The sequence below is a fragment of the Rattus rattus genome, chromosome 13, assembly GCF_011064425.1.
Source record: "Rattus rattus isolate New Zealand chromosome 13, Rrattus_CSIRO_v1, whole genome shotgun sequence".
Lineage (NCBI taxonomy): Eukaryota > Metazoa > Chordata > Mammalia > Rodentia > Muridae > Rattus > Rattus rattus.
In genome coordinates this window covers 33,979,160-34,042,188 of record NC_046166.1, presented here as the reverse complement: position 1 = coordinate 34,042,188, position 63,029 = coordinate 33,979,160, and the positions used below count along the sequence as shown (strand labels likewise).

Here is a 63,029-nt window from a genome sequence, read left to right as displayed (position 1 = left end):
TCTTTAGGGGCTATGGGACTGTTTAGATGGATTATCTGATCCTTGATTTAATTTTGGTACCTGTTATCTGTCTAGAAAAATTTCCATTTCATCCAGGTTGTTGACTATCAGCATTTGAAGTAGGATCTGATGATGTTTGAATTTCCTCAGTTTCTGTTATGTCTCCCTTTTCAGTTCTGATTTTTAAAATTTGGATACTGTCTCTGTGCCCTGTGGTTTGTCTGGATAAGGGTTTATCTATCTTGTTGATTTTCTCAAAGAACCTGCTCCTAGTTTTGCTAATTCTTTGTACAGTTATCTAGCCTTTCTCTACTCAGAAAAAAATGGGCTGAGAAGGAAATTGGCAAAACGACACCCTTCGCAATAATCGCAAACAATATAAAATATTTTGCTGTGGCTCTAACCAAGCAAGTGAAAGATCTCTATGACAAGAACTTCAAGCCTCTGAAGAAAGAAATTGTAGAAAACCTCAAAGATGAAAAGATCTCCTATGTTCATTGATCAGCGGGATTAACATTGTGAAAATTGCCATCTTTTTAAACACAGTCTATAGATTCAGTGCAATACCCATAAGAATTACAACTTAATTGTTCACAAAGATAGAAAGAGTAATTCTCAAATTCATCTGTAATAACAAACGAAGAAACCACCCCAGGATAGTGAAAACCATTCTCAACAATAAGAGAACTTCTATGGGAATCACCATCCAGCACCTCAAGCTGTACTACAGAGCAATCATGATTAAAAAAAACAAACAAACAAAAAAAAAACAACACATGGTATTGGTACAGAGACAGACATGTTGATCAACAGAATAGAATTAAGATCCAGAATTATTCCTCCTCCCACATGATTATCTCAGAATTGTGTAGGCACAGAAACTCAATCTGAGTTTGCCCTGGAATGTCCACAGAAGCTCATCTGTTAATAGCTTCCTGATAGTCAGAGGTTTGGGTTCTTTACCCAGTTTGACAGTCTTTCTCATGATGCTGAGAATATTGTAGTTAGTAGGGTCTCTTTTCCTAGATTTGTCTCAAAACATTGTTGGCATGGAAAATAGAGGAAGAAAGAAGTACAACCCAAAGGAGAAGGAAGGTAGAAATATAAATGACCTGAGGAATTTTTGAAAAACCCATAGGTAATTATATTACTAGATTTACTTAAAATCATATGTGTGTTTATGTGTCCATATATTGGGTGTGTCTGTGTGCATATTGAAGTTGAAGTTCTATAACTTTCAGTAAACTCCACAAAACAAACAAATAATCAAAACTCAATGCCAGACATGGCATTGCAAGTTGTTGATCAGTGTAGTCCAAGATAATCTCAAAACAATATAGGTCATTGTTCTTGCCATTGTTCCCTTTATCAAAAGAAGGTAAGTAACTATTGCTGAAGACACCACATACTTCAAGCACAGGAGTTTCAGGAGTCAATCTAAATCTAACTTTTTAGTCTTTTTCTTAAGAATTAGTGTTTATAATGTTTGATGGAGTCATGGATACCTAAACCATGTAAGGATGCAACATAAAAGAGAACTTCTGACTGATTTTGCTTATGAATATTGATGCAAAAATACTCAATAAATCAGTAGTCCTATGCATCTATAATTTCTGTGAACCACAACAATGACAAAAATGTGTAATATGTGTGTGTGTGTATGTGTGTGTGTGAGAGAGAGAGAGAGAGAGAGAGAGAGAGAGCAGCCATGAGCATGTGCAGAGAGACAGGGACAGAGACACAGACAGAGACATTAAGAGAGACAGAGAGAGAGATAGACAGAGAGGTGGAGCGGGAGAGAAGGAGGCTATCAGACATATGTGTGGAAATCGGAAAAATTTGAACAAGTCAGTTCTTTCCCCCAATACCATGGGTCCCAGGACTGGAGTTCTGGTTTGTAAACTGCTTTACACACTGAACCATGCAGGAAGATATTCTTAAGGTTACAATAATGGCATTTGTATGCCAGGTGCATCCAATGGTCACATAATTATGCTTAAAGTGCCTGTAATATAAGGTAACCCATGTCTGGCACTAGAAGCCCAGCCAACTCCACATAGGTGGTAAGGCCATGAAACCCAGATAATAACATACTACTGCCACTTTCCTAAAACATATAGTTTCTATCTACATTCTAAATATTTGTGCTTATGCCCACATGAAATGTTGCTCTCCTTCCTCAGAAAAGAAGCTTCATTTTGCCACAGATAGAGATCATTACAGAGAGCCACAAAGGTTCAAAAGTCAAAGATAACTGATGACAAAGTGCCTATCCCAAGTAATACATTTAAAATATAACCTCTACACTTCTGACTCAGACAGCATGCATGAAGAAAAGTGGAAAGATTGTCAGAGCCAGAGGACCAGGACATCTGCTGTAAAGCTAGATTAAAAGACAGACATACAGAGAGAAAAAAACAGTAATAAAGATAAGAAGTAAAAGGTGGTGAGGAAGATAGAGTTAGATCCTTAAGAATTAAGTAAAATAATGGAGAGAATATGTTCAAGATTGTATAAAATTCCCATAAATTAAAAGAAATATTAAATTATTAAAAAAGAATAGTATTTCATTTCTGGAAAATAGCATAATTCAACTAATTAACAATAATTCGATTACATCTGCATCTTGGTAATTTACAGTATTTTTACTAATAAAAGGTATTTTAAGTATTTTTAATAATTTCTAAGGCATGTTCTTGATAATAATGTGGAGACAACTGCTTAAAAAGAAACTGAGGCATTCTATTAAAAATATCTCTGGTAGGGGCTGGAGAGATGGCTCAGAGGTCAAGAACACTGCTCTTCCAGGCTTCCTGAGTTTAATTCCTAGCAACCACATAGCTCACAAATATCTGTATTGTGATCTAGTGTCTTCTTCTGGCCTGCAGACATACAGGTAGCCTGAGCACTCTAAAATAAATAAATAAATAAATAAATAAATAAATAAATAAATAAATAAATAAATGTATGTTAATAAAATGTTTGTAGTACTATGCAATCCATAAATGATGGATGATAGTTCATTTATTTCATATGTTCACAAGCATCTGTTGTCAATGTTTTGTATTTTGGACTTACAGTTGGCACATTACAGGATTTTATTATTTTTAAATTACTTTTTTGAAATTACAGTTTACTTACAATATTACTTCCTTTTCTTCTCTTCTCTACTAACTATTCCATACACCTCTTCTTGCTCATTTTCAGTCACAGCATCTTTTTCATTAATTGTTGATACATTTGTCCATACAAGTGTATATTCCCAAACACATAGCTACAACATGCTCAGTCTGTATAATGTTACTAGTCTATATGCCTTAGGGCTCATCACTTGGTACTGGGTAGCAAATTGTGCTCTTCCATGGGGTAGACTATTTATAGCATTCCTTTGAGGCCGGTAGTTCCCCATGTAGATATGGGGCCTAGCATGTCTAGTGTTGTGGCAGTTATATAATGGAAGCTTCATAGATATAGCTTTTGCCATTTTCAGGAGACATAACTCCACAGTAAATTTCCTGTTCCTCTGGCTTTTGCAATCTTTCCATTTTCTTTTCTAAAACAATCTTGAACTTTAGGAACAGGAATTATATTGAAGAAGTGTCCTTTGGAATTTCTTTTTATAACTCCATAGTTTTACTGGTTGTCATTTTCTATGACAGACTCTGCTACAAAGAGAAGTTTATTTGATGCAGAATGAGGAATACACTTATCAGGCTTCTCCAGTTACTACTGGATATGTTCTCACATCTAAGGATGTGAAAATAGGAACCTTCGTGAAATAGAACTTGTGGCATTTGTCATTTTGGGTCTAGGTTGATCAATTCACTATGACTGTTTCTACAAATATTCATTTACTTGAAAATTTCATGTCATTTTTTCTTTAAAGCTTACTAATATTACATAGTATAGTATATATACCACATTTCCATTATCCAAAATTTACTTGAAGGACATTTAGGTTATTCCCATTTTTTAGGTATTGTGAATAAAGATGTTATGAACATCTATGGAGGTAGGAGAGATGAGTCTTTTGGTCATATGCTATGAAATATAGATGGGTCATATAATTGATTTATTTTTAGCATTTTGAGGGTTCTCCACACTGATTTCCAGAGTGTCTGGATGAGTTCACCAACAATCAATTGAGGGTTCTCTTTTCTCCACATTTCCTCATCATTATATCCCATTGCTTTGTTGATTGTTGCCATTCTGATTGAAGTAAGATAAACTCTCAAATGTGTTTTGACTTTCGTTTCCCTAGTTGGTAGAAGTGATAAACATATTTTGAGATATTTCTTAATGATGGTTTTCTTCCTTTGATAATTCTTTCCTCAGACCCAAAGCTTTTGTTAAAAATGGTCCAATCTTTAACACCCTCCCAGTCTGCCCTCCCACAGTTCCTCATCCCATTGCTCTTCCTCCCTGTCTCCAAGAAGATATACCCACCCCTTTGAGTCCCCACCCCTATGACATGCCTCCCCACTCCCTGGGGCCTCAAGTATCTCAAGGGTTGGGTGTTTTTCTTCTTTCACTGAGGCCATACCAGGCAGTCCTCTGCTATATATGTGTCAGCAACCCCAGACCAGCTGGTGTATGCTGCCTGGTTGGTGGCTCAGTATCTGAGAGATCTCAGGGGTTTAGGGTAGTTGAGAGTGCTGGTCTTCCTATGGGGTCTCCCTCCTCCTCAGCTTCTTTCAGCCTTTCCTAATTCAACCACAGGGGACTCCAACTTCAATCCATTGGTTGAGTGTCAGTATCTGCACCTATCTCAATCAGATACTTGTTTGGGCTCTCAGAGGGCAGCAATGCTAAGCTCCTGTCTGTAAGCATCAGTAATAGTGTCAGGCCTTGGAGCCTCCCCTTGAGATGGATTCCAAGTTGGGTTGTTCACTGGACCTCCTTTCCTTCAGTCTCCTCTCCATTTTTGTCCCTGCAGCTCTTTTAAAAGAAACAATTCTGGGTCAGAGTTTTTGACTGTGGGATGGTAACCCTGTTCCACCCTGTCTTTCTACAGGAGGTAGACCTTAAATTTTCCCTCTCCCCACTGTTGAGCATTTCACCTAAGGTCTATCCTTTGAGTCCCGAGAGTCTCTCACCTCATAGGTTTCTGGCACTTTCTAGAGCATCACCCCACCCTTGAGATTATATATTTTCATTCATTTTGCTGGCCCTCAGAGCTTCTCTCCTGCCCCATCCCTAAGATACCTGATCATGTTCCCACTTTCCCCCTGCCCTCCCCTCTCCCACCAAGGTCCCTCCCTCTTTCTGCCTCCTATAATCATTTTCTTCTCCCTCCCAAGTGGGATTGAAACACCCTCACTTGTGCCCATCAGCTTGTTAACCTTCTTGAGTTCTATGGATTGTATCCTAGGCATTCCATATGTTTTGGCTAATATACACTTATAAGTGAGTACATACCATGCATGTCTTTTTTGGTCTGAGTTACCTCATTCACATGATATTTTCTAGTTTCATCCATTTGCCTGCAAAACTCATGATTTTCTTAATAGCTGAATAGTATTCCACTGTGTAAATGAACCACATTTTCTGTATCCATTCTCCCATTGTGGGACTTCTGGGTTGTTTCCAGCTTCTGGCTATCACAGATAAGGCTGCCATGAACATAATGAAGCACGTGTCCATGTAGTATGGTGGGGCATCTTTTCAGTATATGGCCAAGAGTGGTATAGCTAGTTTTTCAGGTAGATGTATTTCCCATCTTCTGAGGAACCTCCAGATTGATTTCTAGAGTGGTTGTACTAGTTTTCAATCCCACTAGCAATGGAGCAGGGTTCCTCTTTTTCTACATTCTTGCCAACATGTGCTGTCACCTGAAGTTTTGATCTTAGCCATTCTGATTGGTGTAAGGTTCACAGGGTCATTTTGATTTGCAAATCCCTGATCACTAAGAACTTTGAACATTTAAGTGCTTCTTGGCCATTGGAGATTCCTCTGTTGTGAGTTCTCTGCTTAGCTCTATGTCCCATTTTCTGATTGGATTGTTTGATTTTTTTTTTGGAGTCTAACTTTCTAAAATCATTATATATTTTGGATATTAATTCTCTATCTCTATTGGATATGGACTAGGGAAGATTTTTCCCTATTGATCACATGCTTTGCCTTACAGAAGCTTTTCAATTTCGTGAGGTTCCATTTACTAATTCTTGATCTTAGAACCTAGGCCATTGGAATTCCTTGTAGGATATTTCCCTCCAGTGCCCATGAGTTCAAAGCTTTTCCCCACTTTCTCTTCTATTAGATTCAGTGTATCTGGTTTTATGTGAGGTATTTGATCCACCTGGACTTGAGCTTTATGAAAGGTGACAAATATTATCTATCTTCATTTTTTACATACCTATTGTCAATTAGACCAGCACAATTTATTGACGATGCTTTCTTTTTTCCATTGTATATTTTTGTTTTCTTGGTCAAAGATAAAATGTCCATAAGTGTGTGGTGTTATTTCTGGGTCTTTAATTCTATTCCAGTGATTAATTTGTCTCTGTAGCAATACCATTGAGTTTTTTTTTTATCACCATTGCTCTGTAGTATAGCTGTAGATAAGGGACGGTGATTCTCCCAGAAATTCATTTATTGTTAAAAATTGTTTTTGCTATCCTTGGTTTTTTGTTTTTCCATTTGAAATTGAAAATTGTTCTTTCTATGTCTTTGAAGAATTGTGTTGAAATTTAGATAGGGATTGTGCTTAATGTGCAGATTTCTTTTGAGAGGAAGGCCACTTTTACTATGTTAATCCTACCAATCCATGAGCATAGGAGATCTCTCCATTTTCTGAGGTCTACTTTGAGTTCTTTCTTGAGAGACTTTAAGTACTTTTCATACAGATCTTACATTTGTTTGGCTAGAGTTACCTCAAGATATTTTGCAAGGTTGGTTGAATATATGAAAATCCATTAACGCAATATACTATATAAACAAACTAAAAAAACTCACATGATTATCTCATTAGAAGCTGAAAAAACATTTGACAAAATACAATAGCCCTTCATGTTAAAAATATTGGACAGACCAGGAATTCAAGGCCTATACCTATATATAATAAAAGCAATATGCGGCAAACCAACAGCCAATACCAAATTAAATAAAGAGATACTTGAAGCAATCCCACTAAAATCAGGGAAAAGACAGGGTTGATCTCTCTTCCCATATGTATTCAATATAGTACTTGAAGATGTAGCTAGAGCAGTAAGACAACAAAAGGAGATCAAGTGGCTAGAAATTGGCAAAGAAAAAGTCAATGTATCACTATTTGCAGATGAGATGACAGTATACATACATGAGCCCAAATACTTTACCAGGGAAATTTTACATCTGATAAACTTCAGCAAAATAGATGGATATAAAATTAACTCAAGCGAATCAGTAGACTTCCTTTATACAAAGGATAAATGGGCTGAGGAAGAAAATAGGGAAACAATACCTTGACAATAGTCACAAATAATACAAAATATCTTGCAGTGACTCTAACCAAGGATCATTTAAAAAAAATACTGGATAATAGTTTTGTTTTGTTTTTTATTCTTCCAGTATGTTGAGACTCCATTGGATGTATAGCTGTCAAATAATTTATCTTAAATGTTGGCATTCTTTCACATGCTTGTTTGCTTCTTTATCCAGAAAAAAGCTTATTAGTTGCATTAATCCCACTTGTCAATTTTTGGCCTTAGTTCTTAGGCAAAGAGAGTTGTAATCATAAAAGTCCTTCACTACAGCTATATCATGTCGAGGTCTCCCTATGGTTGCTTTTACCAGTTTCAGTGTTGCAGATTTTTATTTAGGTCTTTGATTCACTTGGGTTGAGTTCTTTGTGTGTGTGTGTGTGTGTGTGTGTGTGTGTGTGTGTGTGTGTGTGTGTGTATGTGTGTGTGTGTGTTTTAAGTTGATAAATAAAGGTTCTAATGTTATTCTTCTATATGTAGACATCCAGTTTTTATAACACTATTGGTTGAGTATGCTTTTTTCCCAGCATATACTTTTGTCAAATATTAAGTGGTTGAAATAATGTACTCCTTATTGATGTACTCATCCTTGCATCTTCAAATTTTCTTAGATTTTTTTAATATACATTTTGTGACACACACTCTCTCTCTCTCTCTCTCTCTCTCTTTTTCTCTCTCTCTCTCTCTCTCTCTCAAACATTGCTGGCAATAATTTTTAACCAGAATCTGTTTAGCATTATGCTGTACAATACAGAAATATTAAGAATAAGATCTAACTTTTCTCATTTGTACTAACAATGCTGCAATTGCATTCCAAAGATAACCTAACAAAATCCCAACATCTGACATGAGAAAATCTCTTATTTGTTGTTGACCAAGCAGTTTTTTTTATCTTTATTAACCTGAGTATTTCTTCTTTACATTTCGATTGTTATTCTGAGCCAACATCCCCCTAAACCCTCCCCCTCCCCTTCTATATGGGCTTCCCCTTTCCATCCTCCCCCCATTACCACCCTACCTCCAACCATCACGTTCACTGAGGATTCAGTCTTGGAAGGAATAAGAGCTTCCCCTTCCACTGGTGCTATTCCTAGGCTATTCATTGCTACTTATGAGGTTGGAGCCCAGGGTCAGTCCATGTATAGTCTTTGGGTAGTGGCTTAGTCCCTGGAAGCTCTGGTTGGTTGGCATTGTTGTTCATATGGGGTCTTGAGCCCCTTCAAGCTCTTCCAGTCCTTCCTCTAATTCCTTCAACGGGGGTCCATTCTCAGTTCAGTGGATTGCTGCTGGCATTCGCCTATGTATTTGCTGTATTCTGGCTGTGTCTCTCAGGAGAGATCTATATCCAGTTCCTGTCAGCCTGCACTTCTTTGCTTCATCCATCTTATCTAATTGGGTGGCTGTATATGTATGGGCCGCATGTGGGGCAGGCTGTGAATGGGTGTTCCTTCTGCCTCTGTTCTAAACTTTGCCTCCCTATTCCCTCCCAATGATATTCTTGTTCCCCTTTTAAAGAAGCAGTGAAGCATTCACATTTTGGTCATCCTTCTTGAGTTTCATGTGTTCTGTGCATATAGGATAATTCAAGCATTTGGGCTAATATCCACTTGTCAATGAGTGCATACCATGTGTGTTTTTCTGTAATTGGGTTACCTCACTCAGGATGATATTTTCCAGTTCCATCCATTTGCCTATGAATTTCATAAAGTCATTGTTTTTGATAGCTGAGTAATATTCCATTGTGTAGATGTACCACATTTTCTGTATCCATTCCTCGGTTGAAGGGCATCTGGGTTCTTTCCAGCTTCTGGCTATTATAAATAAGGCTGCTATGAACATAGTGGAGCATGTGTCTTTGTTAAATGTTGGGGCAACTTTTGGGTATATGCCCAAGAGAGGTATAACTGGGTCCTCAGGTAGTTCAATGTCCAATTTTCTGAGGAACTTCCAGACTGATTTCCAGAATGGTTGTACCAGTCTGCAATCCCACCAACAATGGAGGTGTGTTCCTCTTTCTCCACATCCTCGCCAGCATCTGCTGTCACCTGGGCTTTTGATCTTAGCCATTCTCACTGGTGTGAGGTGGAATCTCAGGGTTGTTTTGATTTGCATTTCCCTTATGACTAAAGATGTTGAACATTTCTTTAGGTGTTTCTCAGCCATTCAGCATTCTTCAGCTGTGAATTCTTTGTTTAGCTCTGAACCCCATTTTTTAATAGGGTTATTTGTCTCCCTGCGGTCTAACTTCTTGAGTTCTTTGTACATCTTGGATATAAGCCCTCTATCAGTTGTAGGATTGGTAAACATCTTTTCTTAACCTGTTGGTTGCCATTTTGTCCTAACAACAGTGTTCTTTGCCTTACAGAAGCTTTGCAGTTTTATGAGATCCCATTTGTCGATTCCTGATCTTAGAGCATAAGCCATTGGTGGTTCAGGAAATTTTCTCCAGTGCCCATGTGTTCCAGATGCTTCCCTACTTTTTCTTCTACTAGTTTGAGTGTATCTGGTTTGATGTGGAGGTCCTTGACCCACTTGGACTTAAGCTTTGTACAGGGTGATAAGCATGGATCGATCTGCATTCCTCTACATGCTGAACTCCAGTTGAACCAGCACCATGTGCTGAAAATGCTATCTTTTTTCCATTGGATGGTTTTCGATCCTTTATCAAAAATCAAGTGACCATAGGTGTGTGGGTTCATTTCTGGGTCTTCAATTCTATTCCATTGGTCTATCTGTCTGTCTCTGTACCAATACCATGCAGTTTTTTATCACTATTGCTCTGTAATACTGCTTGAGTTCAGGTATAGTGATTCCTGCGGAAGTCCTTTTATTGTTGAGGATAGTTCTAGCTATCCTGGGTTTTTTGTTATTCCAGATGAATTTGCAAATTGTCCTGTCTAATTCTCTGAAGAATTAGATTGGTATTTTGATGGGGATTGCATTGAATCTGTAGATTGCTTTTGGTAAAATGGCCATTTTTACTATATTAATCCTGCCAATCCATGAGCATGGGAGATCTTTCCATTTTCTGAGGTCTTTTTCAATTTCTTTCTTCCTAGGCTTGAAGTTCTTATCATACAGTTCTTTTATTTACTTGGATAAAGTCACACCAAGGTATTTTATATTATTCGGGACTATTATAAAAGGTGTTGTTTCCATAATTTCTTTCTCGGCTTGTTTCTCTTTTGTGTAGAGGAAGGCTACTGATTCATTTGAGTTAATTTTATACCCAGGCACTTTGCTGAAGGTGTTTATCAGCTTTAGTAGTTCTCTGGTGGAACTTTTGGGATCACTTAAGTATATCATCTGCAAATAGTGATATTTTGACTTCATCTTTTCCAATCTGTATCCCCTTGATCTCCTTTTGTTGTCTGATTACTCTGGCTAGAACTTCAAGAACTATATTGAATAAGTAGGGAGAGAGTGGGCAGCCTTGTCTAGTCCCTGATTTTAGTGGGATTGCTTCAAGTTTCTCTACATATAGTTTAATGTTAGTGACTGGTTTGCTGTATATGGCTTTTACTATGTTTAGGTATGGGCCTTGAATTTCTATTCTTTCCAGGACTTTTATCATGAAGGGGTGTTGAATTTTGTCAAATGCTTTCTCAGCATCTAATGAAATGATCATGTGGTTTTGTTCTTTCAGTTTGTTTATATAATGGATTACGTTGATGGTTTTCTGTATATTAAACCATCCCTGCATGCCTGGGATGAAGCCTACTTGATCATGGTGGATGATTGTTTTGATGTGCTCTTGGGACCAAGGAGTTTTAAATCTCTAAAATTACACAGTATATTATTATTACCCTTGGTCATAATTCCCTAATTGAAAGTTAAGTCTTTTATCCTAAAGATATAATGCCCTTCAGAAACAGGACTCAGACACCTATGATCTAGAACTGACCTGAATTATCCCTCTACTAGAACTAGCTTTTGACATGCAAGCTTCAAATGAGGGAAGAAACCAAAGTCCTACACAGATATGATGACTATGAACCACATCAATGACTAGCATGTCAAAATAACCATAAGGGAGTAATAGTAACACACACACACACACACCTTTGCGGAACCCAACAGTTCTCCATGGAAACTTAAAACTCACTTAAAAAGAGGGGATGGATTTTTGATTATTGTAAGAGAATCTGCAACCACTCATTTACTAATATCATGGTCCCTAACAACAATCTATAAATATTTGGCCTTATACTCAGAGATATATGTCGTATTAACTCTTCATCAAGGAAATTTCTCTTTTCAGCAGATTGAGACTACTACAGAAAACCATAATCAATCAAAATGCAGAGTTGTGGAGTCCAGTCCCAACGAACACAATTATACACACTTGTACCTTACGCTCAGGGAACATTGCAGAAGAAGACAGGGAAAGATGCTAAGAGCCAGGGATCAGGGTGTTTTCTGTAAGATTGTTTCTGCAGGTAATATCAGGAGCTATATCTATCATTTATCCTCATCGTGACTGGCCAAGTGGGAGCCGAACATGGACAACAACAACAGACATGCCAAAGTTCATGGGGAAAAGTCCAGAAGGCCACAATCCTACACAGAGCTAAAGGCAACTGAAGAAAGTTTGGAGTAGGAGAGGTGATTTTCCTTAGGGAAGAGTAAAACAATTGTTTGTTGAGTGGCAGAGCTGAAAACAATATACAAGTAACTTTATGTAAATTGAACAATTTATATGTACAAATACATATATGATTATATATACATATATGCAATAACCATTATTGAAAAATAATACCATAAATTGAGGGGTGGAGAGGAGTACATGGAGGGTTTAGAGCGAGGAAAATGAAGGGACAAGTGTTTTAATTATAATATAATCTCAAAAATTTTAAAGGATAAAATTCAAGTTACCCAAGTCTATAATAAAATTTACTTAGAAGCCATAAAACTCCATGATATTTCTTGATGAACAGAGTGATTAATTAAGATAATAATTTTTGGGATAGTTCCACACAAGATGCAGTTAAAGAAAGCAGGATTTTCATAAAACCCATATTATAATGTGAAGGCAGATTGAGAATGAATTGTCTGTTGAATTTGTTCTTTGAATAGTTCCTCAGGGCTGTCTGTACATAAAAAATATTCATTCCATCTGTTCACTGTGCTTGAGTGACAGATATGTCCTTCAGCTTTCCTTTTGTCACAGAGAGAGGGTTATCCATGTGCATGTGAATGTATCCAATGTAAAGTACAAGAAGGGGAAAATACTACATATTTTTCAAGATAATCTGAAATAAATCCTCTTCCACTAAACACTAAATGCAGCAGCCACTCCACAACATTAATATGGTAACCATGATATTGAGTGAAAACATATTCCTTAACTCATATTTGGTCTTTTTACTTATTTTGGCAAATTGGTTTCAATCAAGATTTTACAAGAATTAGTACAAAATACCAGCAATATGCTATGGAAAATGGTTATGTAATTCCAGTTTCTTATACAGCCTGAAGCATACCATTTCTTCTAAGAATTTCAACTATTTCATTTAAAACAGCAATCTGGCTGGTAAGATTTGATTTCTCTGTATGTAAAATGGACCGATGAGATTTTTATTATTTTTAAAATGATTCAATATCTTTTTAATTAGTTGTGCTTTATGGGCCTCAAGCACTAATGGGATACTAAGATTACAGTGTTGTTTATTAAGATCATCCATTTTAATCTCTTGGAACAGAAATGCCTTTAAATATATCTTTGTAACTTCACCAGAGAACCTGGCAAAATGCCTTGCAAAGACATGGAATGAATTGGGTTTTGTTAAGTGAATGGATTTTACAGTCAATCTGTAACTACCATTTCCCAGAGAAGAGAGTGTATTTACAACTTGGGTAGAAAAAATACACAAAAATCCCTGAAAGATAAATGGATCTAAACTGTAGCCAGTTCAAAAGAGTAAATTATTGACACACATATGTATAAGAAATTTGTGTTCACAGTGGCTAGGTCTGTATGAGCCCATTGCTTTCTTACTGTCAACTGCAGGCAAAGTGTTGATTGGATTGTGTATGTCATAGGAGAAGAACAGAATTTCTCTCTATCTTCTTTCATCTCCTCTTTTTCAGTTTTGCTCCCTCCCTAAACTTAGGTATTGGGTAAAAATATTAGAAAAAGAGAAACGTACATTTTCTTACTTGTTATCCAAAGATCCTAAATAACTATTATCTAAGGAAATTTAATGATATTTAACTGCATATTATATTTTTAATTATAAATATATTTATAATTATATAAATTATAATTTCCCTGCCTGTTTGCACAAAATGTCAACCCAAGAATCTAGCCTCAACTAGTTGAGCCTCCTAAGGACTAGAGCTTTTCCTTGTTGGACATTGAAGTTTGCCCTGTTGCTATATATTGTAATGATAAATATTGGCCCTGGTTGCCTCAGGGACAAGGAACTCCTCACTTCCACCAACTGAGGTTATGTAACCTTGTCCCTTATGTTATCCCTGATTGGTCAATAAAGATGCCTACAGCCTACATTTGGGCAAATGAGAGGTAGGGGAAATTCAGTTGCCAGCCTTAGGGTCTGAGCAGTGACCACCAGAGATAGCAGGGAGATAAGAGAGGAGAAGACAGAATGAATTGGGAAAACATGTCTATGAGCGCTGGCCAATTAGAGTAAGAGCAAACCAGGTAGAACTTGGCAAAACATACCTTGGAGTTACTGATAGAGAAATAGACAAAATAGCTTAGAGGATTGATACCTGCCGAACTGTAGGGCTATTAAGGCTTATTATAAACATAAAGGTTTTGTATCCTTTAACTTGTAACTAGATGATCAAAAGTGGAGTAGAAACCCCAAATTATTTTCTACTACAATAGGTAGACCTGGATGTTAGAGCTCCCACACCTGCACCATCAACTTGCTGGTAGCCATTCCATCACTCCTAATTCCTTCCTTCTTCCCATAAGCTGGTTGTAGGCAGCTGTCCACACAGGTGACAGAACAACAGCCAAGCCACACCTTTGCATTTTGCAGGGTTGAAATTGGGTCACTACTATTTTACTTTGTGGGTTACCCATGGATTCCCTTTTGTTTTGGCTGAGTCTCTGCCAGTCTCTCTGCCTGTTTATGTCTGTCTGTCTTTATCTCACTATCATTTGTATTTCTCTCTTATCCCTTTCCCCTTCACTTCCTATCTGTAATCTCTCAAAACCATCTTTATAAATCAGTCCACATACTTCCAATTGTTTCCTCAGGTTTTGCTCACCTGATCATTGAAACCTTGAATTCCAGGGACTCTCAAGAAGACATATCTAAAGGTGGATAAACTTATGTCTGAGGTCTTGCTCTAATGACTATAATGTCTGGGATCATTGGCCCTGATTTGTCCTCCTTTCTTCATTCAGTTAATCTGCCTGTCTGTCTGTCTCTCTTCCTCTTTCTCTCTCTCACACAACCATTCACCCAATTTACTTTGGTTTTACTTCGTTGCTCTTTTCCTTTTTATTTTTACTCCCTTTTATTTTCACTTGCTTAATTTTATTTTTCATTAATCATTCTATTTGTTTACATCTCAAATGATATCCCACTTCCTGGTTACTCCTCCACCAACCCCACATTCCATGTCTACCCTTACTGCTCCTCTTTGCCTGTGTGGGGGTGCTCCTCCCACCCCACCCTCTCCTGTATCACCACTCCAGCATCCCCTTATGCTGGGGCATCAAACCTCACCCCGACCAAGTGTCTTCCATCCCACTGCTATCAGGCAAGGCCATCCTCTACTACACATGTATCTGGAGTCTTGGATCCCTCCAGGTACACTTCTTGGTTGGTTGGCTAGTCTCTGGGATCACTGGGTGCTCAGGCCAGATTATATTGTTCTTCCTATGGGGTTGAAATTCCCCTCTGTTCCTCCAGTTGTTCGACCAGCTCCCTCACAGGTCCTTGAGCTCATTCTTATGGTTGGCGCCAATCATCCACATCTGCATTGATCAGTTGCTAGCTGTACCTCCCAAGAAACCACCATATCAGTTTCCTGTCAGCAAGTGCCTCTTGACCATTGCAAGAGTATCAGGGGTAGTGTCTGCAGACCTGATAGATAGATCCCCAGGTGGTACAGTCGCCTGATGGCCCTTCCTTCAGTCTCTGTTCCATTTTTGCCCCTGTTCTTCCTTTGGACAAGAACATTTCTGGGTCAAAAACTCTGAAATGGGTGGGTGGCCACATCTCTCCACTGAGGTGTTCATATCAGATAAGTCATACCTGTTGGGGCCTGGGAGCCTCATGTTTACCTGGTGTGTGGAACCCTCCAGTGGCTCTCCCTATTTCCTCATCTGTCCTGCTACATAATTTTGTTTGATTTCCCAACCCTCTGTACCTCTCTCATATCTCCTCCAGTTCCTGATACTGTCCCTGTATTTCCTCCCTCTCCTTTCTCCCTCTCAGGCCCCTCTCTCCCTCTACATTCTAGGGATCATCATGTTTCCCTCCTCAATGCAGGGATGAAGCATCCATACTCTGGTCTTCCTTCTAAGCTCCATATGGTCTTTGGGTTGTACCATAGGCATTGTGAGTTTTGGGCTAATATCCAATTTTCAATGAGTATATACCATGTGTTTTCTTTTCTTTTTTATAATTAGATATATTTCTTTACTTATATTTTAAATGTTATTCCATTTCCCAGTTCCCTGTCCATAAGCCCCCATCCCATCCCCTCCCCCTCTCCCTCCCCCATAAGGGTGTTCCCTCCATCTATCTCCCTTACCACCACCCCAACATTCCCCTGCACTGGCAGTCCAACCTTGGCATGACCAAGTGTTTCCCCTTCCACTGGTGCCCCAACAATGCTGTTCTTGCTACATATGCAGCTGGAACTCTGGGTCAGTCCATGTATTGCCTTTTGGCAGTGGTTTAGTCCCTAGAAGCTCTGGTTGGTTAGCATTGTTTTTATAGGATTGCAAGCTCCTTCAGCTCTTTCAATCCTTCCTCTAACTCCCCCCAAGGGGGTCCTGTTCTCAGTTCAGTGGTTTGCTGCTAGCATTGACCTCTGTATTGGACATGCTCTGGATATGTCTCTCAGGAGAGATCTATATTCGGTCCCTTTCAGCATGCATTTTTTAATTCATCATTCTTATCTAGTTTTGGTGGCTGTATATATATGGGTCACAAGTGGGGTAGGCTCTGAATAGCCATTCCTTCAGTCATTGATCTAAACTTTGCTCCCACATTCCCTCCTATGGATATTTTCCCCTTATAAGAAGGAGCAGGAGCATCCGCATTTTGGTCATCCTTCTTCTTGAGCTTCCTGTGGTCTGTGGATTGCATCTAGGGTAATTTGAGCTTTTTGGCTAATATCCACTTATGAATGAGTGCAAACCAAGTGTGTTTTTCTGTGATTGGGTTACCTCACCCAGGATGATATTTTCTAGTTCATTGCATTTGCCTATGAATTTCATAAAGTCATTGTGTTTGTTAGCTGAATAGTACTCCATTTTGTAAATGTACCACATTTTTTTAATACATCCCTCCGTCGAAGGGCATCTGGGTTCTTTCCAGCTTCTGACTACTATAAATAAGGCTTCTATGAACACAGTGAAGCTTGTGTCTTTGTTGTATGTTGGAGCATCTTTTGGCTATATGCCCAGGAGGGGTATAGCTGGGTCCTCAGGTAGTGGAATGTCCAATTTTCCGAGGAACCTCTGGAAACCTCTTGATTTGAGTGGTTGTACCAGTTTGCAATCCCACCAACAATGGAGGAGTGTTCCTCTTTCTCGACATCCTCACCAGCATCTGCTGTCAAATGAGTTTTTGATCTTAGCCATTCTGACTGGTGTGATGTGGAATCTCAGGGTTGATTTGATTTGCATTTCCCTGTTGACTAAGGATGTTGAACATTTCTTTAGGTGCTTTTCAGCCATTTGATATTTCTTTGCTGAGAATGATTTGTTTAGCTCTGTACCCCATTTTTTTATTAGATATACTTCTTTACTTACATTTCAAATGTTATTCCCTTTTCTGGTTTCCTGTCCATAAGCCCCCATTCCCTCCCCATCCCCATGCCATGTGTTTTCTTTTGTATCTAGATTACCTCACTCAAGATGATATTTTCTATTTCCATCCATTTGCCTGGGCATTTCATGAAGTCATTATTTTTAATAGCTTCATAGTATTCCATTGTGTACATGTACCATATTTTCTGTATCCATACTTCTGTAGAGGGACACCTAGGCTGTTTGCACTTTCTGATAATTATAAATGAGCCTGCTATGAGCATAGTGGAGTATGTGTCCTTGTTATAAGTTAGAGCATTTTTGGGGTATATGCCCAGTAGTGGTATAGGTGGGTCTTCAGGTAGAACTATTTTCAATTTACTCAGGAACTGTCAGGCTGATTAACAAGCGGTTTTACCAGACTGCAGTCACACCAGGAATAGAAGAGTGTTCTTCTATTTCCACATATTAGCCAGCATCTGCTGTCACCTGAGTTTTTTATCTTAGCCATTCTGATTGGTGTGAGGTAGAGTCTCAATTTATTTTGATTTGCATTTCCCTGATAACTAAGAATGTGGAATATATCTCTAAGTGTTTCTCAATCATTTGAATTCATCAGTTTAGAATTCTCTATTTAGCTTAGTACTCCATGCTTATTTAATTTTTATTGGAATTTTTATTGATACTTCAAATGGTATCCCCTTTCCCAGAATCCTGTCCATAACCCCCCTATATAACCCCTCTCACCATGTTTCTATTAGGGTGCTCTCCCTCAAATCCACCCATCCTTTCACGCCTCCCTACCCTGGCATTCCCCTACACTGGGGCATCTAGCCTTGGAAGGACCAAGGGGCTTCTCCTCCCATTCATGCACAACAAGGCCATCTTCTGCTACACAGGCAGTTGGAGCCATGGGTCTGTCCATGTGTACTCTTTAGATGTTGGTTTAGTCCCTGGGAACTCTGGTTGGTTGGTATTGTTGTTCTTATGGGGTTGCAAAACCCTTCAGCTCCTTCAATCATTTCTCTAATTCCTCCATTGGGTACCCCATTCGCAATGCAATCATTGGCTGCTAGCGCTTCCACCTCTGTAGTAGTCATGCTATGGTAAAACCTCTCAGGAGACAGCTATATCAGCCCCCTATCAGCATGCACTTCTTGGCATCAGAAATACTATATGGGTTTGGTGGCTGTATATGTTTGGGCTGGATTCACAGTTGGGGCAGTCTCTGAATGACCTCTTCTTCAGTATCTATTCCACTCTTTGTCCTTGTATTTCCTTCCATGAGTATTTTGTTCTCCTTTCTAAGAAGGAAAGAATCATCCAGACTTTGGTCTTCCTTCTTGAGTTTACATCACCTATGAATTTTTCTTAGGTATTCAAAGATTTTGGGCTAATATCCACTTATCAGTGAGTGCATATCATGTGTGTTCTTTTGTGATTGAGGTACCTATCTCAGGAAGATATTTTCTAGTTCCATCCATTTGCCTATGGATTTCATGAAATCATTGTTTTTAATAGCTGACTAGTACTCCATTGTGTGAATGTACCTCATTTTCTCTGTACATTCCTCTGTTGAGGGACATCTGTGTTCTTTCCAGGTTCTGGCTATTATAAATAAGGCTGCTATGAACATAGGGGAGCATGTGTCCTTTCTATAGGTTGGAACATTTTTAGGGGTATGACCAGGAGAGGTATAATAGGGTCCTCAGGTAGTACTTTGTCCAATTTTCTGAGAAACCTCCAAACTGATTTCAAGAGTGGTTGTACAGCTTGTAATCCCACCAAAAATGGAAGAGTCTCTGTATTTCTCCACATCTGCACAAGCAACTGTTGTAACCTAGGGTTTTGATCTTAGCCATTTTGACTAATGTGAGGTAGAACCTAAGCGTGGATTGATTTGCATTTCCCTGATGACTAAGGATGTTGAACATTTCTTTAGGTGTTTCTCAGCCATTAGATGTTCCTCAGATGAGAATTCTTAGTTTAGCTCTGTACCCCATTATTAACAGGGTTATTTGACTCTCTGAAGTTTATCTTCTTGAGTTCTTTGTATATAGTGGATATAAGGACTCTATTGGATGTAGAATTGGTAAAGGTCTTTTGCCAATCTGTTGGTTGCTATTTTGTCTCAATGGCAGTGTCCTTTTCTTAGCAGAAGCTTTGCAATTATATGAGGTCTCATTTGTCCATTCTTGATCTTACAGCATAAGAGATTGGTACTCAGTGTGACAGCCTGGCAGAGACTGATTTCAGAAAGACCATCAAGTCAGTGAAGAAACAGCAGCTCCTGGTCCCCTTTGTTAAGGACCTAGTAGCCAAGTGGTTCCCAGGGTTCCTGCTGGGGCCCCAACCTGAGCAGGTCCCTCGGACTTTGGCTTGGTGAGGAGCCACAGGACAGCACAGAAGAGCACTTCTCTAGAAGAGATAACCCAGGAGCAAGTATTCCAGGAAAGCAGAGAAGCTGGGAGAGAGGTCTTCTTTGGATTCAGCAGTGGAAGCTGACACACGATCTACTGCCTGAGCCCTAGCCACACATCAAAAACAGCTTCTGACACACAGGCACCTCACAGTCAAAGCCTGGATCCAGGAAAGAACTGGAGCTCCGAGCAGCAACTAACTGCTTGTCTGGCTGCAGCTGCTTGCCATCAGAAATCCCACCCAGGGCTGCTTGCTAAGGGCCCCACTGGCATCAGGGATGCTACTCACTGCCAATCTGCCAAAGAAGAAGCTGATCCTGGGCAGTCAGAAGGGAATACACAGTCCAAGACATAGACAAGCAAACAAACCCAGAGCAGGCCTGGGTCCTCCACACCCCCGTGCCTTAAGGAGTCCCAAGAGGAGAGGGTACAGGTCCTCAAGCCTGCATCCAAAGCATAAGAGCCAGGACAATGCAAGCAAGACAGACAATGATGATCTCCTTCCATACCCAGCTCAAGAGCCCTGGTCAAGAAGAAGAGCCTGGACCCAGAGGGGCTGCCTCTGCACCAACTTCCCACAGTCTTCTTGTGGCTCCTGCCCATCCAGGAGACCAGAAGCCTTCCTGCCTGCTCTCTAGAGAAAAAGGCAGCAAGAAGTCCCTAGCTAAGAGACCTGCTCCATTCATGGCCAAGGCACACAGGAACTACAGCCATAGGTTCTACAGGAAGTGAACTTCAGATGCTCTCCACAATCAGAATACCTGCAACTCCTGGAACTGGGAGGGACTGGGTATACACACTCTCCCCTCGAGGAACTGGCACATGGCACACTGTGATTTTCAAGCTCTGGACACATTCAACAGCAGCCTCTTCTGGCATTTACACTGTGCTTCTTGACAAGATTTTCCAGACCTTAACCCCTGTCCCATGTCAAGTTGTAAATCATGTTCCAAAGTAAATAAATATCTACCTCCCCCTTTATTCTGTGTGTTTGTGTTTACATATCTTTACAATGATGGTTACAGATTAATATAGATTCTTGCTTTTCAGTGGGATAAATAGACCAACTGTCTACAGACAGTTCCACAAAGAGACATGTAGGTTATCACACAGAATAGGTACATAGAGTCATACATAGGTAGGTATGTAAATATGAGTTGGAAGTCTGGCTGGCAGATTAGCCCTCAGTGGTCAAAAACTAGTTGATTTAATGAATCTAAAATATATTAAAGGTGGAAAAAACAGACTAAATTGTGTGATTGTGTGTGTGTGTATGTGTGTTTGTGATAGAATTATGTTAATCTGTGTGATAAATAAGAGGAGACATACCCACATACACCTATGGACAGAGAGAGATAGAACAAGAGAGAAAATGAATAAAATCCACAAATTAAACCAGACTAAATTATGTGTTGGAATATGTGTATGTCTGTGTGTTTGTGTGTGGGATTATAAGTAAGTGTGTGTGTGTGTGTGTGTGTGTGTGTGTGTGTGTGTGGGTGTGTGTTTGTGTATGTGTTTATAAGTGTGTGTGTGTGTGTGTGTGCGCGCGCGCGCGCATGCGTGGGTGTGTGTGTATGGGAGAGCTATGTTTATGTGTATGGTAAAGATCAGGAGGCATAGACAAATACACACAAAAACAAGTTAGAAGAGAGAAAGAGATAGACAGAGAGAGGAAGAGATAATCTGCCTGACCAGATGAGAACCAAAGGGGGCCAATTTCCCAGATTTTCTCTCCTGTTAGAGCAAGTGCACTGGTATAATGACACCAAGGCTTAGTCCGTACCTTTGATAGTGCTTGTAATCCAAGGTCATATGAGCAAAAGCCATGGAGAAAACCAGGTGCCTGTCTACCCATTTAGAAAAGAAGTACTGAGGAGTCACACAGAGTTTGGAGAAGGATACAAGCATTGATAGTGAGAAAAAGAAAGACAGACATAAAGAGGCAAAGAGGCAAGCAGAAGGAGATTCAATCAAAATGAAAAACAATCTCCTGATAACCCTGCAAGTGGAGACATGAAAGGCCAATATCAAGATGGAAATGCAAAGGTGTGGCTGGGCTGTTGGTCTCTGTAAGTGTGGGGACAGACATGGCCAGGAGATGTGGGAAGAAGGAAGGAATTAGAAGGCAAGAGAGGCTTGCAGCAAGTTGGTGATTCCAAAGACTTGGCCTACACGGGAAAAGTACTTGCCCTAAGGAGGATCAAATGGCTTAGTCATGAGGCTGCCTTGCTATATTGAATTCTGCAGAAAAGTGTGAGAAGAATATATCCCAACCTGTTGTTTTGGGGATTGTTGTTCTAGTTGTTTCTTTCCTTCCTTCCTTCCTACATTCTTTCTGTCTTTCTTTCTTTTTCTTTCTCTCTTTCCTTCCTTCCTTTCTTTCTCTCTTTCTTTCTCTCTTCCTTCCTTTCTTTCTTTCTTTCTTTCTTTCTTTCTTTCTTTCTTTATTTTTTCTCTCTCCCCTTCTTCCTTTCTTTCTTTCTTTCTTTCTTTCTTTCTTTCTTTCTTTCTTTCTTTCTTTCTTTCTATCTTTACTTCTTTGTATCTTTCTTTCTGTTTTCTTTTTCTTTCTTTTCCTGTGTTAGTTCGGTTTCTTTATTTGCTTTATTTTTAATTGGATATTTTTTATTTATATTTCAAATATTATCTCCTTTCTGGGTTTTCTGCCCATAAACCCCATATCCATTGTTCCCTCCCTCTCCTTCTAGTGAAGTGTTCCCCCACACATCCAACCATGCTTTCCCACATCCCTGCCCTGACATTGCTTTACACTGAGCATTCCAGCCTTGGCTGGCCAAGGACTTCTTCCATTGGCGCAGACAAGGCGATCCACTGCCAACTATGCAGCTGGAGCCTTGGGTCTGTCCTTGTGTACTCTTTGGATGGTGGTTTCTTCTGTGAGTGTTCTGATTGATTGTTATTATTGTTCTTAATTGGTATTGTTGCACTCCCCTTCAGCTCCTTCCAGCATTTCTCTAACTCTTTCAATGGGGGCCCAGCACTCTCAGCACAATTGGTGGCTGCTAGCCTCTACCTCTGTAGTAGTCATGCTCTGGCAAAACCTCTCAGGAGACAGCTATATCAGGCTCCTGTCAGCATGCACCTCTGGGCATCAGCAATACTCTCTGGGTTTGGTGGCTGTATATGTTTGGTTGGATCACAAGCTGGGGCAGTCTTTGGATGGCCTTTCCTTCAGGCTCTGCTCCAAATTTTGTCTCTATATTTCCTCCTGTCTTAGTTAGGGTTTCTAGTCCTGCATGAACATCATGACCAAGAACCAAATTGGGAAGGAAAGGGTTTATTCAGCTTACACTTCCATGTTGCTGTTCAGCACCAAAGGAAGTCAGGACTGGACCCAAGCAGATGAGGAAGCAGAAGCTGATACAGAGACCCCAGGGGGAGGTTTCTTACTGGCTTGCTTCCCCTAGCTTGCTCAGCTTGCTCTCCTAAAGAAGCCAAGCCTACTGGCCCAAGGATAGCACCACTCACAATGGGCTGGGTCCTCCCTTAGTGATCCTAGTTGAGAAAATGACTTACAGCTGTGTTTCATGAGGCATTTTTTTCTCAACTGAGGCTCCTTTCTCTGGGATAACTCTAGCTTATGTCAAGTTGGCACACAAAACTTGCCCGTATACCTCCTATTAATATTTTGGTTCCCCATTCTAGAAGAACTGAAATATCCTCACTTTGGCCGTCCTTCTTCTTGAGGTTCATGTGGTCTATGGATTTTATCCCAGGTAATCCAAGCTTTTGGTCTAATGTCAATTTATTAGTGAGTGCATAACTTGTTTTTTTTTCCTTCTGATTGGTTTACCTCCCTTGGGATATTGAAGAAATACTTTTCATAGATAGGAGAAACAAAGTTGTAAGAACAAGATTCTTGGAATATAGAAACAAGGTTTGGTGGTAAGAGTGACTTGGCTTAAGTTGAAGCCAGCCAAAACAAACAGCTGTTCTCAGAAAAAGACCCCTCTATCCTTCCCTGTGGTAAATTCTGAGAAAAAGCACCAGATATGTTAGTCTGACCTTATCCCATCTCACAGACCCCCAACCCCCTTTCACAGGGACTTTCTGAGGCCAGGTGCAGAGCAGGAGAGCAGGATGAGGAAATTGGCTAATTAAGCCAAAAACAGACCCTTGAGCAGACCCTTTGTCCTGTGTTACACCAATTTGAGTAAGCCAACTAGCCCTGTTGCTGAGGTCTGCTCTCTGTAAAGTATAAAAGATGTGTGCTTTTTGAGATTGAGGTTGCCTCTCCCTTCGTGGATGAGCAAATCCGTGTGCATGGATCAATAAACCTCTTGCCATTGCATCGATCCATCGTCATATTGTGTTCAGTGGGTCATGCTCCTGATCTAAGACCACTTTAGGGTCTTACAACATTTTTGGTACATTGGCTGGGAAGCAGCGCTTCCCCAGATCCACAATTGGCAAAGAGATCAGAGGTAAGGTGGAGCAAGTTAGTCTTCTGTGTTCTGGGTTACCTTCTGCTTTGTATTGTTTGCATCTGCTATCTATTTTTGAGTGTTTCCAAGGGGTTCGAGACCCTGTGTGAGTGTTTCTGTGGGGTTTGAGTGCCTTTGTGGGTGGTCACTGTAAGCACGGTGAGGGGCTTGCAGCTGAGACAGGTAGACTTGCCAGGTTGTCACAGGCCACAATACCCTGGAAGATGCTCCAGAGGAGGGAATCTGGGGGATGCTCCAGAATCCCGTTGGGAAGTAGGATCAGAAGCGTTCCACCTCTACTCAGAAGCAGCAAAGGCTCAGCTGCAGTCTGAGCCAGGTCCTGAAAGTATCAGGCATTTGTCAAAATCGTTTATAGGATACTCTGTTTTATAGTCTTGTTTGTCTTGTTTGTTTTCTGTGGTTTTGTTGTAGTGATGAGATGATGGGACGACTTCCACCACCCTGACCACTGGATGGACGTGAAACTTAGGGTGCACAATTTGTCTGTAGAAGCCAAAAAGTGAAAGTGGCAGACTTTTTGCACCTCAGAGTGGCCATTCTTTCAGACCCGGTGGCCACCCCAAGGCTCTTTCTGCTTGAATAAGATAGAGGAGGTTAAAGACAAGATCTTCCAGAACCCAGAGGTCACCCTGACCAGACCCCCTATATCGTTGTCTGGGAGGACTTGGTCTGGTCAACCCCTCGTGGGTTTGTCCCTTTGTCTCACTTTCAAATTCAAGTCTGTCTAGAGTTTGTGCTGTGAAAAGTGAGAAGGAGAAGACTATCTGAGCACCTGGGGATGCAGATCTATTTCTCATAGATCCCCCTCCTCCTTAACCTTCCACTCTGCCCCCAGAAGTAGCTCCACAGGCAGGGGCAGTTGCTCTGGAACCAACAGCCCCCTTGAGTCTGAGACCTCCAAAAGGGTTGGGGTCAGACATGACCAGAGAGGGGGACCCAGCAGCTGGAACACAGAATAGGCAGGCAGGGACCCCCGAGACCACCCCTGATTCCAACATCTTATACCTTGGGGCCTATGGCCCCCCAGATGATCAGGGAAACCATCCCCTTCAGTATTGGCCATTTTCATCAGCTGACTTGTATAATTGGAAGATACATAACCCTCCTTTTCTGAAAGCCCTCAGGCTCTAATTGATCTCCTAGAGTCTATCCTGTATTTCTCACCAGCCAACTTGGGATGACTGCCAACAGCTGCTGCACTCTCTTCACGACTTAGAAGAGGCAGCAGATCCTCCTAGAGGCTAGGAAATATGTGCCTGGAGTAGACGGGAGACCCACTCTTCTGATCAATGAGATAGATACTGGTTTCCCCTTGCTAGACCTTCATGGAACTACAACACCCCTGAAAGTAGGGATCACCTGAAGGTCTATCACCAGACTCTAATGGTGGGTCTCTGAGGGGTGGCACGACACCACACCACACTAATTTGGCCAAGGTAAGGGAAACAGTTCAAGGGCTGACTGAATCTCCCTGGGCATTCCTAGAATGCTTCATGGAGGTGTTCCACCAATTTACCCTAGGACCACACAACAGAGGAGCATAAGGCTACTGTCATGGTTGCCTTCATAAACCAATCAGTCAGAGATATTAGGAGGAAGCTACAAAAGTTAGAGGGTTTGCAAGGCAAGACACTGAGAGAGTTAGTGCAAGTAGCTGAGAAAGTGTTTATAACAGAGAGACGGAGGAAGAAAAGGAGGAAAGAAAGCAAAAAGAGCAAGAAGCTGGAAAAATCAAAAGACAGAAAGAAGTGGAGGTTAGAGAGTTAAGGAGAGATAGGAGGCAGGAAAGAAATCTTCACAGAATCCTGGCTGCCATAGTAGAAGAGGCTAGAGGACCACAAGTGTCTGGTAGAATAGTACCTGGCAACAGAAGAGAGAACTTGACTAGGGACCAGTGTGCATGCTGCAAGAGAATGCCCTAATAGGCCCAAGAAGAAGAGAGCCTCACACCCCAGAGAGCTTGGGTTTCTAGAAGAGGATAGTGAATAGAGGGGTCAGGGTGGTTTGGAACCCCTCCCTGAACCCAGGGTAACTCTCAAAGTGGAGGGGAAGCCCACCTGTTTTTAGTAGACACAGGAGCACAACATTCAGTTTTACTGAAAACTAACAGGCCTCTGTCTCACAAGAAATCATGGGTTCAAGGGGCTGCCGAAAGAATGGTGGACCTAGGGTGGGCTGAGTATCCCACTCATTCCTTGTTGTACCAGAATGCCCACAGATTCAAAGTTCAAATACACTGCTGAAGACCTAACGCTTATAATAAAAAGCCATGGCAATGCAACTGGTTTAGTCAGAAAACAGGCATTTGGTATATACCTGAGAAGAAGAAAATATTGCCCCAAGAATCAGCTAAAGCAATGATTAAGCAAATGCATCATCAGTGGACCCACTTGGGAGTGAGCAAATTGACTCAAACCATCTTAAAGTCTAAGTATCATGTTCTAGGGCTAAAACACCTGGTGGAGCAAATTGTCCATAGCTGTTTTCAGGAATAAAGTTAATTCTGGAAGGAGGCTCTGTGGGGACCAACCTGGGGCCTACTTGGAAGTGGACTTCACTGAAATAAAACCAGGAAAGTATGGCTACAATAGCTCTTAGTTTTTGTAGATACCTTTTCAGGATGGGTAGAAGCCTTCCCCACTAAGCAAGAGACATCCTCGATAGTTGTCAAGAAGATAGTGGAAGAAATCTTCCCCTGGTTTGGGATGCCCAAGGTAATTGGGTCAGACAATGGCCCTGCCTTTGTTGCCCAGATAAGCCAGGGGGTGGTCAGATATTTAGAGGTTGATTGGAAATTACATTGCATCTATAGACCTCAAAGCTCAGAACAGGTAGAATGAATAGAATTCTAAAACAGATCCTGACCAAATTGACTGTGGAGACTGGCACAGACTGGGTTGGTGCTCTTCCCCTTGGCCCTTTCTGAATTAGGGACATTCCTTTCTGCTTTAATGTAACTCCTTTTGAAATCTTGTTCAGGACCCCAGCACCCCTGATGGTGTTGAGCGATGAACTCGAACCCACCTGTCATAGTAACAGTGACTTATATGCTAGGTTGAAAGGACTACCGTTGGTATAAAAGGAAGTGTGGTAGCAGCTGGCAACCACCTATGAGCCAGGGACCCCTGAGACAACCCATCCATTCCAGGTCAGAGACTCAGTCTACGTACGACAACACTGGGCACAGACACTTGAGCCTCACTGAAAAGGACCATACCTGGTGCTGCTGACCACCCAGATAGCCATCAAGGTAGACGGAATAGCTGCCTGGATCCGCGCATCCCACGTAGAGGCAGCTTCTCAGGTGGAAGAAAAGGGTAGCACTCAAGATTGGACAAGTAAGGCTACTAAGAACCACCTTAAGTTAAAAAGTATTAGGAAAACTGAAAATGGGGCTCATTCTCCAGACAGTGGTACTGTATCTTTGTTCTCTTCCCTTAAACTCAATGTTAAGAAGCCTCCCATTGTAGGTAGAATCAGCAGCAAGTCTGCCTAACTCTCTCAGCTGTCACTGGGAAAGGCCTTTGTGTGGGTCAGGTCCCACAAACCTATCAACATCTGTGTACTGCTCCTTACCCTCTGGTAAAAAAAGTCTAACTGGATACCTCCTTCTGCCTCCAGATGACTGTTGTGCCTGTGCTTCAGGAATCACAATCTGTATAAGTTTAGAGGTCCAATTTTTTGTGTGCTAGTTCAGATAGTACCTAGATTGTTATACGATTCTTAGAAATTTAGTGAGACCCAAAAGAGAATTGGGAATAAGTCTGGCAGTTCTTTTGGGACTGGATTCAGGGTCAGCTACAGGAACATCTGCTATTATAGCATAAGGCTTATGGAGAATTAAGGGCTGTCATTGATTTAGATACAGAAAGGAAAAGTTGGTTTGAAATCTGGTTCAATTCTTTGGTATCTGCTCTTATAAGACCTCTGATTATACCCATGCTATTGCTTACTTTTGGCCCCTGCATTTTGAATCACTTGGTTGCTTTTATGAGGGAACATATTAGCACAGTGCACATAATGATATTGAGGCAAAAATACATATCCCATCACTAGGTATAAGACCTTAAGATTTTAAGATTAAAATCATGGCAAAAGAAAAAGGAGGAATGAAGAAATAAGTTTCATAGATATGAGAAACAAATCTGTAAGAACAAGGTTCTGGAAATATAGAAACAAGGTTTTGGTGGTGGTCAAAGTGACCAGGCTTAAGTTGAGACCAGCCAAACTAAATAGAGCTGTTCTTGGGAAAAGACACCCTGTGGTAAATTCTGAGAAAAAACACCAGATGTGTCAGCCTCACCATATCCAACCACCCAGCTCCCCCTGCCCCCTCCCAGGGACTTTCCGAGGCCAGGTACAGAGCAGGAATGAGGACATAGGCTAATTAAGTCAAAAGCAGCCCCTTGAGCGAACCAACCAATGCCTGAAGAGATACTTTGTCCTGTGCTCCACCAATCAGAGTAAGCCAGCTAGCCTTGTTGCTGATGTCTGCCCTCTGTAAAGTATAAAAGATGTGTGCTTTTTGAGTTCAAGGTTGACTCTCTCTGCCTGGATGAGCAAACCCATGCACATGGATCAATAAACCTCTTGCCATTGCATTGGTTCGTCATCATATTGTGTTTTGTGGGTCACGTTCCTGAGCTAAGACACTTTGGGGTCTTACAACAATATCTTCTTGTTCCATCAATTTGCACATGAATTTCATGAAGTCATTCTTTTTAGTAGCTTAGTAGTTTTCCAATGTGCAAATGTACCACATTTTTTGAATCCATTCCTCTGTTGAGGGACAACTGATTTCTTCCCAGCTTCCGGCTATTACAAACAATGCTGCTATGAACATAGTGGATCAAATGCCCTTGCTATGGTTGGAGCATCTTCTGGATATATGTCTATAAGTGGTATAGCTGGGTTCTTGGGTAGTAGTATGTCTAATTTTCTGAAGAACCTCAAAACTGATTTCCAGAGTGGTTGTACTAGCTTGTAATGCCACTGAGAACTGAGGCATGCCTCTGTTTCTCCACACCCTCACCAGCAACTATTACCTGAGTTTTTAATCTTAGCCATTCTGACAGGCATGAGTTGGAATCTCAGGGTCATTTTAGGGCATTTGCATTTCCCTGATGACTGAGGATGTTGTACATTTCTTTAGATGCTTCTCAATCATTAGATGTTCCTCAGATGAGAATTCTTGTTTAGCTCTGTACCCCATTTTAGAGAGGGTTATTTGATTCTCTGGAGTGTAACTTCTTGAGTTCTTTGTATCTATTGGATATAGGACCTCTATTGGATGTAGGATTGGTAAAGACCTTTTCTCAATATGTTAGTTGAAGTTTTGTCTTAATGACAGTGACATTTGCCTTGCAGAGGCTTTGCAATTTTATGAAGTCTCATTTGTCTGTTCTTGACCATAGAGCATAAGCTATTGGTGTTCTGTTCAGGAAATTTCCCCCTATGCCCGTGTATTCAAGGCTCCCCACAATTTTTCTATTATTTTGAATGCATCTGGTCTTATGTGGATGTCTTTGACCTACTTAGACTGCTGCTTTATACAAGATGGGAATGCATCAATTTGCATTCTTCTACATGCTGGCTTGTGGACCAGTCAGTAAAAGCCTTAGTGAGGAGGAGGGATGGCTAAGATTCCACCTGTCAGTTGTAGGTATAAAAGGGGAACACAATGAGTGGCATGGACCACTAGGCCACTGGCTTCTCTCTGAATGTGTCATCTGCTCAGGAGACCACACACCTCACTAGAGGCAGGGCACGAGCTGAGTTGATCATTCTGATTGATCCCAGAGTGTTCCATCCTGTCCTTGGCTGTGGGCATGGAACCAGGCTCTCAAGCATGTGTCCTGCAGGAGCTCCTGGACCATCTTTGCCGAGAGAGCAACCCAGGAAAGAACTACAAAGTGCTGAAGGAACTGTCTTCTGTGCCTATCCTGTGTGACAACCTGGCAGAGATTTGCTTCAGAAGGACCATCAAGTCCTTAAAAAAACAGTATTGTAAGACCGAAAAGTGGTGTTAACTCAGGAGCGCGACCCAGAGAACATATATGATGATGGACCTAAGCAAAGGCAAGAGGTTTATTTATCCATGCAGGGAGAGGCAACTCTGAACTCAAAAAGCACATATTTTTATACTTTATACAGGGCAGATCTCAGCAACAGGTCTAGCTGGCTTACTCTGATTGGTGGAACACAGAACAAAGGATCTCTTCAGCATTGGTTGGTTAGCTCAAGGGGTTGTTTTCGGCTTATTTAGCAAATTTCCTTATCCTGCTCTGAACCTGGCCTTGGAAAGTCCCTGGGAAAGGGCCAAGCTGGAAAGTTCCTGGGAGGGAGTTTCGGGGGGGGGGGAGGGAGGGTGGTCGCATAAGGTGAGGCTGACACATCTGGTGGTTTTACTTGGAATTTACCACAGGGAGGGGTAGGGGTATTTTTCTGAGAACAGCTGGTCTCAACTAAGCATGGACACTCTAATCACCAAAACCAGGTTTTGACGTTACCAGAACTTTTTCTTACAGCTTTTTTTTCTGGTATCTATGAAACTTATTTCTTCAGCTCCTCGACCCGTTGTTTAGGACTTAGTAGCTAAATGGTCCCCTGCGGTCATGCTTGGGCCCCAACCTGAGTAGGTCCCTCTGGACTTTGATTTGGTAAGGAGCCACACAACAGCTCAGCAGAGCACTTCTCCAGAAGAGAAAAGTCAGGAGCAAATGTTCTAGGTAAGCAGATTAGCTGGGAGAGAGGTCTTCCTTGGGCTCTGCAGCTACAGCCCAGGCACAATCTCTTGTCTAGCCCTAGCCACGAATCAAACCAAGGTTCTGACCTGCAGGCACCTCACAGTCAAAGCCTGGATCCAGGAGAGAACTGGAGCTCCAAGCAGTAGCTAGTTGTCCAGAACCCAGGACAGGTAGGAACCCACACTGCGAGCTTTGAGGAGTCTTGGCAGCATGAAGGAGCCAAGACTCTCTCCAGAAAGCCAGGGGCTGGGTCAGGGAAACACAAGTGTCTTATGTTTGGTGGGCACAGAAAAGCCAGCAATCAGGCTGCTGGGAGTAGGAGGAACATCCTGGGACTGGTTCATGATGGGATTGCCTCAATGATGAATGCTGATCTCATCCCTCAGGTCCTACCACCATGAAAGAGGAAGATGGAACTCCCTTGGGTTGCAGAGTCGCAGAGGCCTCGAGCAATGATTCCTTGAGGTGAATCTCAGATCTCCAAGTACCCCAGGCCCTTTGCTGACTGTGCCAGTCTAGGGTCTCACTGCAGTGTCCAAGCCTGTCTTGCCCTGGATGTTGTCACGGAGCCATCTTCCTCTCAGCAGGATCAAGAAGGCTCACCTTGGGGCTGTGAACTCAGAAAGAACCACAAAACAGCACTCTATTCAGGTTGTCTGGCTGCAGATGGTTGCCATCAGAAATCCCACTGAGGGCTCCTTGCTGAGGACCCTGCTGGCCTCAGGGATGCCACTCACTGCCAATCTGCAAAAGAGGAAGCTGAGCCTGGGTAGTCAGAATATAAGTCCAAGAGGCAGACAAGCAAGCAAACCCAGAGCAAGCCTGGGTCCTCAGCACCCCTGTCCCTTCAGGAGTCCCAAGAGGAGAGGCTGCAGGCCCTCACAGCCACATCCAAAGCACAAGAGCCAACAGTCTGCAAGTGAGAAAGACAATGATGATCTCCTTCCGTACCGAGCTCAAGATCCCTGGTCAACAAGGAGATGTTGGACCCAGATATTGTGCCAACTTCCCACAGTCTTTCTGAGGCTCTTGTCCATCCAGGAGTCCAGAAGGCTTCCTGCCTGCTCTTCAGAAAAATAGGCAGCAAGAAGGCCCCAATTAAGACATCTTGTCTGCTCATGGCCAAGGCACTCAGGGACTACAGCCATAGGTTCTACAGAAAGTGAACTTCAGATTCTCTCCATAATCAGAATGCCTGCAACTCCTGGGACTGGGAAGGACTGGTCATACACACTCTTCCCTGGAAGAACTGGCACATGACACTGGTTTTCAAGCTCCGGACACACTCCACAGCAGCCTCTTCTGGAATTTGCACTGTGCTTCTTGACAAGATTTTCAGACTTAACCCCTGTCCCATGTCAAATTGTAAATCATGTTCCAAAGTAGATCAATATCTACCTCCCCCTTTATTCTGTGTGTTTGTGTTTACTTATCTTTAGAATGATGGATACAGATAAACATAGATTCTTGCTTTGCAGTTGGATAAATAGACCAACTGTCTACAGACAGTTCCACAAAGCTACATTTAGGTTATCATATAGACCAATAGGTAAATAGCAGAATACACAGGTAGGTATGCAAATATGAATTGATGTCTGGCTGGCAGACTTGCCCTCAGTACCCACAAACTAGAGGGAAAGAGATAGACAGAGAGAGGGAGAAATAATCTGCATGTAGAGATGAAAAACAAAGTGAGCCAAAGTTCCCACACTTTCTCTCCAGGTTGGGCAGGAGCACTGGTATATTGACACCCACCCTTAGTCCATACCTTTGATAGTGCCTGGGATCCAAGGTCGTATGAACAAAAGCCATGGAGAAAACCAGGTGCATGTCTACCTATTTAGAAAAGAAGTATTGAGGAGTTACACAGAGTTTGAAAAAAGAGACAATCATTGATAATGAGATAAAGAGAGACATAAAGTGACAGAGAGGCAAGCAGATGGAGATTCCATCAAAATGAAAGGCAATTTCCTGATAACCCTGCAAGTAGAGACATAGAAGGCCAATATCAAGATAAAAATGCAAAGGTGTGGCTGGGCTGTTTGGGGACAGCCATGGCCAGGAGATGGTGGGAAGAAGGAAGGGATTAGAAGCAAGATAGGCTTGTAGCAAGTTGTTGCTTCCAAAAAGTTGGCCTACACAGGAAAAGTTCTTGCTCTAAGGAGGCTCAAATGGCTTAGTCAGGAGGCTGTGTTTCCATTTTGCATTCTCCAGAAAAGTGTGTGAAGAGTAGATTCCACCCTGTTGTTGTTGTTGTTGTTTCTTTCTTTGTTTTTTTTTTCTTTCCCTTGTTCCTTCTAGTATATGGGATGGATTCCTAGTTGGGGAAGTCTCTGAATGGCCTTTCCTTCAGTCTGTGTTCCATACTTTATTTCTGTGTTTCTTCTTTTTAGTATTTTTCCCTCTTCTAAGAAGTTCCGAAGCATCGACATTTTGGTGTTTCTTCTTCTTGAGTTTTATGTAGTTTATTAATTGTATCTTGTGTATTCCAAGATTTTGGGCTAATACTGGCTTATCAGAAGTAAAATTTCAGAAGAGATTGCCTTGAAGGTTTTCCAAAGAATTATCAGACACTGCCATCTTGTGGAAGTGAAAATCCATGGCTATAAATGAGTTATAATAAGTCTGTATCCTAAATGTAAGCTAAATCTAGATGCAAATGCAGAAAGGCACACAGATGTGTATATCATATTTATATGACCTTCACTTCTGCATTTCTACAAATTGTTGATATTTAGAAAAAACCAGAAAAATGTGTTGGAATGAACATTGTTATAACTGGGTACACAGTATGCACAGTGAAGTGCTAAAGAACTTAGGAAAATCCACATTTTCTCTGTCTCTGTGTCTGTCTCTCTCTCTCTCTCTCTCTCTCTCTCTCTCTCTCTCTCTCTCTCTCTCTCTCTCTCTCTCTCTCTCCTTCCTTTCTCTCTCTCTCTTTCCTTCCTTCCTTCCTTCCTTTTTTCCTTTCTTTCTTCCTTTGGTTCTTTTTTGTTTCTTTCTTCCTTTGGTTCTTTTTTACTTTTCAGGTCGTTGAGTGTAACATGTACTTAATGGTAATATCCATTTATCAGTGATTACACAGAATGTATGTTCTTTTGAGTCTGGGTTACCTCAAACAGGATGATATTTTCTAGTTCCATATATTTGTCTACAAATTTCACGATTACCTCAGTTTTGATAGCTGGGAAGTATTCCATTGTGTAAATGAACCACATTTTCTTTATTTTTCATTTGAGGGGCATATGGGTTGTTTCCAATTTCTGGCTATTATGAATAAAGCTGCTATGAACATAAGCAAATGTCCTTTTGATATGGTGGAGCATCTTTTGTGTATATTGCCAGAGTGCTATAGCTGGGTCATGAAGTAGAACTTTCCATTATTTTTCCGAGAAACGACCAAATTGATTTCAAGAGTAGTTGTACAAATTTGCATTCCCATCAGCAATGGAAGAGTGTTCCCCTACTCCATATCCTTGCCAGCATGTGCTGTCACTTGAGTTTTTGACCTTAGCTATTCTGATGGATATAAGATAAAATGTCAAAGTTTTTTTTAATTTGTATTTCCCTGAAGACTAAAGATGTTGAAAAGGTCTTTGAGTAGTTCTCCACCATTACAAATTCCTCTGATGAAACTTCTGTTCTTTATTCAAAAATAATGTATATTTTATTCACATTACCTCCCAAAAGCATCTTAATTTCCTACTCTCCTAAGAGTAGGAACATAAGGGGATGGAACATCTAGTCCCAGCAAGACTAAGCAACTCCTCTCATACTGAAGTCCAAATAGGCAGTCACAGTAGGGAAAAGGATCTGTCAGTGAACAGAGTAAGAGACAGTCCCCTTGCCAATTGTAAGAGTACCCACATGACAATCAAGTAGCACTTTTTTTTTTTTTTTTTTTTTTTTTTTTTTACAAATGTGGGGGTGGACTTGTTCTGGTTCCTGCAAGCTCTTTTGTTGGTTGTTCAAGAAATGGGTATTTCTGGTTTCATTGGAGACCAGAAGGGAAAGTTTTCAGTTGATTCATGTGATGTCTTTCTGGAAACTATTAAGAGGATGTTTTGCTGAACTAGACATGTGAGAGGACATTTTGCCGAAATTTTAGTGTGGCTTATGCATAATATACTTTCATCTGGGAATAGCTATTCTTTTACTTCTTCTTTTCCAACTCGTATCCTCTTGATGTTCTTCAGCTGTCTTATTGCTCTAGGTAGAATTTCACAGACTATATTGAGACATGGAGAGAGTGGACAGCCTTATCTTGTGCCTAATTTTGGCTTGCTATATATTGCCTTTATTGTACATAGGCATTTGACTTGAATCCCTGACCTCTCTACAACTTTTCCATGAAGGGATGTTGGATTTTGTCCAAGGCTTTTCCAGCATCTAATAAGATAACCATGTAGTTTTTGTCTTTCAATTTGTTAATATGGTGGATTACACTGAAAGTATTGTTATTAGCTCTTTTTGGAAAGTCTGGTAGCATTCTGAACTAAAACTATCTGACCCTGGGCATTCTTGGTTGGAAGAATTTTAATGATTGTGTTTATTTCTTTAGGAATTATAGGACTACTTAGATTATTTACTTGATCATAATTTTACTTTGGTCAGTTGTATCTATTGAGAAAATCCTCCATTTTATTTAGAGTTTTCAATTTGGGGGAGTACAGGCTTTTGAAATATAACCTAATGATTACCTGGATTTCCCCACTGTATGTTTTTGTGTCTCCCTTTTCATTATTTAGATATTGTCTCTCTGCTGTATTGTTAGTTCAGCTATTTTACTGATTTTCTCAAAGAACCAGCTCTTGGTTTATTAATTGTTTCAATTTTCTTTTTTGTTTCTAATTTCTTGATTTCATCCCTGAGTTTGAGTATTTCATGCCTTCTATTCCTCTTGGGTGTGTTTTCTTTGTCTTTGATTTTTTGTTGTTGTTGTTGTTGTAGTAGAGCTTTTATGTGTGCTATTAAGTTGCAACTGTAAGTGAGAGCTGTCTAATTTCTCACTAAGTTCAAGGTACTTAGTGCTATGAACTTTCCTCTTAGCATTCCTTTTACTGTGTCTCATAACTTTACTATGTTGTGCCTTTATTGTCATTGAATTCTAGAAAATCCTTAGTTTCTTTCTTTATTTCTTCTTTGACCTAGTGATCATTGAGTAAAAAAGTTGTTCACTATCCATGAGAGTATAGGAAGTCTGTTGTTTTCCTTGTTGAAGTCCAGCCTTAAATCACAGGGATTTGATAAGATGCAAGAGGTTATTTCTAACTTATTGTATCTGTTGAGGCTTCCTCTGTGACTGAGTATATGATCAGTTCTAAAGATCTCCATGTGATGGGAGAAGAAAGTATATGCTTTGTGTTTGGGTGAAAGGTACTGTAGATAGATTTTTGGTTCATTTGATTCATAACTTCTGTTAGTTTTATTATTTATGTTTAGATTTGTATCACTAACCTGTCCCTTGGTGATAGTTGGGTATTGAATCTCCTACTCTTAGTTTTTGGGGTTCACTGTGTAATTTTAACAATTAGCAATATATTTCTTTATGTGGGTGCCCTTGCATTTTGTCCATGATCAAAATGAGATATCATCTTGGTGAGTTTTTAATTTGATGTATCTGAAGTATTCTTCCCCAAATCTTTTAATAAGTTTTGGTTGAAGCCTAGTTTTACTACATATTAGAATATGTACTCCAGCTTGTTTCTTGTATCTATTTGCTTAGAAAACTCTTGCTCAGCCCTTTACTCTGGTACACGTCTATATTGCAGAGGTATGTTTCTTGTATACACCAGAATGATAGATCATGTTTACACATTCTATATACACATCCAGTCTGTTAGCTTTTGTCTTTTTGACAAAAATGGAATTGAATCCATTGATATTCAGAGATATTAATGACCAATGACTGTTAATTCCTGTTATTTTGATGTTGTTAGTGGTAGTGTATATGCGCATGAGTGCGTGTGCAGGTGCGTGCGTGCTTTCGTGCATGTGTGTGTGATTCTCCCTTTTTGGTTTTACTTGCATGAATTATTTATTTGTTGTGTTTTTTTAGGTGTAGGTATCCTTACTGCATTGCAGTTTTCTTTCTAGTATACTCTGTAGCGCTGGATTAGTGGAAAGATATTGTTTAAATTTGGTTTTGTCATGAAATATCTTGTTTTCTTTATCTATGGTGATTGTGGTCCCTTAGGATCTGCAAGACCTAAGATCTGCAAGATCCTTCTTGCTTTAAGATTCTGGAGAAGTCATATGTAATTCTGAGAGGTCCCCCTTTATAAATTACTTGAAATTTCCCCTTGTAGCTTTTACATTCTTTATTTGCTGTGTATATTTAGTGTTTAGAATATTATGTGGCAAGATACTTTCTTTTCTGGTCCAATCTCCTTAGTGTTCTGTATGTTTTTGTACATTTATAGGCATCTATTTTTTTTTCTTTTTATTTATTTTTTTTTTTTCGAGCTGGGGATCTAACCCAGGGCCTTGCGCTTCCCTAGGCAAGCGCTCTACCACTGAGCTAAATCCCCAACCCTCTTTTTTCTTTTTAAAGCCTACAGCACCCACTATTTGCAGGTGGTTTCCCATCCAAGTACTAAACAGGCCCGACCCTGTTTAGCTTCTGAGATCAGACGAGATCAGGCACATTCAGGGTGGTATGACCATATATAGGCATCTATTTCTTTAGTCTGGAAAATTTTTCATCAATACTTAGGTTAAAAATATTTTGGGGGCTTTTGAGACAGAAATCTTTTATTTCTTCCATTCCTACTATCTTTGTTTTACTATATTCATAAAGTCCCAATTTTCTTGGTGTTTTGGCTCATATACCTTTTATATTTAGCATTGTATTTGACTGATGTATCAGTTTCCTCTACCACATTTTTCTATTTCTGAGATTCCCTCTTCCATCTCAGATTCTATTGGTGATGCTTGCATCTCTAGATGTTGTATTCTTTCCTAGGTTTTCCATCTTTAGCACTGGCTCAAATGCATTTTTTTATTGCTTCTATTTACATTTTTTTCCATTTTTATTAACTTGCTTATTTCTTATTTGCATTTCGATTGTTATTCCCCTTCCCAGTTTCCAGGCCAACATACCCCTAACCCCTCCCACTCCCCTTCTCTATGGGTGTTCCTCTCCCAATCCTCCCCCCAATTACCTCGCTCCCCCAACAATCACATTCACTGGGGATTCAGTCTTGGCAGGACCAAGGGCTTCCCCTTCCACTGGTGCTCTTACTAGACTATTCATTACTACCTAAGAGGTTGAAGCCCAGGGTCAGTCCATGTATAGTCTTTGGGTAGTGGCTTAGTCCCTGGAAGGTCTGGTTGGTTGGCATTGTTGTTCATATGGGGTCTCGAGCCCCTTCAAGCTCTTTCAGTCCTTTCTCTTTCAGTCCCATTCACAGTTTAGTGGTTTAATGATGGCATTTGCCTATGTATTTGCCTTATTCTGGCTGTGTCTCTCAGGAGAGATCTACATCTGGTTCCTGTCGGCCTGCACTTCTTTGCTTCATCCATCTTATCTAGTTTGGTGGCTGTATATGTATGGGCCACATGTAGGGCAGGCTCTGAATGGGTGTTCCTTCTGCCTCTGTTCGAAACTTTGCCCCCCTATTCCCGCCGAAGATTATTCTTGTTCCTCTTTTAAAGAAGGAGTGAAGCATTTGCATTTTGGTCATCCTTCTTGAGTTTCATGTGTTCTGTGCATCTAGAGTAACTCAAGAATATACACTACTCTCCACTTATCAATGAGTGCATAGCATGTGTGTTTTTCTGTGATTGGGATACCTCACTCAGGATAATATTTTCCTGTTCTATCCATTTGCCTACGAATTTCATAAAGGCATTGTTTTTGATAGCTGAGTAATATTCCATTGTGTAGCTGTAGCACATTTTCTGTGTCCATACCTCTGTTGAAGGGTTCTTTCCAGCTTCTTGCTAGTATAAATAAGGCTGCTATGAACATAATGGAGCATGTGTCTTTGTCATATGTTGGGGCATCTTTTGGGTATAAGCCCAAGAGAGGTATAGCTGGGTTCTCATGTAGTCTAATGACCAATTTTCTGAGGAACCTCCAGACTGATTTCCAGAATGGTTGTACCAGTCTGCAATCTCACCAACAATGGAAGAGTGCTCCTCTTTCTCCACATCCTCCACAGCATCTGCTGTCACCTGAGTTTTTGATCTTAGCCATTCTCACTGGTGTGAGGTAGAATCTCGGGTTGTTTTGATTTGCATTTCCCTTATGACTAAAGATGTTAAACATTTCTTTAGGTGTTTCTCAGCTATTTGCCATTCCTCAGCTGTGAATTCTTTGTTTAGTTCTGAATCCCATTTTTAATAGGGTTATTGGTCTTCCTGTTGTATAACTTCGTGAGTTCTTTGTATGTTTTGAATATGAGCCCTCTATCAGTTGTAAAATTGATAAAGGTCTTTCCCAATCTGTTGGTTGCCATTTTATACTAACAAGAGTGTCCTTTGCCTTACAGAAACTTTGCAGTTTTATGAGATCCCATTTGTCAATTCTTGATCTTAGAGTATAAGCCATTGGTGTTTTGTTCAGGAAATTTTTTCCAGTGCCCATGTGTTCCAGATGCTTCCTTAGTTTTTCTTCTATTAGTTTGAGTGTGTCTGGTTTGATGTGGAGGTCCTTGATCCACTTGGACTTAAGCTTTGTACAGGGTGATAAGCATGGATCAATCTGCATTCTTCTACATGTTGACCTCCAGTTGAACCAGCACCATTTGCTGAAAATGCTATCTTTTATCCATTGGATGGTTTTTGGCTCCTTTGTCAAAATCAAGTGCCCATAGGTGTGTGGGTTCATTTCTGGGTCTTCAATTCTGTTCCATTGGTCTATCTGTCTGTCTCTGTACCAATACCATGCAGTTTTATCACTATTGCTCTGTAATACTGCTTGAGTTCAGGGATAGTGATTCCCCCTGAAGTCCTTTTTATTGTTGAGGATAGTTTTAGCTATCCTGGGTTTTTTGTTATTCCAGATGAATTTGCAAATTGTTCTGTCTAACTCTCTGAAGAATTAGATTGGTATTTTGATGGCGATTGTATTGAATCTGTAGATCACTTTTGATAAAATGGCCATTTTTACTATATTAATCCTATCAATCCATGGGCATGGGAGATCTTTCCATCTTCTGAGATCTTCAATTTCTTTCTTCAGAGGCTTGAAGTTCTTATCATACAGATCTTTCACTTGCTTGGTTAGAGTCACACAGAGGTATTTTATATTATTTGGGACTATTATGAAGGGTATCATTTCCATAATTTCTTTCTCGACTTGTTTCTCTTTTGTGTAGAGGAAGGCTACTAATTTATTTGAGTAAATTTTATACCCAGCCACTTTGCTGAAGTTGTTTATCTGGTTTAATAATTCTCGTTGGAACTTTTGGGATCACTTAAATATACTATCATATCATCTGTAAATAGTGATATTTTGTCTTCTTTTCCAATCTGTATCCCTTTGATCTCCTTTTGTTGTCTGATTGCTCTGTCTAGAACTTCAAGAACTATATTGAATAAGTAGGGAGAGAGTGGGCAGCCTTGCCTAGTCCCTGATTTTAGGGGGATTGCTTCAAGTTTCTCTCCATTTAGTTTAATATTAGCTAGTGGTTTGCTTCATATGGCTTTTGCTATGTTTAGGTATGGGCCTTGAATTCCTGATCTTTCCAGGACTTTTATCGTGAAGGGGTGTTGAATTTTGTCAAATGCTTTCTCAATATCTAATGAAATGATCATGTGGTTTTTATCTTTTAGTTTTTATATAGTGGAGTAGGTTGATGGTTTCCCATTTATTAGAACATCCCTGCATGACTTGGATGAAGCCTACTTGATCATGGTGGATGATGGTTTTGATGTGGTCTTGGATTCAGTTTGCCAGAGTTTTATTGAGTATTTGTCCGTCGATATTCATAAGGGAAATTGTTCTGAAGTTCTCTTTCTTTGTTGTGTCTTTGTGTGATTTAGATATAAGAGTAATTTTGGCTTCATAGAAGGAATTCAGTAGTGCTTCGTCTGTTTCAATTTTGTGGAATAATTTGGATAGTGTCGCTATGAGATCTTCCATGAAGGTCTGATAGAATTCTGCACTGAACCCATCTGGACCTGGGCTCTTTTTGGTTGGAAGACTTTTAATCACTGCTTCCATTTCTTTGGGAGTTATGGGGTTGTATAAATGGTGTATCAGTTCCTAATTTAACTTTGGTAACTGATATTTGTCTAGGTAATTGTCCATTTCCTCCAGATTTTCAAGTTCTGTTGAATATAGGTTTTTGTAGTAGGAGCTGATGATTTTTTGAATTTCCTCTGATTCTGTAGTTATGTCTCCCTTTTTCATTTCTTATTTTGTTAATTTGGACACACTCTCTGTGTCCTCTGGTTTTTCTTGCTAAGGGTTTATCTATTTTGTTGATTTTTCTCAAAGAACCAGCTTTTGGTTCTGTTAATTCTTTCTATAGTCGTTTTTGTTTCTACTTGGTTGATTTCAACTCTGATTTTGATTATTTCCTGCCTTCTACTCCTCCTGGGTGTATCTGTTTCTTTTTGTTCTAGAGCATTTAGGTGTGCTGACAACCTACTGATATATGCTATCTCCTGTTTCTTTCTGCAGGCACTCAGAGCTATGAGTTTTCCTCTTAACACGACATTCATTTGGGTATGTTGTACCTTCATTTTCATTAAATTCTAAGAAGTCTTTAATTTCTTTCTTTATTCCTTCCTTGACCAGGTTATCACTGAGTAGAGCATTGTTCAACCTCCATGTTTATGTGGGCGTTCCTCCCTTATTGGTATTGAAGACCAGCTTTAGCCCCTGGTGGTCAGATAAGACACATGAGATTATTTCTATCTTTCTGTATCTGTTGAGGCCTGTTTTATGACCAATTATATGACCAATTTTGGAGAAAGTACCATGAGGTGGTGAGAAGAAGGTATATCCTTTTGTTTTAGGGTAGAATATTCTACCAATATCTGTTAAGTCCATTTGGTTCATGACTTCTCTTAGTCTGCCTATGTCTCTCTTTAATTTCTGTTTCCATGATATGTACATTGATGAGAGTGGGGTGTTCAAATCTCCCACCATTATTGTGTGATGTGCAATATTATTGTGTGGTTTGAGCTTTAGTAAGGTTTCTTTTATGTATGTAGGTCCCTCTGTATTTGGAGAATAGATATTTATGATTGAGAGTTCATCTTTGTGGATTTTTCCTTTGATGAATATGAGGTGTCCTTCCTTATCTTTTTTGATGACTTTTAGTTGAAAATCAATTTTATTCGACATTTGAATGGCTACTCTAGCTTCCTTCTTCAGACTATTTGTATTGAAATTTGTTTTCCAGCCTTTCACTCTGAGGTAGTGTCTGTCTTTGTCTCTGAGGTGTGTTTCCTGTAGGCAGCAGGATGCAGGGTCCTCATTGTGTATCCAGTTTGTTAATCTGTGTCTTTTTATTGGGTAATTGAGTCCACTGATGTTGAGAGATATTAAGGAATAGTGATTGTTGCTTCCTGTTATATTTGTATTTGGATGTGAGATTATGTTTTTGTGTTTTCTTCTCTTTGTTTTGTTGCCAATATGATTATTTTCTTGCTTTTTCTAGGGTGTAACTTGCCTCCTTATGTTGGGCTTTACCATTTATTATCCTTTGTAGGGCTGGATTTATAGAAAGATATTGTGTAAATTTGGTTTTGTCATGGAATATCTTGGTTTCTCCACCTATGTTAATTGATTATTTTGCTGGATACAGTAACCGTTGATGGCATTTGTGTTCTCTTAGGGTCTGTATGACATCAGTCCAGGATCTTCTGGCCTTCATAGTTTCTGGCGAAAAGTCTGGTGTGATTCTGATAGGTCTGCCTTTATATGTTACTTGGCCTTTTTCTCTTACTGCTTTTAATATTCTTTCTTTGTTTTGTGCATTTGGTGTTTTGACTATTATGTGTTGGGAGAGGTTTCTTTTCTGGTCCAATCTATTTGGAGTTCTGTACGCCTATTGAATGTTTATGGGCATCTCTTGCTTTAGGTTAGGGAAGTTTTCTTCTATGATTTTGTTGAGGATATTTACTGGTCCTTTGAGCTGGGAGTCTTCACTCTCTTGTATACCTATTGTCCTTAGGTTTGATCTTCTCATTGAGTCCTGGATTTCCTGTATGTTTTGGACTAGTAGCTTTTTCTGTTTCACATTATCTTTAACAGTTGTGTCGATAATTTCTATGGAATCTTCTGCTCCTGAGATTTTCTCTTCTATCTCTTGTATTCTGTTGGTGATGCTTGTATCTACGGCTCCTTGTCTCTTCCTTTGGTTTCCTATATCTAGGGTTGTCTCACTTTGTGCTTTCTTTATTGTTTCTATTTCCACTTTTAATTCCTTCACCTGTTTGATTATGTTTTCCTGGAATTCTTTCAGGGATTTTTGTGATCCCTCTCTATAGGCTTCCACTTGTTTATTTATGTGTTCCTGCCTTTCTCTAATGGAGTTGTTTATATCTTTCTTGAAGTCCTCCATCATCATGATCAAATGTGATTTAAAATCAAGATCTTGCTTTTCTGGTGTGTTTGGATATTAAGTGTTTGCTTTGGTGAGAGAATTCGGCTCTGTTGATGCCATGTAGTCTTGGTTTCTGTTGCTTGGTTTCCTGTGCTTGCCTCTCACCATCAGGTTGTCTCGTGTTACCTTATTCTGCTATTTCTGACAATGGCTAGACCGTCCTATAGGCCTGTGTGTCAGGAGTGCTGTAGACCTGTTTTCCTGTTTTCTATCAGCCAGTTATGGGAATAGAGTTTCCTGTTTTCAGGCGTGTAGTCTTTCGTGTCTACTGGTCTTCAGCTGTTCCTGTGGGCATGAGTCCTGAGTCCACCAGACAGGTCTCTTGGAGCAGAATAGTTGATCTTACCTGTGGTCCTGGGCCTGAAATCACTCTTGGGGAGCTGTGTTTCAGCTCTCCATGAGACTGGCAACCAGAAGGGCCTTCCCCACTTTTTTCTCGGGCCCCTGTGCACATGGGTCCCAGATGGCATCACGTGTTTTTCTCTAGAGTCAGAAATGTGGGCAGAGTGTAATCTTTTCTGGCTTCCCAGGCATGTCTGCCCCTCTCAAGGTTTAGCTCTTGTCTCCCACAGGATTTGGGTGCAGGGAGCTGTTGACTGGTTCCCTTCAGATCCAGGTGGTGTCTGGACTACCTCTATTTCCATTCTTATTCTCATGCAGTTTTATTTACTTCATTCATTTCCTTCATGTGTTTGATTATAAAACACAACTCCTGCCTTTCTTTAAGTGATTTTTTTCATTTGTTCTTTAAAGACCTCTATCCTTTTTATAACACTGATTTTACAGATATCCTTTTGTGCTTCACAAGGGATAGGATATCCACAGCTTGCTTTAGTTTGATAGCTGAACTCTGATGGTACAATATTGCCCTGCCTCGTTCTGAATGTATTCTTTTGCTGTCATTTAGCCATCTGGTTTTCCCTGGTATTGACTGGATGATCCTTATGTGAATGAGATTTTTGTTCTGGCTGTGTCCATGGCTGACCCAACTGGTAAGGGATTGGTGGAGGGTGGTTTCAAGCTGTGGTTGCTTCTAGGTTCCTATGCACTTTGCTCAGGGAAGCAAGATGCTCCTGGGTCCCACAGTACAGAGCCAGATACAATTTGTAGTTTTTAAAAAGTTTAGTATGTAAGAAGCATTTTAGCTTGATATTCTCCTTCTTTCTCTTTTTCTTTAATTATTCTTTTCTTCTCTCCCCTTTCTTTCTTTTCCTTTTGTTTTACTTCCTTTTCTTTATAATGCTTTTATACTTGGAACAAAACATTTTCTTCTTTCCACTTCTCCACCAATTATTGAAATTTCTCATTGATGAATATTCATTGTATCTCATTATAGAAAGATCATTTCATTGAACACTTCCTTTATTTTATTCCAATTATGTATCCTTGCTTCTATATCTTTTCATAGTCATCATATTCATTTCACAAATAGCCCTCCAAGCATGAACTCTCTTCCTTCTGGGATTTGCATTAATTTTTCTAGGACACTGCTCAAACAAGAGAATTGCAAAGTAATATTAGCTTGGCTACATTGAGTTAAGTCAAGAAAAATTTCTTAAAAATTCAGAAGGGAGGGAATAAAGAATAAGGACATTCTAATTCTCATTATATAAAAGAGCCCCTAGAAATGCCATAGGACAGGTTAGAGGATTACTTGGTAAAATTTAAAATAGACTTCAGCATCTGTAGATGAGTTCCTGCAAGAGGAGTGCAAAGCTGCTTTATATCTGATCCATCCCAACTCTGGATTTCTCTTAATTTTTATGTATATTATGTCCTCATGGTTGCAGTAGATTGCAAAATATGGACAAAAGTAAAAGTCAGAATTTTTTTATTCTCTTCCATATTACATTCCTAGCAGTTTTCCTCCCTCCCACAGAGAAGTCCCAGACCTACCCTGGATATCAACTAAACATGGCATATCAAGTTGCAACAAGATTATGTACCTCCGCTCATATTAATGCTGGACAAAGCAACCTATTAGTAGGATAAGTGTCCGAAAAGCAGGCAAAAGTTTCAGAAATACCCTGGTTTCACTGTTAGGAGTTCCTGAAAATACCAAGAGGGCCTAAGTTAGACATATGCATTATTAGTTGAGTCTTAGTGAGTCCCTGTGAGTTTAGGAGTGTTGATTCCATAGGTTTTCTTGTGGTATCCTTGACCCCTTGGCCTCCTATAATTTTTCATGCCCCTCTTCTTCAGAATTCCCTGAGCTCTATCTAATATTTGGCTTCTGTATGTGTTTCTATCTCTTGTTGGATAAAGCCTTGCAGATGTCAGCTGGGTTAGGCTCATATCATATTTGTCTTGATGAGTCTGAGTTATCTCACTCAGAATTGTCTTTCTAGTTCCATACTATACTGGCTAGTTTCGTGTGTCAACTTGACACAAGCTGGAGTTGTCACAAAGAAAGGAGCCTCCCTTGAGGAAATGCCTCCATGAGATCCAGCTATAAGCCATTTTCTCAATTTGTGATCAATGGGGGGAGGATCCAGCCCACTATGGATAGTGCCATCCCTGGACATGTAGTCATGGGTTCTATAAGAAAGCAATGTGAGCAAGCCAGGCAAAGCAATCCAGTAACCATCACCCATTTATGGCCTCTGCAAAAGATCCTGTATCCAAGTTTCTGCCCTCTGTGAGTTCCTGTCCTGATTTCCTTTGATGATGACCAGCAATGTGGAAAGGTAAACTGAATAAACCCTTTCTTCCCCAATTTGCTTCTTTGTCATGATGTTTTGTGCAGGAATACTAACCCTGACTAAGACAATGTAAATCCTCCTCAAGACACATTTACACTATTCCTAGGCGTATAGGTCAAAGACAAACATTCTACCACAAAGACACTTACTCAATTATGTTCACAGCATCTGCAGTTTTGACTCCTACAAATGCGGCCTCAAGAATGATCCAAACTCACCAGATGGGCACTAGCATGGACTTTGTTCTGCCATCTGTGTGTTATCTTGGGAGACCTGCATTTCTATCTTTCTCAATTGCTTGCTTTCTTTTCCCTTTTTCCTTATGAACATTTAGTTTATCTTGAGCTAAATTTTGAGTTGATCTTTATTTGTCTCAGAGAAATTGGGAAGTTCACTTATTTTCAGCATATTTGGTAGAATTTGAATTTATAATTTTCAATCCTCTAATATAGAATCCTGTGTGTTTTCCCTGAATGACACTTTACTTTATTGTAATGTGGTCCATTTTAGTTTAGTACTTTTAGTTTAAATTATAAAGTCAACATAGAAAGAATTTTAGAACATCAATATTCCTCAGTTTTTTAGAACTCACAAATTGGATTGCTGTAACTTTCAAACATAAAGCCAGCTAGAGTTCCAAATAACAGTATTTCTGAAAACATACCCCCTACTTGAACTTTTCTTTCCCATGTTAGAGCACTCATACTTGAATGTTGCAACCATCTATGCTATCTCAAGGAACTTGTTTTTTGTACCATACATATATGTTCTTTTATAGAACATTTCATCTTAAAACAAGATAATAAACCTTCTTCTCAGCATGTCATGGTACATTCTCAAAAATTGACCATATAATCGGTCACAAAACAGGCCTTAACAGATTCAAGGAGACTGAAATTTTCCCATACATCCTATCAGATCAACATAGACTTAAGCTGGTCTTGAATAACAACAAAAACAACAGAAAGCCCACATACACTGAAACAATGCTGAACAATGCTCTACTCAATGATAAATTGGTCAAGAAAGAAAAAGAAATTAAAGATTTTTTAGAATTTAACCAAAAGCCATAACATGCCCAAACTTATGCATTGCAATGAAAGAAGTGCTAAGAGGAAAACTCATAGCTCTGAATTCCTCCAAAAAGGAACTGGAGCAATCATACACTAGAAGCTCAACAGCACACCTGAAAGCACTAGAACAAAAACAAGCAAGAGGGGGAAGACAGCAGGAAACAATCAAACTCAGGGCTGAAATCAACCAAGAAAAAACAACAAAACAGAAAGTATATGAAGAAGCAAGAAAACCAGGGGTTGGTCCTTTGAGAAAATCAACAAGATAGATTAAACCCTTATCCAGACCAACCAGAGGTCACAGAGGCAGAATCCAAAGTGACAAAATCAGTAATGAAATGGGAGACAGCAACAGAAACCAAGAAAATCCAAAAAATCTTCAAATCCTACTACATAAGGCAATACTCAACAAACCTGGAAAATCTAGATGAAACAGAAGATTTTCTAGACAGGTACCAGTTAACAAAGTTAAATCAGAATCAGATAATCTTCTAAAAAGTACAATAACTCCTAAAGAAACAGAAGCAGTCCTTGAAAGACTCCCAAGTTAAAAAAAGGCCCAGAATCAGATGCTTTTAGTGCAGAATTCTGTCAGACCTCCAATGAAAACCTAATACTAATACTCTTCAAGCTATTCCAAAAGAATAGAAACAGAAGGAACAACACCCATTTCATTCATTGAAACCACAGTTGCACTCATACTTAAATCACACAAAGACCCAACAAGGAAAGAGAACTTCAGACAAATTTCCTGTATGAATATCAGTGAAAAAATACTCAAAAAAATCACAAATTGAGTCCAAGAACACATTGAAATGATCATCCATCCTGAATCATGTAGGCTTCATTTCAGGGATGTGGGGAGGGTTTAATATACAGAAATCCATCATCATAATCCTCTATACAAACTCAAAGAAAAAAGCCACAGGATCATTTCATTAGATAATGAGAAAGCATTTGTAAAATTCAACACTCCTTCATGATAAAAATCTTGGAAAGATCAGGAATTCAATGCCCATAAATAGACATAGTAAAAGCAGTATACAGTAAACCAGTAACCAACATCAAAATAAAGGGAGAGAAACTTGAAGCGATCCCACTTAAATCAGGGACTAGACAAGGCTGCCCACTCTCTCCCTACTTATTCAATATAGTTCTTGAAGTTCTAGACAGAGCAATCAGACAACAAAAGGAGATCAAAGGGATACAGATTGGAAAAGAAGAAGTCAAAATATCACTATTTGCAGATGATATGATAGTATATTTAAGTGATCCCAAAAGTTCCACCAGAGAACTACTAAACCTGATAAACACCTTCAGCAAAGTGGCTGGGTATAAAATTAACTCAAATAAATCCTTAGCCTTCCTCTACACAAAAGCAAAACAAGGCGAGAAAGAAATTAGGGAAACGACACCCTTCATAATAGTTCCAAATAATATAAAATACCTCGGTGTGACTTAAACCAAGCAAGTGAAAGATCTGTATGATAAGAACTTCAAGCCTCTGAAGAAAGAAATTGAAGATCTCAGAAGATGGAAAGATCTCCCATGCTCATGGATTGGCAGGATTAATATAGTAAAAATGGCCATTTTACCAAAAGCGATCTACAGATTCAATACAATCCCCATAAAAATACCAATCTAATTCTTCAGAGAGTTAGACAGAACAATTTGCAAATTCATCTGGAATAACAAAAAACCCAGGATAGCTAAAACTATCCTCAACAATAAAAGGACTTCCGCGGAAATCAGTATCCCTGAACTCAAGCAGTAGTACAGAACAATAGTGATGAAAACTGCATGGTATTGGTACAGAGACAGACAGATAGAACTGTCGAATAGAATTCAAGACCCAGAAATGAACCTATGGTCACTTGATTTTTGATGAAGGAGCCAAAACCATCCAACGGAAAAAATATAGCATTTTCAGCAAATGGTGCTCGTTCAACTGGAAGTCAGCATCAGATCGATCCATGCTTATCACCCTGTACAAAGCTTAATTCCAAGTGAATCAAGACCTCCACATCAAACCAGATACACTCAAACTAATAGAAGAAAAAGTGGGGAAGCATCTTGAACACATGGGCACCGGAGAAAATTTCCTGAACAAAACACCAATGGCTTGTGCTCTAAGATCAAGAATTGACAAATGGGATCTCATAAAACTGCAAAGCTTCTGTAAGGCAAATGACACTGTTGTTAGGACAAAATGACAACCAACATACAAAGTATGCTTCATCCCATTGATGCAAGGATGGTTTGATATACAGAAATCCATCAAGGAAATCGAATATATAAACAAACTCAAAGGAAAAAAAACACATGATCGTATCATTAGAGGCTGAAAAATCATTTGACAAAATTCAACACTCTTTCATCATAAAAGTCTTGTGAAGATCAGGAATTCAAGACCCATTACTAAACATAGTAAAAGCAATATACAGCAAGCTAGTAGCTAACATTAAACTAAATGGAGAGAAACTTGAAACAATCCCACTAAATTAAGGGACTAGACAAGGCTACCCATGCTCTCCCTACCTATTCAATACAGTACTTGAAGTCCTAGCCAGAGCAATTAAGACAACAAAAAGAGGATAAAGGGATACAAATTGTAAAGGAAGAAGTCAAATATCACTATTTGCAGATGATATGAGTATACTTACGTGACCCAAAATTCTACCACAGAATTCCTAAGCCTGGTAAATAACTACAGCAATGTGACTGGATATATAATTAACTCAAACAAATCAGCAGCTATCCTCTGCTAAAGGATAAACAGGGTGAGAAAGATGGAAATAACAACCTTCACAATAGTCCCAGATAATATAAAATAGCTTGGTGTGACTCTAACCAAGGAAGTAAAGGATACATCTGACAAGAACTTCAAGACTCTGAAGAAAGAAATTGATGAAGATCTCAGAAGATGGAAAGATATCCCAAGCTCATGGATTGGGATGATTAATATAGTAAAAATGGCCATAATGCCAAAAGTACTCTACAGTTTCAATGGAATCCCCATCAAAATTCCCACTCAATTCTTCATAGAGTTAGAAAGAGCAATTTGCAAATTCATTTGGAATAACGAAAAACCCAGGATATTGAAAACTGTTCTCAACAATAAAAGAACTGGGAGAGTCAACATCCCTGATTTCAAGCTGTATTACAGATAAATAGTGTTAAAAAACTGCATGGTATTGGTACCGATCAGTGGAATAAAATCGAAGACCAAGAAATGAACCCATACACCTATCATCACTTGATCTTTGACATACGAGATAAAAAGATCCAGTGAAAATAAGACAGCATTTTCAAAAATAGAGCTGGTTCAACTGGTGGTCAGCACATAGAAGAATGCAAATCTAACCATTCTTATCTCCTCGTACAAAGTTCAAGAACAAGTGGATCAATTGCTCCCACATAAAACCAGACACACTGAAACTAATAGAAGAAAAAGTGGGGAAGAGCCTTGAACATATATGTGCAGGGGATAATTTCCTGAACAGAACACCAATGGCTTTTGCTCTAAGATCAACAATTGACAAATGGGACCTCATAAAATTTCAAAGCGTCTGTAAGGCAAAGAACCCTGTCATTAGGACAAACCAGCAACTATCATACTGGGGAAAGATATGTACCAATCCTACATCCAATAGAGGGCTAATATCCAATAAACACAAAGAACTCAAGAAGTTGGACTCCAGAGAAAGAACTAGTTCTATTAAAAATGGGGTACAGAGCTAAACAAAGTGTTCTCAGCTGAGGAATATCAAATGGCCAAGAAGCAACTAAAGAAAATTTCAATATCCATAATCATCAAGGAAATGCAAATCAAAACATCCCTGAGATTCCACCTCACACCAGTCATAATGGCTAACATCAAAAACTCAGGTAACAGCAGATGCTGACAATGATGAAACAGAGAACACGCTCCCCTCCTATTGTTGGTGGGATTGCAACTGGTACAACCACTGTGGTAATCACTCTGGTGATTTCTCAGGAAATTGAACGTAGTGCTACCTGAGGACCAGGCTATATCACTCCTGGGCATATATACAAAAGCATGCTCCAACATATAGCAAGGATATAAGCTCCAGTCTGTTCACAGCAGCCTTTTTTATAAGAACTAGAGACTGGAAAGAACCCAGATGTCCTTCAAAAGAATGGATACAGAAAATGTGGGACATTTACACAATGAAGTACTACTCAGCTATTAAAAACCCTGACTTCATGAAATATTTAGGCTAATGGATTGAACTAGAAAATATCTTCCTGAGTGAGGAAACCAAGTCACAAGAGAGTACACATGGTATGCACTCACTATAAGTGGATATTAGCCCAAAAGTTCAGAATACCTAAGATACAATTCACAGACCACATGAAGCTCAAGAAGAAGAAAGACCAAAATGTTGATGCTTCAGTCTTTCTTAGAAGGGGAAAGAAAACATTCACAGGAGGTAATACAGGGACAAAGAGTAGAGCAGATATTGAAGGAAAGGCCACCTAGAGACGGTCGCTCCTGGGAATCCATCACATATGCAGCCACCAAACCCAGTCACTATTGCTGATGCCAAGAAGTGCTGGCTGACAAGATCCTGATATCAATGACTCCCGAGAGGTTATGCCAGAACCTTACTGATACAGATTATTTTGCTTGCAGCTAACCATCAGACTGTGCACAGGAGCCTCCATGGAAGAGTTACAGAAAGGACTGAAGGAGCTAAAGGCATTTGCAACCCCACAGGACGAACAATATCAACCAACTTAACCCTCAGCACTCCCAGGGACTAAACCACCAACCAATGTGTACACAAAGGGAGGACCCATTTGGAAAGTCATGGCTCCAGCAGCATATGTAGCAGAGGACTGCATTGTTTGGCATCAATAGAAGGAGAAGCCCTTGATTCTGTGAAGGCTTCTTTTCCCAGTATAGGGGAATGCCAGTGTGTTAAGGTGGGAGTGGATGGGTAGAGGTGGAGCATCCTCATAGAACCAGGGGTTGATGGGACAGGGGTGAAAAGGGATAGCATTTGAAATGTAAATACATAAAATATCCACTAAAAATAAATAAAGAAAGGAAGAAAGAAAGAAAGAAAGAAAGAAAGAGAGAAAGGAAGGAAGGAAGGAAAGAAGGAAGGAAGGAAGGAAGGTAGAAAGAAAGAAGAGAAGAAAGGAAGAAAAGCAAAATTTTGGTACTGTTCAAAAATGATTCATGACCAGGATGGTTATACATTCAATATAATATTGAGTATTATCCCTCAGAATTCACCTAAGCAAAAAAGGGGGATGGAAGTGTACCCCTATAATGTCAATGTTAAATATGCAGAAGCAGGCAGTTGCTAATGCTCACTGGTGACTTATCCTAGGCAAATTGGTAAGGTCCAGATCAATGAAAGTTATTGTTACAAAACGCAAGGTTGATGGCACATATGAAATTGTATCTAGAATTGTTTTCTGATTGCACGGGCACCTGTGTACAAGGACCTATATGCACACGAGCTCCTATGTGCATACTAACATATACATGCAAAGATATTGTTAAGATTATTCATATTATTAGATGAAGAACTCTATTGCTTAAGTATTTACATTATCAATACTATTTCCTTTTAAAAGAGTTTAAAATAACTTTTTAAATATGTAACTTTTATACTGAGAAATTATCTTTATGTCTTAATCCTAGAATTATAGTAAAACTACATTTTTAGATCATCTGTCGAAAAAGTCCTAGACATCCAAACCCTTTGAAACTGTTAGCATACTTGGAAACAAGAATTTCTACTACTTTGACACTATGCCTTAGAAGTGCTCCAGTTTCACGTTTCTCTAATATAATCTTTCTGAGATTACTATTTAAATGACAACATGCAGTATAGCTGAATGTAGTTTCTTACAACTGCCTAATTTTTGTTTCAGTTATTTGTTTATTTGTTTATCTATTTATTTATGCATTTGTTTTGTGTGTGTGTAAATGGACATGCAGATGTGGTTGGTCTATGTCTATATTTATTTGCAGATTTGTGTGCTTGTGTGCACCAATGGTGACCAAAGGCCAAGGGGTATTAGATATCTTTAAATTGAGGTTCATCCTCTCCTCAATACCTACTACAACAAGGAAATCCTGGTACCAAAAGCAAAGAGACCTAAAGGCCCTTAAAATAACACATTCAACAAGAGACAGGGCAATATGATTCCTCAAAGCACAGCTAACTCACTTCATCAAGGGTAGTATCCTCACACAAGCGAAACACCAGAAAATTACCTTAAATCCAATCTTATAATCATGATAAAGTAATTTAAAGGAGAAATTAATAAATCCCTTAAAGAAGTACAGGAAAATACAATCAAATAGATAGAAGTGTTTAAATGGGAAATGATTAAATTACTTAGAGACAGAGGAAAATACAAACAAATGGGTAAAATAAACAAATAAAAGTGTACAATACCTGAAAGGTAAACTAGAAGCAATAAAGAAAACACAAACTGAGGAAGTCCAAGAGATAGGAAACCTAGGGAACTGAACAGGAACAATAGACTCAAACATCACAAACAGAATACGGGAGATGGACTAGAGAATCTCCATCGTAGAATATACAACAACAAAAATTTGACATATGCATCAAAGAAAATGTTAAAGCTGTAAAATTCCTGGCACAAAATGTTCAGGAAATATGGGGTCCCATGAAAAGGCCAAATCTACGAATTATAGGAATAGAGTAAGGTAAAGAATCCCAGCTCTAGGGGTTGGGGATTTAGCTCAGTGGTAGAGCGCTTGCCTAGCAAGCGCAAGGCCCTGGGTTCAGTCCTCAGCTCCGAAAAAAGGAATCCCAGCTCTAAGGCCCAGATAATATTCTCAACAATTTAATAAAAGAAACATTTTCTCAAAGTAAAGAGATGCTTATAAATAAACATGTAGCTTAAGAAACACCAATTCGACTGGATAGAAAACAAAATACTCCCAGCACATAATAATCAAAACAACAAAAAATCTACAGGACAAAGAATGATTATTAAAAGTGGCTAGGAATAAAGGCCAGGTAAAATACAAAGCCATACCTATCAGAATTACACCTGACTTGTCAACAGAGAATATAGAAGTTAGAAGGGCCTGCAAAGATATCCTGCAACCACTAAAAAACACATGGACCAAACTAGACTACTATAACCAGCAAAACTTATAATTACTGTAGGTGGAGAAAAAAAGATATTTCAATACAAATTCAAATTCAGACATCTATGCAAAAAATGCAGCCATACAGAAAATACTAGAAAGAAAAAACCCAAAGAGAAAGCCTACATTTAAGAAATCATAGAAAATAAGTAATTCCTTACCATCAAAAACAAAGAATCATACAGACACAGATGTACGCATGCATGTGTACACACACACACACACACACACACACACACACACACACACACACACACACACACACCCCAATGCTGCTAACATAATAGGAAATAACAATCATTGGTCATGAATGTCATTTAACATCAATGGACTCAATTCTCCAATTAACAACACAGGCTAACAGAATTGACGTGAAAAGAAAACCCAACATTCTGCTATGCACAATAAACACTCCTTGCTATAAAGATAGACATTTCCTCAGAGTAAAAATTGGCAAAAAAAAAACTTTCCAAGAAAATGGACCCATGTAGCAAGCTGGAGTAGCCAATCTAATGTCTAATAAAATACACTTTCAACCAAAATTAAACAAAAGAGACAGGGAAGGATACTTCACACTCATCAAAAGACAAATCTACCAAGATTATATCTCAATTCGAACATCTATGCCCCTAACACAAGCGTACCCATATCTATGAAAGAAATATTGCTAAAGTTGAAAATGCACACTGAACTACACACATTAATAGTGGGAGGTTTCAACATCCCACTCTAAACAATGGACAAAACATCCAGCCAAAAACAGACAGTATGAATCAAATGGATATGACACATATCTATAGAATATTTCACAGGAAGCAATAAGAATATATGTTTTTCTTAGCATCTCATGGACCTTTCTCAAAAATTGAACATATATTTAGTCACAAACCAAGCCTTAACAGAAGAATATTGAAATAATGCCTTGTATCTTATGAGATGATCATGGATTAAAACTGGACTTAAAAAATAACAGAAACACTGGAAAACCTACATATTCATGGAAACTGAAAAACTATGCAATGATTTGTGGTTCAGCAAAGAAATAAATAAATTAAAGCCCTTCTAGAAATAAATGAAAGAGAAGGCACAGCTTACACACCAATCTATGGAACAAATGAATATATTGCTAAGAGAAATTTTCATAGCATTAAGTGCCTCCAAGAAGAAATTAGAAAATCTCATATGATCAGTTTACAATTACACCTGAAAGCTTTAGAAGAAGAGAGAAGAGAAGGAAGAGGAGGTGGAGGAGAAGAAGGAGGAGGAAGAAGAGGAGAGGGAGGAGGAGAAAGAAGAAGAGGAGGAGGAGAATGAAGAGGAGGAGGAGGAAGAAGAGGAGAGGGAGGAGGAAGAAGAGGAGGAGGAAGAAGGAGGAGGAGGAGAAGAGGAAGAAGAAGAAGAAGAAGAAGAAGAAGAAGAAGAAGAAGAAGAAGAAGAAGAAGAAGAAGAAGAAGAAGAAGAAGAAGAAGAAGAGGAAGGGAAGGAGGAGGAGGAGGAGAAGGAGGAGGAGGAGGAGGAGGAGGAAGAGGAGGAAGAGGAAGAAGAAGAAGAAGAAGAAGAAGAAGAAGAAGAAGAAGAAGAAGAAGAAGAAGAAGAAGAAGAAGAAGAAGAAGAAGAAGAAGAAGCATATCAAAGAGCAGTAGAAGGCAAGAAACTATTGAAATCAGGAATGAAAACATTAAGTTACAAACAAAGGAATCAATTCAAAGAATCAATAAAAACAAGAGCTGGTTCTTTGAGAAAATCAATAAGATAGACAAACATTTAGCCAAAATTGCCAAGAGACAGAAAGACAATATCCAAGTAAATAAAATCAGTAAACATTGATGGAGGAATCATCATCTCTGACCTCAAGCTGTCCTACATAGCAATAGTGACAAAAACTGCATAGTATTTGTACAGAGGCAGGCAGGTAGATCAATGGAATGGAATTGAAGACCCAAATATAAACCCACACATTTTTGGACACTTGAAGCCACAATTATACAATGGAAAAAAGAAACCATTTTCAAAGAATGGTGCTAGTCTAACTCGATATCTGTGTGTAGAATGAAAATATATTCCTATTTATCACCCAGCACAAAACTTAAGTCCAAGTAAATAAAGAACCTCAATATAAAATCACATACACTAAATCTCATGAAAGTGAAAGTAGGAAATACCCTTGAATGCACTGATACTGGAGGACAAGTTCTTGAACAGAACACTAACATCAACAATTCTTAAGTAGGACCACATGCTTTTGTAAGGCAAATGGCACTATCAATAGGACAAAAAACCAGCTCCCAGATTGGGAAAGGTTATTCACCAACCTTACACCTGACAGAGGGTTAATATTCAAAGTTTACAAAGAACTTTGCAAGAAATTAGACACCACAACCCAAATACCCCAATTAAAATTGAGAAGAGAATTAATCAGAGAATTTTCAACAGAGGAATCATGAATGTCTCAGAATCACTTAAAGAAATGTTCAAAGTCCTTAGTCATCACAGAAATGCAAATCAAAATAGCTATGAGGTCCTGTCTTACATGTTTAAGAATAGCTAAGATCAAAAACTCAAAGGAAACACATGTTGACAAGGATACAGAACAAGGGAAACACTTTTTCATTGCTGGTGGTAGCCCAAAATTATACAACCACTTTATAGATCAATTTGGTGTTATCATAGAAATTTGGGAATAAATCTACCTCATGACTCTGGACATATACCCAAAAGTCCACGAACATCCCACAAAGACGTTTGCTCAACTATGTTCATAATAGTTTATTCATAGTAGTCAGAAACAGGACACAACCTTGATGTCCCTCAACTGAAGAATGGATAAAGATAATATGGTACATCTTCACAATGGTATACCACTTGGCTATTCAAAGCCAAGACATTATGAATTTCACAGGCAAATGGATGGAACTTGAGAATATTATCCTCAGTAAGCCAACCCAGTCCCAATGGTCATGGATGGTATGTACTTCCTCATAGATACATGCAGCATCCCAGGAACATGAAGAAGCTAAACCAGAAGGAAGACTCAAGCAAGGACACTTGAATCTCTCTTAGAATGGGGGATAAAATACTCATAATATGTGAATGGATGGAAGAAACTTGGAGGGAGGGGAAAGGGTAAAGGAATGGGAGATTTAGGATCAGATGTGGGGAAAGACAGCAGAAATGGCTAATGGCAAATGAATGAAAACCTACAACTGGCAGGTGTGAGGAGATGTGGGTCATCTCCAGGATAGACCAGAGACCTGGAATAAGAAAATTGCCAAAGAATCAATAGAGTTGACCTTATCTGTAACCTATTATATTGGGGATATGGAACTTGAAAATGTCACCTTTTGTCATCAGACAGGAACTCCAGTGGAGTAATACTGACACCAAACTACCCACAAAACTTTCAAAGCAAATTTGCCTGTCAACATGAAATGCAGGCACTGGGGATGGAGCAGAGACTGAGGGAATGACCAAGCAGTAACCAACACAAATTGAGATCCATTCCATAGGCAATCACCAACTCTGATAAGCTTGCAGAAGAAAAAGGTTGTTTTCTGTGAGCCAAGCACCAATCCCTAACACTATTTATGACACTCTGAGCTTAGAGTCAGGAGTATATTTTCTTCTGAAAGAAGAGGTTCCACCCAGGATCTGACTCAAACAGATATAAACACCCATAGCCAAAAAATGGATGGAGCTTGGGGGTTGTGATGGAAGAATAGGAGGAATGACTGTAGACTCTAAAACAGATAGGAACTGTACAGGAAGATGAACAGAGTTAGCTCACCTGGACATCTGGGTGTGTCAGTGTCTGAAACACCAACCAAAATGCATAAACAGATTGGACCTAGACCTCCCTCATATTTTGTAGCAGATGCGCAGCTTGGCATTCATGTGGATCCTGAAGAACTGGAGTTAGGCTGATCCAAAATTTGTTCCCTGGATGTTCTATATGTTGTACTAGCTTGGTTGACTTGTCAAGGTTCAGTGAGAGAGGCAGCACCTAATCAGGCAGAGACCTAAAGTTTCAAGGTGAGGGAGATACTCCAAAGAGTACCCACACCCTCTCATGGGAGAGCAGGAGAGGGAGTGGGGGAAGGATTGTGGGAAGTGGTCACTGGAAGGGGGGAAGTGAGTGGGATACAATTTTAAAATTTCTTTTCTTTTTTTTTTCAGAGCTGAGGACCTTGTGCTTACTTGGCAAGTGCTCTATCACTGAGATAAATCCCCAACCCATAATTTTAAATTTTTAAATCAAAAAAGAGAAAGAAATGAATTCTGGAGTTGAGGAGATGTCACAGTAATTAAGTGGTCAGTGGTCTCTTGGAGGACACACACCTAGCAAACACACTGGGACTCTCTCAACCTTTTCTATCTCCAACTCCAAATGTCTGATACAATCTTCTGGCCATTATAGACTTCATACTTATGTTTACATTCCTATACACAGACTTTAAAAACTACACAAACACAACTGAAAATAAAATAATTTAAAAATTTTTAAAAGAAATAAGTTTATCAAAATTGCATAAAAGTACAAAGTCAGCCCAGAAGCGTCACATGTCTTCAAAGCATTAACAATGGCCTACCAAAAAGGAAGCAAGATAATACATTTATGGTTGAATTAAGGCAAAAAGTACTGATAAATACATTTAAGAAAAATTTAAAATAGTAATTCACTGTATACCACAATCGGTACTGAAAGAAATAAAGAAACTAACTTCACGCTACATGAGAGACTTCTGGCTATTATAAATAACGCTCTGTAGGGGAATGACCAACATTGAGATGGGAGGGGGAGCATCATCATAGAAGCAGGGAGAGGAGAATGGTGTATGGGAGACATGGGAATGGGGATAACATTTGAAATGTTAATACATAAAATATCCAAGAAAAATAAAATTGAAAAAATTGATATACTTCTATTATACTCATGAGTACCCTACAGATATGGATATATTACAATATTTGCACAGAAGTCTTCCTGTACTAGGTCAGCAAGATGTTTTAGGAGGTGAAGTTACTTGTGAACAAGCCTGAAGTTCTTAATGTGATATACACAATTTGTGACGGAAGGACACTGCAAACTCCAGCAACTTTATTTTTTCAAAAATCAGCAGCTGTGCTATGGCGGTTGCATTTTCACACACACACACACACACACACACACACACACAAACAAACACAAACACAAACACACACATACACACACACAAATGATAAATAAATTTTTAAGTAAGTGGGTATCATTACTTTCAGTGATGTGGCTACTGAAATATACTATCTCCTTACTCATACAAGGAACCCTAATTAAACTTAGTTTGTCACTGAAAAAGACAGGAAAATAACAGAAAGGACACTCAGAAGGAAGAAAAGTTCTACCTGAAGAAGGAAGAATGTGAGAGGTTCCTACAAGTAAAATGTAGTTGCCATACTTTCTTTTTTAACAATCTAATTTAATTTGGATCCATACATTAGCAATTGTCTTTGAGGATATTTTATGGAAAGTTTCCTCATAATTGCTCAGCCACTTTTCTTTATTGATTTTTTTCCAAAAGCAAAGCAATAAAATTCTTTGGATGATAGAACTGACAAGAGTCTCCCTATCTCCATTCTCATCTCCCAGGAGTTGCTCTTAACTGACTGTATGTTGTTTCTGCCATTGCACATACAGGATTGTTGTGGTTCCACATGCCTCTAGAAGATGTTAAGAATTAACTTTAGTCTGTGTCTCTAAGTCATGTCATGTATTCAGCTAAAATGCACTGCTGGAACTCATTTCTTCAATATACATCATCCTGGCTTTATTCATTTCAGTTTATTTGTCCTTGAATAAAAGCAGTATTCAACATGCCATTGTTGCTGAAGAAGGGGATGCCTCTCTGTCTCTCCCAAAAGGCCTCTCACTTTTATTTTGAGAAATGAGTTTAGTGATAACTTTGAATTATTTGACTGAACAGCAATTGTGTTTTCATGTCCATTTCTTATTGATAATTTCATTTATTCTTATTTTTAAATAAGATTGAAATATTTAGGGAAACATTTCTTTGAAGCACAATCCATTTAGTATGTATCTTTCATATGTGCTGTTTGATATTTTTTATTGCGCTTTGATATGTTTTCTGAGATTCCAAGTTTATTGCTCTTGACTTTACTTAACTGAAAAAAAACTAATGCTATTTATTGGATATATTCAGAGACAACAAAATGCAATTAAACAAAACCTAAGCAAAGATAGCATCACCACCCATAAGTAAATAATAATAAGAATAAATCCCATCAGATTGTTCCTAAGCAAACTGAATCAGAACTAGGTAGCGGCACTAAAAAGACATCCTGATTTGTAGTATATAGTCTTTAGATTCTATTTTTCAATGCGTGAAAAGATCCATAATTAAGACCTGATATTAATGGGGTTATTTACTTTTTAAATAAAAGCTAACATATTTAAAGATATTATTGTTGTTTTATTTTCATTAGTTTTCACTATTCTGAGAATTAAATTTCATAACCTTATGATATTCATGTTACCTAAAGTTGATGCAAATCTCTTGAATTTCCCTACAAATTACATGGCTATATGAAAGGACAGTAAACACACTGATGAAAGGATGATATATAAATAATAGGTAGTTTATTTTATATGTGTATAAATATGTTATGCACTTAACAGCATTTTAAATTAACTATACAAATAGTTATGATATAGATAGTATAGTTACAAATATATGCACAAACGTATGATGACTACTTTCTGTAAGTGATGTTAAAGGACTCAGATTCATATAAATATACCTACTATTTAATTGTATTTCACTTTCTAAGAAATTAAATATAAAATTTCTAACCCATGTTATAGGTTACTAGCAGTCATTTCCTATATGTGAATGGCATAGCTATGTGCACATATCTGTGCACATGTATTGAGGCTGAAAGTCAAGATAGAGAAATGTTCCTCAATTACTATTCATTTTATATTTGAGGCACTGTTCTGGCTAATTTAATGTCAACTTGACACAAAGTAGTGTCATCAAAGTGGAGAGGACCTCAATTGCAAACAAACAAACCAAAAAATATCTCTATATGATAAGATTTAAATCAAGCCTGTAGATTGTTTTAATTTAGTAATTGATGAAGGAAAGTCATCACTTGGAATGATGGAAGAGTGATGTCACTCTTGGAATTCTGATTCTGGGCATTAAAATTAATCAGACCAAGCAAACGGAGATGCAAGCCAATAAGCAGCACTCCTCCATGGCTTCTGCATTAACTCCTGCAACCAAGTTCTTGCTTTCCTTGAGCTCTATCTCTCTATGATTTTGACAATAAACTGTTATATGGAGCTATCAGTAAAATAAATTCCTTCTACAGTTTGCCCTGATTAGTGTGCTAAGAAATGATATGGTTCCTCATCTAATCTGGAGCTGACAGATTTGTCTAATCTGTCTAGCCAGCAAATCCTGGAGACCCATGGCTCTGTGTCCCTAATGATGGGATAATGGGTGTGCAATGCTACACCTGACTCATCACATGGGGATACATGATCCAAACTCCCCATCTCTGCTGCCACAACTGCAGTTAGCTTTGTATATCAAATTGAATTTTTTCTCCAGTAGTGATAGAACTCCTACTGCAGTGTACTTGCTGAACACTAATAAAGGTTTTTCTATATGTTTTTTTCACACAATTTACAAACTTTTTCTGGGTAGTACAATCATGAATTGATAACATTCATCTCTCCTTCCATGATTTTGAACCACAGTTCTCTAATGAGAATGATAAAACATAGTTCAGTGAACTTAAATTCAAAGATGAGGATTATGTCAATCATTTTAGCATGATCTGGGAGAAGTAGGTGGAGGAGATACATTGAGATGTTGAAGGGAATTTATAGGTCTTGGTGACATAAGAAACAGTTTAATGATGTCTCCATATCCTGGGATACACCTTATCAGTGATACTCCCATGTTATTGATTTTCTATGGGGATATATGAGCAAGAGTCCATTCACTCAGAACAGGGCACTGACCAAAGAGCAAAGAAAAAAATTCATCAAAAATCCAAGATGAGTCAACGGAGTTACTTATAGGAGTATAAAAAGTGATAGCTTATAAGGACATAGATGACTGACAGATATCAACATCACTAAAAGGCCATTCCAGGATTAATAATGAACGATCTGACAGCTAATCAACAGGTGGAAGAGGTTTTTTTTTCTTTTCAGTAGCCCTTACCATTTATACAGATTTGGTGGTGTACTTTGCTTTCTGTTGCTTTGTTAAAATATTGACCAAAGCCTGGAGGAAAAGATTATAGAAGCAATGTCAGTGCAAGATCATATGGCTGGAAGCGAATGTAGAAATTGAATCATGGTTGGTTGTGAGCATCTGCTTCTGTATTTGTTCTGTTCTGGCAGATTCTCTTGTTGAACTGAGAACAGGGTCCACAATGGAGAAGTTAG

At 39.2% G+C, this 63,029-nt stretch overlaps 3 pseudogenes; 2 read left to right on the top strand and 1 right to left on the bottom strand.

Annotated features, from left to right (window-relative positions):
* Positions 1 to 11,961: 11,961 nt before the first annotated feature.
* On the top strand, positions 11,962 to 20,805 carry LOC116915011 (annotated as a pseudogene).
* Positions 20,806 to 30,144: 9,339 nt separating this feature from the next.
* LOC116914290 lies at positions 30,145 to 32,711 on the top strand (annotated as a pseudogene).
* A 4,902-nt stretch (positions 32,712 to 37,613) lies between these two features.
* LOC116915173 lies at positions 37,614 to 37,732 on the bottom strand (annotated as a pseudogene).
* Between the last annotated feature and the right edge of the window lie 25,297 nt (positions 37,733 to 63,029).